This window comes from Marmota monax, unplaced genomic scaffold (genome assembly GCF_021218885.2).
Source record: "Marmota monax isolate L192 unplaced genomic scaffold, Marmota_monax_Labrador192_F-V1.1 WCK01_AAM20220418_F8-fsc00253, whole genome shotgun sequence".
NCBI lineage: Eukaryota > Metazoa > Chordata > Mammalia > Rodentia > Sciuridae > Marmota > Marmota monax.
In genome coordinates this window covers 2,131,702-2,195,750 of record NW_026695237.1, presented here as the reverse complement: position 1 = coordinate 2,195,750, position 64,049 = coordinate 2,131,702, and the positions used below count along the sequence as shown (strand labels likewise).

The 64,049-nt window shown below is 45.8% G+C and overlaps 3 protein-coding genes across 5 annotated transcripts; 2 read left to right on the top strand and 1 right to left on the bottom strand.

The window, feature by feature from the left end:
- Window positions 1-11,251: 11,251 nt before the first annotated feature.
- On the top strand, window positions 11,252-32,021 carry Sec14l2 (SEC14 like lipid binding 2). Of its 3 annotated transcripts, none has more exons than XM_046439446.2 (12): window positions 11,252-11,392; window positions 13,380-13,455; window positions 17,919-17,962; window positions 18,333-18,392; window positions 18,661-18,849; window positions 19,818-19,913; window positions 20,063-20,123; window positions 20,783-20,866; window positions 24,141-24,247; window positions 24,330-24,469; window positions 24,599-24,768; window positions 30,575-32,021. In XM_046439446.2, the coding sequence occupies exons 1-12, from the start codon at window positions 11,339-11,341 to the stop codon at window positions 30,703-30,705; spliced, it is 1,212 nt and encodes a 403-aa protein (XP_046295402.1). In that variant the 5' UTR covers window positions 11,252-11,338; the 3' UTR covers window positions 30,706-32,021. The 3 variants fall into 3 exon arrangements, with proteins under 3 accessions (XP_046295402.1, XP_046295404.1, XP_046295403.1); XM_046439447.2 differs by lacking the exon at window positions 11,252-11,392 and adding an exon at window positions 13,096-13,250; XM_046439448.2 differs by lacking the exon at window positions 13,380-13,455 and having other exon boundaries at window positions 11,288-11,392.
- Window positions 32,022-33,906: 1,885 nt separating this feature from the next.
- Mtfp1 (mitochondrial fission process 1) lies at window positions 33,907-37,203 on the top strand. Its single transcript, XM_046439445.2, has 4 exons — window positions 33,907-34,107; window positions 34,820-34,947; window positions 35,302-35,534; window positions 36,640-37,203. The coding sequence occupies exons 1-4, from the start codon at window positions 34,041-34,043 to the stop codon at window positions 36,710-36,712; spliced, it is 501 nt and encodes a 166-aa protein (XP_046295401.1). The 5' UTR covers window positions 33,907-34,040; the 3' UTR covers window positions 36,713-37,203.
- Window positions 37,204-48,589: 11,386 nt separating this feature from the next.
- On the bottom strand, window positions 48,590-60,197 carry Sec14l3 (SEC14 like lipid binding 3). The gene is made up of 12 exons (XM_046439444.2): window positions 60,039-60,197; window positions 58,947-59,022; window positions 58,659-58,702; window positions 58,467-58,526; window positions 57,017-57,205; window positions 55,584-55,679; window positions 54,860-54,920; window positions 53,612-53,695; window positions 51,099-51,205; window positions 50,576-50,715; window positions 50,321-50,490; window positions 48,590-49,472 (listed from the first exon to the last, which is right to left on the bottom strand). Exons 1-12 carry the CDS (start codon window positions 60,090-60,092, stop codon window positions 49,351-49,353), a joined length of 1,203 nt encoding a protein of 400 aa, XP_046295400.1. The 5' UTR covers window positions 60,093-60,197; the 3' UTR covers window positions 48,590-49,350.
- Between the last annotated feature and the right edge of the window lie 3,852 nt (window positions 60,198-64,049).

The following is a 64,049-nucleotide window of genomic DNA, read 5'->3' as shown; positions in this document are numbered from 1 at the left end:
GGGGAGCTTCTTTGACCAAAATTAAATTGTGTGGAAGGGATGCTGGGAAGAGATGGGAATAGGCCTTGAACACAAGTCCTTGGGACTAGGCTGACTTCTGAAGGAAGTGGGGACCCACTGAAGATTCTTGATCGGGGGAAGCAGAGAGGGAGAACTCTAGGGTAGGGGTTGGGGAATCGAGAAAAGGTGAGGGTAAAAGAGTCTCTTCTTCTCACTTGGAGCCAGGTTATTTATCGAGGATTGATATTATCAGCTTAACTAACCTTTTTCACAGTAGGCCAGACATAGGTAAGTCTTAGTGGAAGAAGGAGAAATGGGCAGCCACAGAACCTGAGAGGGGCAGATTGGAGGGAGAATTCTTTACTTAGGTTTTTATCTTGTTTAAGTGAGAAGCTAGATTTATTTGTAAGTGCATTGTGACCTGTAAAGCAATGGCCTAATATAAGGGGCTGTTCTGATGTTTTTCTTTGAGTGTGCCCTACCCTGTAAAGAACATCCTGCCCCTGGAAGGGTCTTAAATAAAGATCTTAACCATATATCCAGTAAGGAAAGCAGCTCTGCCCTGCCCCAAGCCAGAGGCCTACAACCTCTAATGAGGGCAGGGCTGCTGGAACTGCCTGAAGACTCTTGGCAGAGGTGGGACCAGGGATCTTCCAGCTCCTCCATCCTCACTCTGTGCCCCACAGCAGATCTCTATGGTAGAGGCCACACCAGGGGCAAAGTCCTTCCAAGTGTCTTTTTTTTTTTTTTTTTAAAGAGAGAGAGAGAGAGAAAGATTTTTTTTTAATATTTATTTTTTAGTTTTCAGGGGACACAACATCTTTGTTTGTATGTGGTGCTGAGGATCGAACCCGGGCCGCACGCATACCAGGCGAGCGCGCTACTGCTTGAGCCACATCCCCAGCCCATTCCAAGTGTCTTTTAAAGGGTCTGCTGCAGCCTGCCTCTGCCTTCTACTGCTTCTATGTGATGAGATATAAGGGGAGCATTCTACTTTCCATCTTCCTAAGCCTTGAGGTTTTTTTTTTATTTAAATTTTAATTTATTGTTTTTATATGTTATATTTTTATTTTTATTTATTTATTGTTGAAGGACCTTTTAATTTTATTTATTTATTTATATGTAGTGCTGAGAATTGAACCCAGTTCCTCACACATGCTAGGCAAGTGCTCTACCACTGAGCTACAACTCCTACCCCAAAAGCCTTGAATTTTGATGTAGCCAGGGCATGACTCTGGGAGATGAGATGGGATGATCATACACTCCTGGGTCTAGCTCTGTGGTAGTCCCAGGGAGGAAGGGAAACGTAGGACTGTGCTTCTTCTATATGCCAGGCACTGGGCACCCACATCTGTCATGCCAAACAACTTCAGGCACTCTTTGGACCTCAGTTTCCCTTGCTATTAAATGAATGGTCTTTGCTTATCTCTCCTTTACCAGTCCTATCCCCTGGCACTATATTGGCACTCATGTATTCAGCTTACATTTATTAACAATCACAGTACAAGGTACTGTGCACAGGCTGCAGGGCTTGTGGGGACTTATGTCAGTGAAACAGGGCTCTGTGCACAAGGACCTCATGGTACAGTATGGCAGATGCTATTAAACAAGGCCACATCAAGGATCTGAGGGTCCCCTGCCTACTCTTCTTTCTGCCTCCCTGGTTGTAGCCGTACTTCCAACCAACCACCACGAAAACAGTTCTTGCCACTATGCTGGCATGGAACGAATGAATCTCCCTTCCATGTCCCGTCCCAGCCCACATTTTAAGGCCCAAGTAAAATACCACTCCCTCCGCAAAGCCTTCTTGAATTCTTCAATCCAAAGCAAATTCTCAAGCCACATGGGTGCCATGTACCTGTAATCAGGGAGGCAGAAAGGTTGCAAGTTCAAGGCCAGCCTCTAGTAAGAGGCTATATCAAAAAAAAAAAAAAAATGGGGAGGAGAGCCGCAGTCTGGCTGGGCACAATCAGGAGCCACTTGTCAAAAGAAACTAACTTTATTTTTAGAACCACACACGCCAAACAAAACAGCCTCTCAGGAAAAACCCTCAGAGCCTCAACTGCCACCACCGGCTTTCCACAAGCCTCTCTCTCCCACCCACGCTTCTCTCCACCTCCCACAATCCTCCTGCTCTTGAGGCCAATTGGCTGGGTCACGTGGGCGGAGCCAAAAAAGTCCCCCAATGAGCAGCTCCGTGGTCTGAAAGGGCAGGGAAACAGCCCAATGAGCATCACGGCAGAGGAGCCAATCAGCTAGATGTTGCTGGGGCTGAGGAGCCAATCAGCTAGATGTTGCTGGGGACGCTGTGAGCCAATCATCAGCCGGCAGCTGGAAGTTTGCTGGCAGCTGGAAGTTTGCTGGGGCCCCTTCGGCTGTGGCTCTCAATATCTCCCCCTCTCTGTTTAAACAACGAGCATGTGGCTTAGGGACCGTGCCTGCCTTAGGTTGTCCAATAGTACATATGGTCCTTAGGTTGGTACCATTGCAATTGGATCTTACCCGTCACTGACTACCGGTCCAGTATACAGCCACACCTGTGGAGAGGTCTTTGTACCAGCGGGGGGGTGAGGTTCTTTGCCTCACCTCTGTTGGCCCCCAAATTTTAGCTGGACGATCATGACAAGCAGAAGGGAGGAAGATACACCAAGCCAATTGACGGCTCCTTTTGGAAAAATTGTACCACCAATGACATCATCAGCAAAAATACCCCAACACTACCACAAGTCGCTGCACCAACAGATAGTTCACAATGCATACAGGTGAGCTCACAATGTGTCCAGGCAAGTTCTGCAAGCAGTTCAGTGATGGCTATTGTAGAAGCTGTAGATTGGTTTTATCTTTGACTTCGCCAGCACTGGGATGAAGATAGGAATTCTGGCAATAATGGCTAAAGAAAAAATTATGTAACATTACAGAAGGCACTAAAAGAAAACAATTTTCTTAACAATTTACATTGTCTTCACCGGCACTGGGATGAAGATAGGAATTCTGGCAATAATGGCTAAAGAAAAAATTATGTAACATTACAGAAGGCACTAAAAGAAAACAATTTTCTTAACAATTTACATTATCTTTAAGAGAATTATTACATATAATGAAAAGGAAAGGTGAAAGTAAACAAACAGATCTGTTAACCTTCTTTTTTGTTTACATATTAAAACAATCCTCAACAGTTGTTTACCCAATTTAAATTAAACCATATAAATCACGTGAAAAAAAAATATTTGGATCCATTTTATCATGAGCGCTCATCATATATGATATATGGACATACGTACATTCAAACATATAACACAAAACACAAGTGTACACACATAATATAATACATACAACACATAACATTATAGTAAAGGCCTTATAACTTTTTACAGGTGAAATCTCCATTGCAATGTTTAAAAACTCTATAGTCAAAAAATAGAACTGATCAGCAAAACATTAACCTAGGTCTGTATGAGCTCAAAAAACAAAATAGAACTTCATGATATGGCAAAGGGCAATAATAAAATCGATATTGAAAAAAGCATCCTGGTTCTGTTGCAGATGTAAGAATAGCCAAACTGGAGTTTTGGATATCAGTTGTTATGGATTTGAGCCAAATCATCTTCTTTTTGGTCTGTAGAAATCGCTTTAGTTAATCTTTCTGGAATCCAAATCGGCTGCTGTTCTCCCTGTGGAAACACATAAACAGACCCCCGACTCCAGACAATCACTGGGTCAGGACCTTGGTTAATCTCTCTGGAATCCAAATCGGCTGCTGTTCTCCCTGTGGAAACACACAAACAGACCCCCGACTCCAGACAATTACTGGGTCAGGACCTTTCCATTGTCCTGTTAGAATATCCTTCCAAAGTACCTTGGGCTTATGCACATTTTTTGGACACATATGCCTTTCCGCAGCACTAAGTCCTGATGAATCCAAATTTAAAAAGTTTAGAGTAAAAAGGGTTATTTTAAGTTTATCTTTGGGGAATATATACCCCTTCCCAATTCCTTCTTTTTGCTTTAATAAGTACATTTTAATAGTTTGATGAGCTCTTTCAACTATGCCTTGTCCCTGTGGATTGTATGGGATTCCTGTTATATGAGTAATGCCAAATGTTGAGCAAAATTGTTTAAAAGAGGTAGAAGTATAACCAGGGGCATTATCTGTTTTTAACTGTTTTGGAACACCCACAGTGGCAAAATTTTGTAAGCAATGAGCTATAACATCTTTAGTTTTTTCTCCGGCATGAAGGGAGCCCATCAAAAATCCAGAAGAAGTATCAACTGTAACATGCAAATATTTTAATTTTCCAAATTCTGGCAAGTGTGTGACGTCCATCTGCCAAATATGGTTAGGTATCAATCCTCTAGGATTGACTCCAAGATTAACTTGTGGTAAAAAGGTCACACAATTTTGACATTGTTTTATTATTTGTCTAGCTTGTTCCTTAGTTATTTTAAAACGCTTTTGTAAAGTATTAGCATTGACATGGAACCTTTTATGAAAATTTATAGCTTCTTCTAGTGTAGAGAAAATATGTATGTCATGTGTAGTTTTATCTGCTAAATCATTGCCCAAACTAAGGGCTCCAGGCAATCCTGTATGTGCCCTGATATGTCCTATAAAGAATGGATCTTTTCTGTCCCAGATTAGACTTTGTATAGTGGAAAACAAAGAGAAAACAGTAGAAGAAGGGGAAATCCTACCAGCATCTTCAAGAGATACTATAGCATTAACTACATACTGACTATCGGAAAATAAATTAAATACAGAATCTTTAAACATCACAAAAGCTTGTAAAACTGCATTAAGCTCTACCTTTTGAGCTGATTGTTTGGGTACTAAAAATGTAAAAGTTTGATCAGGGGTAACTACTGCTGCTGTACCATTATTTGACCCATCAGTGAATATATTTGGAGCATTCATGATAGGTGTTTTTCTTGTCATTTTTGGAAAAATTACAGGATGCAATGACCAAAAAGACAATAAAGGATTAGATGGTAAGTGGTTATCAAATGAAACATTAGATTTGCACATGATTATTGCCCAAGTATTTAACTCATTAGCTAACTCATCAATTTGATTCATAGTATATGGAGTAATAATTTTATTGGGAGAAATTCCAAACACTCCCTTTGCTGCTTTTATTCCTTTGAGTATTAATTGTCCTATAGCCTCAGGATACCTAGTAAGAATAGTGTTAGGAGAATAAGATAAATGTATCCATAATAATGGACCTTCTTGCCAAAATACTCCTGTAGGAATATTTTTGTTGGTAGTACAATAAATAATAAAGGCAAGCTTATATCAATTCTATCCAAATGCATATTTTCCATATATGCTTCAATGATTTTTAATGCCTTTCTTGCTTCAGGTGTTAACATTCGGGGTGAATTTGGATCTGATGGACCTTTTAGGATATCAAATAAAGGTCCCAACTCTCCTGTTGGTATACCTAAATAAGGCCTTATCCAATTTATGTCTCCTAATAACTTTTGAAAGTCATTAAGTGATTTGAGTTGATCTACTCGTATTTGAATTTTTGGTGGACGGACCATGGTTGAGGATAATAGAACTCCTAAATAATTAATTGGAAAATTTAATTGTACTTTATCTATTGCTATCTCTAGATTATAATTTTTTAATAAGTTTGTAAGTGTGGCATAACATTCTAGCAATGTGTTTTTATCTTTGTGTGCTAATAATACATCATCCATATAGTGAAATATTTGTAGTTCAGGATTTTGATTTCTAAGTGGCTGGATTACTTTGTTAACATAAATTTGACACATAGTTGGGCTGTTAGCCATCCCTTGAGGGAGTACTTTCCATTCATATCTCTGATCAGGACCTTCATGATTCAGTGCAGGGATAGTAAATGCAAAACGTGGACTATCCTCAGGATGAATTGGAATTGAAAAAAAACAATCTTTAATATCTATAACTAAAACATACCAGGTTTTTGGCAAAGCAGACAACTCAGGAATCCCTGATTGAGCAGGTCCCATAATAACTATCTCATTATTAATGGCTCTTAAATCTTGCAATAATCTCCATTTACCAGATTTCTTTTTGATGACAAAAATGGGAGTATTATGGGGAGATACAGAAGGTTGTATATGTCCTTCCGCTAATTGTTGTTTGACCAGGTCATGGGCTGCTTGTATCTTTTCTTTAGTCAGGGGCCACTGAGGAACCCATACTGGTCTTTCTGATTTCCAAGTAATTTTTATTGTCTCAGTGGCCCTTTCTGAAAATCCAACCCATGTCTTTCTGTTCCTTGATCTATTTGTATTGGTGCTGCTATACCTTGTTCTTGTTTTTCTAATCTTTTTCCTTTCCTAAAACCTTGTCTAGTCATAATAGTGGGTGCATTTTGGTTGATGTTATTTGTTAATGTCAAACCTAATTGATCTAGGACATCTCGTCCCCATAAATTTACGGGAAGATGATCCAATACATATGGCTGTATAGTTCCTTCACATCCGTCAGGATCCTTCCAATCTAATACCATTGCACTTCTATGGGGATTAGTTGCCACTCCTAGGCCTCGAAGCATTTGAGTGGCTTGTTGTAATGGCCAATGTTTTGGCCATTCTTGACGAGAGATGATGCTAAGGTCTGCACCTGTATCCAGTAGCCCATTAAATTCATGTCCTTGAATATTTAGTTTTAGCATGGGGCGAGAATCTAAATTTAAAGAAAGCATAGCCCAATCTACACCTGTGGAGCCTAATCCCTTGGAACCTCTTTCTACAGTACGACTGGAAAATTTATCATGTAGGCTGGGTATTATTAGTAACTGTGCTATTCTATCTCCTGGTGAAATTACTGATATACCCTTTGGAGAACTGGCTATAATTTTTATTTCACCTTCATAATTGGGATCAATTACCCCAGGACTTATCATAAGTCCTTTTAGAGTAGAAGAGCTGCGTCCCAATAATAAGCCTACTGTTCCTTTGGGAAGAGGTCCTTTCACCCCTGTGGGAATGATTTGAACTCCCATCTCTGGAGTTAGTACTGCTCTGGCGGAGGCGCAGATGTCCAACCCTGCGCTCCCTCTGGTTTGTCTGATGAGGGATCTGATGGACAATGTGTCCTGGGCACTACCCTGATGGGGTTGCTGGGTTCCTCCAGTGCTCCGTATATTTGTGGTTTTGGGCCCCGGAGCATTGGGCCCCCCTGTCCATTTTTTGGCAATGGAGCCCGATGCCTTTCTCCACGATATCGTGGATAAACACCTGGTCCTTGTTCGTTTTTTGATAATGGAGTACCCTCTATGGTGGTTTGAGAACAGCATTCATTAGCCCAATGTCTCCCTCTATGGCATCGTGGGCAAATACCTGGTATTCTACTCCTTTGATACCTAGTTTTGTTAAACCCTCCTCCAATGGGGCAATTCCTTTTAAAATGTCCTGTTTGTTCACAATTGTAGCATGTTCTTGGCCTGGCATCTAAAGCCTGTTTTACTGCAGCTGCCACAATTTGCCCTTGTTCATTAATGTCTCTGGCATCTAAAGCCTGTTTTACTGCAGCTGCCACGACTTGCTCTTGTTCATTAATGTCTCTACATAATTTAATATATGTGTTTAAATCTTCATGTTTCCATGGTCTAATGATATCTCTGCACCAACGATTTGCTTGCGCATAAGCCAGGTGTTTTAGTAATGGCATTGCTTGTTCTGTATTCCCAAAAACTCTGGTAGCTGTTTGAATAAGCCTATCTACAAATTCAGCATAAGGTTCATTAGCTCCTTGTATTACCTTAGATAATTGACCTTGTAAACCTCCATGTCCTTGTAAAGTCTTCCATGCCTTAATTGCATCTGCAGCAATTTGTGCGTATACGCCAGGATCATATGCAATTTGTTGCTGCTGATCCTCATAAGGTCCCTTTCCTAACAACATATCTAGATTTCTCTGAGGATAACCAGCTGCTGCATTTCGCCTAGCCGTCTCCTTGCAAAATTCCTCATTGGCAACCTTCCATAACAGGTATTGTCCTCCATTTAGCACAGCTTTACACATATTAGCCCAATCTGCTGGCGTCATGTTCAAGTTGTTATTGGATTCGACCATGCTTACAGTGAAGGGTGCTTGAGGACCATAGGTTGTTACAGCCTCTTTTAGCTGCTTCACTGTTTTGAAATTTAAAACTTGGTAAAATCGCTGCCCTCCTGCCTCAAATACAGGGCATGTTAATATTTGAGATCTTGTCTCAGGATCCCAACTATCAACTGCGGGGGTTGGGGACCTCCCAGCATATGGAGGTGGCCTTGTTAGTTAGACACTTACGCCCTCTGGTGATAGAAAGGTGTTAGTAGCAGTCTCCTGTAGAGGTGGTGCTGTTGGTTGGACACTTACACCCTCTGGTGATAGAAAGGTGTTAGTAGCAGTCTCCTGTTGTAACTTTCCCCCTGATGGCTTTTTCTGTTTTACACTTTCTTTCTCTGTCTGACTAGCTTGAGAGGCCTTCTCTTTTACTTGAATCATTTCCTCTGTCTGACTAACTTGAGAGACCTTCTCTTTTACTTGAATCATTTCCTCTGTCTGACTAACTTGAGAGAACTTCTCTTTTACTTGAATCAATATGTCTTCTCCTTCCTCTACCATTGTCTGAACTGAAGGCTTTGGACTAAGCAAACAAGATACGAACGTCCACAATGGCAATGTGCCAACTGGCAGAGCCCCTGGGCTTTTCTTTTCTATTCTTTTTAAATCTTCACCATGATGGTTCCATTGTGATATATTTAACAACTCCTCCTTAAAAAGCCATGGGCTACATTTTTGTATTGTATCAACGTATGCCCTGACTGTTCTTGATTTTACTGAGATGCCTCCTTCCTCTAACAATTTACTTAACACTCTTTCAGTTTGTTTTTTACTAATTTCTGATCCCATATTTCTACTATAATACAACCCAACAAGATGACGACAAACAAAACCGAGACAGAATGAAATAAAAAGGGAACAACAAAAAGTCATTATAGCCTTTCTATCCTCCTGACATGTGCATCCGTCCTTTCTCCCTATCTGTTCCTCAGACGTAAATAGTTTTTCCTCAGATGTGAGTGGTTTTTCTTCCGTCTCACTCATCTCCAGGGACAGGCAACTTAAAACAAAAGTGAAGCAAAATAAAAGAGGAATCTTAAAATGGCTACCCATCCTCTCGCCCTGCCCTCAGGGGCGAGCAGTTTCACTTACCCTCGGTCGCTCCCCGTGCGAGCCACCAAAAGCCGCAGTCTGGCTGGGCACAATCAGGAGCCACTTGTCAAAAGAAACTAACTTTATTTTTAGAACCACACACGCCAAACAAAACAGCCTCTCAGGAAAAACCCTCAGAGCCTCAACTGCCACCACCGGCTTTCCACAAGCCTCTCTCTCCCACCCAAGCTTCTCTCCACCTCCCACAATCCTCCTGCTCTTGAGGCCAATTGGCTGGGTCACATGGGCGGAGCCAAAAAAGTCCCCCAATGAGCAGCTCCGTGGTCTGAAAGGGCAGGGAAACAGCCCAATGAGCATCACAGCAGAGGAGCCAATCAGCTAGATGTTGCTGGGGCCTAGGAGCCAATCAGCTAGATGTTGCTGGGGACGCTGTGAGCCAATCATCAGCTGGCAGCTGGAAGTTTGCTGGCAGCTGGAAGTTTGCTGGGGCCCCTTCGGCTGTGGCTCTCAACAGAGGAGGGCTAAGGACATAGCTTGGTAGTAGAGCACTTGCCTAGCATGTACAAGTTCCTGGGTTTGATCCCAGCACTGCTAAAACAGAAATAAAAACAAAAAGCAAATTCTGCCCTATCTAAACTTCTAGACACTTGCTGCTTCTCCTAGGGACATTAATCTTGTTTTTGTATTCTAATTGTCAAGTATCATTTCTTATTGTTGGAAGGGCAGGATGGGGTCTGATTCACTTCTGGGTCCCAAAACAGTGTCTCCGGCCTGGCACACAGTAGGAGGAAAGAGTGACTTGAGGCATGTGACCAGGTACTACCACAGAGGTAGGATTAAAGTGACAGGGAACCCAGGGAGAGAGAGAAGGCTACTGAGTTCTGAAAGGAGGAACTGACTTCATTGTGTGGGGAAGGGGAAATGACCAGAATGTAGCAGGACAGTCAGATGGCATAGGCTGGTCCACAGGCTGCTGGGCTGCAACTGCCAAGAGCATCCATCCCCAAAATCAGACTTGCCACTGTCCAGAAACCCACAGCTCTGGGAAGCAGATAAACTGATAACAGGTCTGCTTTCATTGGGCCACTGCTTTCACTGTGACTTCCTCTACAAAGCCTGGCCAGGTAGGCAGCAGAGGAAGGCTGTGTAGGGAGGACTAGGAAGTGGTTACAAGAAGCCAGCCCCGTGCTAGGCACTACACAAAGTGAATTATATAGCTCCCTTTTGCCTCCTGCTGATTTCAAGTCGGGATTATCAACGCCCCCTCCCCACGCCAAGCCAGTTAGTGAATAAAGGAGCTGGAATTCAGAGAGGCAAAGTCGCTTGCTGATGAAATCTCATAAAAAGTGGAGCATTTGGAATTCAAACCTAAGTCTTTTGATTTCCAGAAAGGAAGCACTCCTCCACACCAGCTGAGGTGTGAGCCCTCAGGCAGAAAGCAGGGAAGGTTAGAAGCAGAGGACAGGACCCAGGGTGAGGAGACGCTAAACCGTGCTTCCTTGATCCTCAATCTGGCCCCCATATTCTTCCTCCTACCTGCCCTACAGGTGGAGGGAAAAGGCTGTCGCCGCTGTAAGGCCCCAATCTGGGCCGGCAGCAGTGGTTCTAAATGGATGGCAGGACAGGTGGAAGAAAGTGCCCCAGAAAAGACCCGCCAATACCACAGTTCCCGGAAGCTAGGTTCTAGGGACATCGCTCCTCAAAAATGCACCAGGCGGTTCTCTACCGTCATGTGCGGAGGAAAGGAGCGGCGAGGTCCTGCGCTGAGAGAGATCTGACCTTAGAAGAGGTCATTAGCAACTTTCAATCTCCTTGTTCCGATGGGGAGAGTGGCCCAGGGAGCCTCAGTGTCTATCTAGGGTCACACTGAAACCTAAGGGTAAAATTTGGGACTGAATCCCAGACATCCTAGTCGTCTGATGCCCACTGGCCACAATCCGGGTGGGCAATCGGGTTCGCTTCCCGCGCCTGGCTCGGATTCCTGAGGAGGCAGCGGGCACGCGTTAGAGCCTCTAGCGTCTCCGCGCGTCCCTCCCCACCCCGCCCCTCGGGATCCTTTAAGAGGCGGGGCTTGGTCGCCGGCCCCGCGGCCCCGGCAAAAGGCTGGGACTTTACTCTGGCGGCGGCGAACGAGTCCGTGCTCCATCAGCTGCCGCAACCGCCGCGCCCCGAGCCTGAGCCAGGATGAGCGGCAGAGTCGGTGATCTGAGCCCCAAACAGAAAGAGGCACTAGCCAAGGTGAGCCGTCTGCCTGGCCCGGGCCCCTGCTCGGGGCTGTGGCTCTCTTCCTCGGGTGAGAAGAGACTGGTTGAGTGGTGAGGGACTGTCCCGGCGGGAGGGCGGCGGAGGGAGCAGCAGCCGGCCGCCCCCGCTTGGCCGGTACCCAGCTGACGGCTCTTCCCTCTTTCAGTTTGCCTGGGGACCCTAGGAAGTTTGGTCACCCCGGCCCCAGCTCCGAGCAGCCCTGGCGGTGCCACCTGGGAAGAAGTGGTTGCTTGGAAGCCCTTGGAGGCTGCTGAGGGCACAAAGGCAACATTCATCCTCGGGGCTGGCAGGCACTGGCAGCCGGGCCCTGGGACAGGGGCAGGGCCCCAGGTTTTCTCCTATTTCCGGGAGATTTTCCTCTTGCCCAGGCAGTGGCAGATGAAAAGGGTCCTGGACAGCTCCTTAGGATACTCTGGTACCCCTTGCTCAGGACCAAATCTCTGTGCGACCTTGGGCAAAGCCCGGTCCTTCTCTGGTTGCTCCTGCTTGGACCAGCTGATGTTGAAGATAGTACATCTATATCTAAGATCCCTTCCTAGGACGCACTGTGTTGGGTTTAGTTTGAGCCAAGACCAACCCTCGCCTGTGTTGCAACCCAGATCCCTTCTTGATTGGAGACCTAGGTTGATATTCCTCAGAAGGCAAGGAGGTGAACCTGGCCAGAGGAGGGGGCTACAGTTCAAGGTCTGCCCCCGCCCCCCCCCCTTCCCCACCAGTTGAATCTCCTTATCTCTGTTACCTTTGGGGAGAGGGGTGGTCTTCTCAGGGCCTCATCTGGGTCCAGCCCCAAGGTTTGGAGGTTCCATGGGTGGGCAGTTTTCCATTGCTTGGGTGCAGGGAGAGGATGCCCCATGCTGTGGCAGTAATAGGAAGACATTGGCTCCATGAAGAATTTTTCCAGGCTGGGTCTCCCCCATCCCAGGAAGGTGGGATAGGGAGACTTCAGATTTTACTGCTGACTTGCAGGGAACAAATAAGGTATGATTATACTGGAAACCAGGGGCTGGGTAGGGTCATTGGTGGGGGATGGCTTTATGCCTGAAATTTGGATGAGTAGTGACCCTGGAACATTAGGAGTTGCTTTGGGGGTTGGGATAGTTTCAATCCTGGCTGACCTAGGCAAGGGGCAGAGGTGGCTGGTCCTCATTGGTCCCCTCTGTATGTCAGTGACCAGGGAAAGGTGAATGGCTGAACTGGAGGCTTGGGGAGGGTGCATGGGGGCCTGCTCACCTACAAGGTAATGAGAGATTGGAGGTGGGTGTGGCTATCCCTTAGGGTCACTGTCCACCTCTCTTGTTTGACTGCACTTTCCCCCTTCATGGCTTCCTGCTGAAACTGTTCTATCCACCTGGCTTGCCCACTCCCTTCCCTCTGCTTCTTTCCAATTCCTTCAAGCCCAGCTTAAATGCTATTTTTTTTTTACATGAAGTCATATGAGACCCCCCTTTTCCTTTCCTTTGCTGCCTAGCACAATGCTCACCTATTACCAATGGGACAAGAGACCTTGGTGAAAGGAGTATGTGCTCTGGACTCTGGACAGGCCCAGATGTGTATCCTAGCTCTGTTTATTACTAATTGTTTGAACCTGGACATGTTACTTAGCCTCTCTGAGCTCTTATTCCTTCATCTGTAAAATGGGGACAGTGATACCCCCAGAGGCTTAAAGTGAGGAGTAGATAAGATACAGTGCCAGTGCCTGCTACTGCACCTGGTCAGACTGGTGTGTAGAAGGACTCACAGAGAGGCAGGCACAGTGTCATATTCACTTCTTACCCCCTCCCCTGCTACCTGACCTGGCACCCCGGCAAGGCAGAGAGCCCCAGGGGCCCAGGTACTCAGACAGTTTCTATAACATTGAACAATGTAACAGAGGGGTCCAGCAAAGTCCCCTGTGGAGAGTCCCTGGCAGAGGGTGGTCAGAGTGGGACCTACCATTCACCCAAGCTGCCTCTCCCTACAGTTTCGGGAGAATGTCCAGGACGTGCTGCCTGCCCTGCCGAATCCAGATGACTATTTTCTTCTGCGCTGGCTCCGAGGTGAGGGAAGAGGGGCTGTGGGAGGCTGAGGCAAGAGTGCATTCTGGGAAACAGAATGACCACCTCTGGGAACCCTGCCCCTGGCAATCGAGAATTTGGGGGTGTTCAGGCTTTAGAATAAAATAGTACTTGGCAATTACAAAACCTCAACCTTTCTCTTGGTAGGTAAAGACACTAAGGCTCAGAGAGGCAAAGTGACTTGCTCCAAGTCACACTATGGGTGAGCTGCAGGCAGAGACAAGACTGGAGTCCCAGTCTGCTTACTGTCAGGCCAGTGTCCTTTCTGTCTACTACATAAATCTGTTCTGCTGATCTATTGGAGGAAGCAAAGTGAGGAAAAGTGAGGAGGGCCCCACCAAGTGAGAAGTCAGAGGCAGAGGTGAGGTTAGAACCAGAGTCCTGGTCCCTGGGAGAGGCTGGCCCTCTCTGGGCCCTGTCAGATGACAAAGCCTCTGCTGCCAGCGGTTCAGGAAACTTGAAGTGGAAGTGTGCATGGGGAATGTGAGGGGCTCAGCTCAACTTGAATAGACAAGATTTCTCAAATCCCTGCCAGGTGCCAGGGCCCCAAGTTATAGTTCCAGCTCTGCTCTGGCCTGGCTGTGGCATCTGAGTCAAAGTCTCACTTCTTTCCTAAGAGATCTTCCCCTGGGAGAACAGGACAAGACAGGGTGCCCTGCCTGGTGCAAGATACGACACAACAGAGCTCTGCATTTAATGATGACCTGTACAAGCTGCTACTAACATCAAGGTCAAACTTGATCCTGTTCTCTCTCACTCCTAAAACCTTTCTGTTCATTTCCCTCTTCTCCTCTCCTGTGAGTCGAGACATGTGCCACCCTCCCCAGTTCTTCTGACACACTTTTTTTTTCTTTATAGAGACTTTATTACTGGAAATAAAAATAACAAAGAAAATACCACTGTATTAAATTAACAAGCTTAAGATGTGATGTAGAATCATATCCCCAAATATTAAAGTATAAATCATATCTTATTATTTGCTTGAGGACACACACACACACACACACACACACACACACACACACACACACCTACATGCCCAGTAGTGTGGGACAGGTGAAAATATGTAGTTTCCTTTTATGTGTGTGTGTTACTAGGAATTGAACCCAGGGCACTTTACCATTAAGCTAAATTCCCATTCCTTTAAAACATTTTTTTTGTTGTTGTTTTGTTTTGTTTTTAATTTGGAGACAGCGTCTTGCTAAGTTCTGAGGGGCTGCCTTTGAATTTTCAATCCTCATGCTTCAGCTTCCCAAGTTGCTGTAGTTTCTTTTTTTGTCCCCAGAAATTTAGTGGAGCTAGTATGCTCTTGCAGGTCTGCTAGCAAACACTGACGGTAGGAGCATCCAGGAGAGCCACGTGGGGCCTTGGGTGCCACTGGAAGTGTCACTTGCCCATTTCCCCCAAAAGATGTGATCCTGTGTTCCCAGCCCACCCAGAGAGGGTGGAGGGGCAGTGTGGAGGTGGCAGTGGAGTTAGTCCAGGCTGGAGGAAATTTTGGCCTAGCATTTGCTGAAGGGCTGAAGCTAGAAGCAGGTGGGTGGAGAGAGTGGGAAGACAGTGGCCTCCTTAAAGGGCCAGCTGCAAGACGATCAAACCAAGCTGCTAGGAGGAGGGAAGTGTGGTTTCAGAGAGCCTCTAAAGAGTTCTGTAGATCTCTTTTGTCTAGGAAGAATGGTGGGGTCCTGGCAGCTGGTCTCTCAAACACCTAACCCCACTTCTCCTGAGTCCTGGGATAACCTTTTTTGCATAAGGCTTGATAGTTCACCAAGTACCCATATCAGGCACCACACCACCTTCACACTCACAGGGGTATCAAAGAGTGTGGTCATCCTCATTTGCCAGACGAGAAAACTTAGTTTCAAAGAGGGAAGGGGATTTACCTGAAGGTACACAGCTATTGCAAAGCAGAATCAGGGCAGAAACTCCAGATTCTCAGACAGCGCCCTTTCCAGTAAGCCTCAGCATCCTTTCCAGTAAGCCACGGCTGCTCCTGTAGCCAAGCTTTGCTTCTAAAACAGTTTGAAAGTGTCTCTTCTACATTTTACTTGTGGCTCACATTTCCTGGGCAAGAGTTCAGGCTTGGTCAGACCCTATTATGAATTCCAATTAGGGTTTTTGTTGACTTAAAAAAAAAAAAAAACAACCCTTTTCCCTTTCTCCCTTTGATTCTAAAGGAGACTTTTGTAAACTGCACACCAGCATCATGTCTTTCTCTAACCCAGGTGTGAGGTTGGGGTTCAGTTTTCTGTTGGCCCCCAGGCATGTGAACAGTTATACAAGTCCCCACTGAACCCCTACCTCTGGCTGCGGCTGAGCTCTGGGCACCCAGCAAGAAGAGTTAGATAGCAAGATGAAGAGGTGGTGGAAACTCTGAGAACACATTTGACAAACTGGAAATCATCCAAAGGGAAGTTACGAGGATGGTCTTGGAACTGATTGTGAGGAATAGTGAAAGGCTCCAAGGATGTACAGCATGATATTAGCACATTTTACAGGGTTGGGTTCTCTTGCAGTGCCATGGCTTTAAGCTGCCACTGACCAGGGGGGCAGCAAGAGCCCAGCGAGATTTGACTGAGCAGAAATGGGGAGGCACCAGGTAGAGTGCTGTCAGAAGCAAGTAGCAACTCAGACCCTGGATGTTGGACCTTGATAGATAAGGGTTAACTGGAGAGCTTACTCCCACCCAGATCTGGGGTTCACCATTTGCTGCCACCCTGCCTCTGTTCTTTAGGAAGATAAGGGCTTTCCTTTAGGAGTGTGCCCTTTCTGTGGAAGATTCCCAGCTTCTCTTTACTGCTTCCTAGTTCATCAGATGATTGGGTCAGAGATGTATGTTGTCCAAGGTCAAACAGAGAAGGTAGAAGAGCTGGGATGCAAATCTGCATTGTATTCCTGTGCAAGCTACTCTAGGTTGCTGAATTGCACTGAAAGGGTGGTAGTTGAGAGGAACTTCCCAAGACCAGTTCCTGAGAGTGGCTGTTCAGTTCTAGCAGTGTGTGTCCAGCACATGTGATGGGAGTGGCACTGGTCAAACCTCATGATGCAGCTTCTGGGCCCAGGAGAGAGGACTGGATTTCACGACAGCAAAGTCAGGGAATGTATTTGTCCTAGAGAGTGATATGAAGGGACTAGTGACAGCCCAGGGAGCAGTCTTTCTGGCCCAGGTTCCAGGGTTCTCAGCTGATCTGGATACCAAACAAATCCATGAAGGATGTACAGCTTGGGGCTGAGGGTGTACAGTTCATAGATCAGATGGTCAAATTGGCCAGAATCTGGATCTTAGAAAATTTTCAAAGGTTGGAATGAAGCTGGCTGTACCAAGATGAAACTTGATAGAGATGGATCTCTATGTATGGGATAAAAGCTTAACAGCACAGGTGCAAAGGATTTGCGGCTTTTGGTTGACTCAAAGTTCTGCCTGGGTTAAGGGCAGGACTGTTGTCAAGAAAATTCTTAGGCTTTATTGGGGAAGGCATATAACACCTGGGGCTATGCTTGGCTCTGAACAGCACACTTTAAGAGGTACGTTGACAAACTGGAAATCATCCAAAGGGAAGTTACGGGGATGGTCTTGGAACTGATTGTGAGGAATAGTGAAAGGCTCCAAGGATGTACAGCATGATATTAGCACAGATCCAGGTTGACAGCACAGAATTTTCTAGTATCAGAAGGGTTATCATGTGACTAAAGAAGCAACCCTGTCCTCTGAGTGTCTCAGGAGTGGATCTCCACTCAGTATGAGAAGTGCAGATGGAAGCTCTAATTAGTTGGGAGCAAGTAGCCTTGAGGGACAGTGAGGTCTTTGTGTTCAAACTTGAGCAGGACAACTTGTTGGGGTTCATACATAAATAAAGTGTTGGCTCAGGTGAATTTTAATTCAGAAACTTTTCAGGAACTCTTTGTGCTCCTTTAAGGTATGTGTGGGTCCTTTAAGCACATGAGAAGATCGACTGGAGGCGTATTGACTCCTCTACCTCACTGGGGTGTTCTGCCAGTTTCATCCCAGATTACAGGGCAACTATGTTCATCTTTGAACTGTGGGTCAACTTCTCAGGGTTGGATGTTAGACTAGAGGAGATAAAGTTTCTCCATGTAAGGGGGAAGGCCAAATGATAAGGGGGTCCAGGGTTCACTTTCCCTGAGAAGAGATAAGACCCTTCACCTGATTACATCCACTGGGGTAGAACTCTTTTGACCCTGAGGTTGCAATCCTATCCCCAGCTTCCCTAAACTTGACCTGCACTCCCCACAGAACCAGGGGCTGTGGTGTTCCAGAAGCCCTCAGGGAAGTCTTCATATTGGCTTCTGCATGTGGGATGATCTTCCAGGCAGCTGGGGAGAACACCCTAGAGGAGTTGGTCCCAGGATGGGAACAGGGAAGTTTCTCCATCCTTGGGCACCCAGACTGCTGGCCTAATTGTGACTGTGTTTCTCTATTATAGCAAGAAGCTTCGACCTGCAGAAGTCAGAGGCTATGCTCCGGAAGGTGAGATCCATTTGGCTCGAAATCCCACTGTTGCCTCCTCCCCATCAGAATCACACCTTGCCTGGATTTCCTTTTGCCCACCCCCACCTACTCTGATCACAGTCTTTTGCTTGTGTAACATATCTGAGTTTTAGCCGATCACTGTCGCATTATCCCTCTGGGACAAAGTGCATTCCTTTCTTTGGATCTGCAGAGCTTTCCTAGTTCCAGGCCAGGCAAGAATGCTAATCTGTTCAGCTGAGACCTCTGAAACAGGCAGGGCCTTCTTTTCCATTTCATGCTGTCACTTATTGTTAGATGCATATTAAGAACCCCTTCTTACCCCTCCTCCCCACTTCCTACTTTAAAATCTCTGATTGTATGTTTGTAGCATGTGGAGTTCCGAAAGCAAAAGGACATTGACAACATCATTAGCTGGCAGCCTCCAGAGGTGAGGATACATTAGCTTGCTCCATTTCAATGCTAGAACAATAGACCCACAGCCAGTGTCCTGGGTTTATGGACTGGGATCCTCAGAGGAAAGGTATGACAATGCCAAGGGAGCCATGATGGTTTCCAGAGTGGGTATCCATTGGCATCCAGGGAGGGATGAGGAGGGAGAGACTAAGGAACCCAAAGTAAAGCTCTGCCATCCAGGGAAGGTAGGGATGCCCTGGTCTTCCCAGATACTACCTCCTCACTTAGATGTCTTTGCTCAGGTGATCCAACAGTATCTGTCAGGGGGCAGGTGTGGCTATGACCTGGAGGGCTGCCCTGTCTGGTACGATATCATTGGGCCTCTGGATGCCAAGGGTCTGCTGTTGTCAGCCACCAAACAGGACTTGCTCAGGACCAAGATGCGGGACTGTGAGCTGCTTTTACAGGAGTGTGCCCACCAGAACACAAAGGTGAGTGATCTGCTGTTGTCCAGAATAAGTTGACCCTGTGGAAGCATTCAAACTGAAGCAAGGATGTCACACAGGGATGGAAGTACAGCCTCAGGGCTGAGGACCAGGCTTTTGGATTTCATAGATCAGTAAAGTCTCAGAATTTTAGAAACTGATATAATATTGCCAGTTTTTGTTGTGCTGGAGATTGAACCCAGGGCCTTACATATGCTAAATAAGTGCTCTTACCAGTGAACTACAACCCCAGCCTGACAAATTTTTGTTTTGCCAAATAAGGTAATCCATTATTGGACAAGTATTGGGGCACCATTGGTGTTGATGAGCTCAGATTCTGTGCTTGTCTAACTGAATTCAAAAGAGATCAGGACTCCTGAATCCGTACTGAGAAAAAGACGGAGAAACAATCTGGAGCTGCCATCCTGGTCTACCTCCTTCCAACAGTTGTAAAGATCTAGTGAAACAATATGATAACATTTAGGGACATTTCAGTACTGTCATCTTCAAATGTTCACAGAGAGGCTACTGGGTGCAGAGACCCCAAGGGGCTGGAGATGCAGGAGACATTCAACCTACATTTTCCCTTAAGGGCTTAGAGTGGACAGATCATCTGTACCTGCTCGAGAATTGACTGCACAGGTGCCTCGTGGGTGCTGCCCAGAGATCACACGGTGATTCAAAGGAAGAGAGGCTGCCAGGCAAACCTTCAGGACAAAGGGACCTCAGATGTAATCTAGATCCACCCAATCGTTTACCACTTGAGAACATGGAGACCTAGGCAGGGGGAACCACTTGCTTAGGCCACAATTCCAGCATGGGGTGGTTAATTCTATTTGGAAAACCCTGGGCCCAGCCCAGACGAGATGTAGTTGTTCGGTGGGTACATGGTGCAATCAGCATTTGCCCTGAACAGGGCTGGGCTTCTGCACTGGGGCAGCCTAATGTGACTTTCTGCTGTCTGTTCCCTGTAGTTGGGGAAGAAAATAGAGACCATCACCATGATTTATGACTGTGAGGGGCTGGGCCTCAAGCATCTCTGGAAACCTGCAGTGGAAGCTTATGGAGAGGTAAGGGAGTCGGAGTGGGATCCTCATCTAGGTTGCCCTGTGGGATGGGTGCAGCCATGGGGGCAGATTATGGTCTGGAGGAAGCAGGGCTTCTCTCCCTGGCACAAAAGCCTCAGCCTGCTGGAACCAGTGATTTTTTGTTTCCACAGTTTCTCTGCATGTTTGAGGAAAATTATCCTGAAACACTGAAGCGTCTATTTGTTGTTAAAGGTAAGTAGGGCTGGGTGCGGTGGCACACACACCTGTAATCCCAGTGGCTCAGGAGGCTGAGACAGAAGGATCATGAGGTCAGAGCCAGCCTCAGTAATTTGGCAAGGCTCTAAGCAACTCAGCAAAACACTGTCTCTAAATAAATACAAAAAAAAGGGGCTGGGATGTGGCTCAGTGGTTAAGCGCCCCTGGGTCCAATTCCTAGTACCAAAAAAATTAATAAATAAAAGTAAGTTGGGAATTTCCAGTGAGAAGTCAAATAGGAAAGGGGGCCAAAAACATTACTTGGAGGCAGATTGAAAAAAGCAAAACAAGGAGACAAAGGAGGGGCCCAAGATCATGTTCCAAAGGTTGGTGTTGACATATCAGATGCTTTCCAATGTGCAGAGCTTTTAGTTTTTATCACCTCCTTTGGAGTTGTCTATCCTAATGAGATAGGAAGGGATCATTTAACTAGATCCAAGGATGGGGAGGCTGAACTTCAAACAGGTGCCCACACTGAGCCTCATACCCTGGGCAGCTGATGTGCGCTCCATAGCACCAGGGATGTGTGGCCCAGCATGGGGTAGGGGTGCTGCAGAGAGGTGGGCTACAGATGACACCGTTAGGGATTGACTGAACATTGCCCCCAGCCTCACATGGTCTGGTCTCTGTTCTAGCCCCCAAGCTGTTTCCTGTGGCCTATAATCTCATCAAACCCTTCCTGAGTGAGGACACTCGGAAGAAAATCATGGTCCTTGGAGGTGAGTGGCTCAGACTCTTCTCAACTCCACAGATTGGTCTGTGACCCGAATTGGGTCAGGTTTCCCAGGTATAGCCATGGCTGCCAGGGTGAAGGCTTGGGAGCAGTGGGACCCAGGTGCAAGGAGGGACAGACCTGGGGTCTTCCTGTCAGTCTTCATAAGAACTCTTTTTCTCAGATACTCTAGAAGCAAACACTGGGCTCACAATCACAGATTCATAGATGAAAGAAACTCTAGTCCTTGCCCTTAAGACATTCATGTATTATGGGAAAAAGGCGACCTATAGAGAGAAAGCTAAGATACAAACTAGAAGATACTAGAAAACACATTGAGAAGGTGCCATGGAGATTAGAAGAGCAAGGTTTTGCTTTTAGTTGGGGGCAACTAGGAGTGGCTTCATGTGACAAGCATCTTCTCATGTGCCAGGCCCTGGGCTAGGTGCCAGGATCCAAAGATGAAAAAGACAGAGTCCCTTGAAGAACTCTGAGGGAAGGGAGACACAAACAGATGTTTATCAGCACAATATGGTAAATGGAAGAAAAGGGAAACCACAAAGTGTACTGGAGCTGAGCAGGGTTACCGGCTCCACTTAAGCTGGGGAGGAGGTGATGCCCATCTGAACTACACACTGTGGGATGAGTAAGAGTGGGCTGCGTGCAACAAGGAAGGAAGCTGCTTGGCAGAAAGTAGGCATTGAGCAAAGACCTTCTGGTGTGGCACAGGCAGTTGTTATTAAACACAAGACAGGGTATGGCAAGAGGTGAGGCTGGAGAGCCAGGAGCCAGGTTGCAGATGCAGGGTACTATGTTGAGAAGCTGGGACATAACTGTATAGGCCCCTATCATCAGATTTTAAACTGATGTATGGCAAGATTGTGAAGAACTGATGCCAGTTTGCAAACTGTTGCCACAGTCCATGCATGAGGTATTGCAAGCATGAACTGGGGCAGCAGTGGTCAGGATAAGAGAAGAAGGTGGATTTAGGCTTATTTAGGAAGTAAAAGAGCAGAAGTCAAGTTGACTGAATGTAGGAGATAAGAGAGAAAGAGAAATCCAGAATGGCTTCTTGGTATCTGGCATAAATGACAGAGTAGATGGTGATGCTAAATTAGTTCAACTGGTAGAAATTTGAATGAGCTTGGGGTTAAGCCTGAAGAGTCTGCGAGATCTACAGATGTTGGGAACACATGTGCCTGAAGCTTAGGTGAGAACTTCAGTCTAGAAATTTGGGAATTATCAAATAACGGTGGTAGCTAAAACCTTGAAGTAGGTAAGATGCCAAGGGAAGAGCAGAGGCTGAACCTTGGGGGAATATCCAAATTCAAGAGCAGGCAGAGGAAGAAGTGCCCACCAGGGAGACTGAGAAGAAGTGATTAATGTTGTTGGCAGAGAAGCAGGCCAACAGGGATTGAATATGCAGAGAAGCAGGGAGAACATAGGGTCACACGGAAAAGCAAGACCCAAAACCCACAAAGAGGATGCACAGGAATCAAGCCAGCCAGGGATGGGTACTTCTGCTTTCCGGAGCAGGAAGTGGAGTGGTGGGAAAAAGAACTAGAAAGGTAGATCACCACAGCTCAAGGAAGGTTTGATGCCACCTGTGCGAAACTGGGCCTAGGTCATAGGGATTATGAAGGTTTCTGAATGTTCCCCTTTATGTGATTTTACAAGTGATGATTTTCCAAACATGCTAGGGAGATGGGAGTATGTATGATATTGCCAGGGAAGTGCAGGATTTCTGGGTTCAGTGACAGATTCTGTTTCTTGTTGCCTCAGTTACTCCCTCTGTAAGATGGGATGAATGGTCCTGGACTTATCCCAACTCTCCAGCTGAACTGGGGGAAGAAATGAAAATTCAGAGCAAAAGGCTTTTATGATTTTTGGTTTATCTGCTGCTACCACCCACCATGTGCATGAGACGGTTTGGTTTCCTGGCAGCTGAACTATGTAGGAGGCTCAGTCTGTTCTCCCTCCCACACCTAAAATTCTTTTAACCAAACCCGCCTCAGGCTGGGAAGGTACAGGATCTTCATCGAAGGAGGGATGAAATTCACTCCAGGCTGGTCACTGGAGCTTAGCAGTGCAGATTAAATCACTTTAAAACCACAGACATTATGTTCCCAGAAGTTGCCTGGTCTTGGGTCCTAAAAATTGAAGGACTGGGAAGACCATGGACAGTCTGTGGGTTTCTTTTTCTTTATATTTTTTGCTACAGGGGATTGAACTAAGGGGTGCTCTACCATTGAGCTACATTCCCAGCCCTTCTTATTTATTTTTTAAATTTTGAGATAGGATCTCAGTAAGTTGCTAAGGCTGGCCTCGAACTTGGGATCCTCCTGCCCCAGCCTCCCAGATTGCTGGGATTACAGGCATGTGCTGCCATGTCCCTGTAGGGTTTCAGTCAGCACTACACAGAAGACACTAGGCTATCCCCCATGGCATGGAGTTGCTGCCTATATATGGTCTATATAGTTAGCACCAAAAGGTTTCAGTATCAAAACATTGTACTTGGCTATATTCCTTCACAAATTTGAATTGCTGAAGATGGGTTCTCAGTACTGGCTGCACTAGAATCAAGCACAGGGGTTCAGAATGTCTTCTAGTCAGGAGATGGCTTGGTTATAAAAAGCAGCCAAAATAGCTCAAAACAACTGGTGCAGGAGTGAATTTGGGGCTTGGGTAAAGCCAAGGGAAACTATTTAAGGGAGCACTGTACAGTGGGTTCATTTAGTAAGTCACAATTGAGTACAATTACATATGGGGTAAGTGCAGTCTTCTATCTTATCAGGGTAGACCAGACCTTCCTGTCTGCTGCACATGCTGTTCCCTTTGCATGGAACACCCATCCCCACTTTGTCTGCCCTCCTCCTGCTTATACTTTAATGTTTGTACCACCTTCCTTGGGGGTGATAGTATATTCTGTTTAGTGTAGGGCACCTTAATGCCCTCTCAAATATACTTGGGTCATTTCTGCCACAACCTGTAGGGCAGGAAGAACTAGCTTGAATGAACTGACTTTCTTAAGTTGCTCGGCTGTCAGAGGATAGCAAACCAGATCTCCCAATTCCTGGTCCAGGACAGAATCCTTTCTCTGGGAGATGGCTGTTCCTAACTCCCCTGCAAGTACTGTGTACACATCATATCCTCCTAATACCCATCTTCATAGGGAAAGAGACAGGGACAGTTTTATTTTCTGTCACTTTAGTATAAACCTTCAGGGCTGTGGTGAAATCTTGCCTAATAGTGACATGTCTCATTCTTCCCTCTCTTGCAAGCAAACTGGAAGGAGATTCTACTGAAACATATCAGCCCTGACCAGTTGCCTGTGGAATATGGGGGCACCATGACTGACCCTGATGGAAATCCCAAATGCAAATCCAAGGTGAGAGCCATCAGGGGCTGGAGGTGAACAGGGAAGCCTGACTTAAATGTACATTCCAGTTCATTCTGTGCTCTGCTTTTAGATCAACTATGGGGGTGACATCCCCAAGAAGTATCATGTGCGAGACCAGGTGAAGCAGCAATATGAACACAGTGTGCAGATTTCTCGTGGCTCCTCCCATCAAGTGGAGTATGAGATCCTCTTTCCAGGCTGCGTCCTCAGGTAGGACCTGGCCCTTCCAGGAGACCTGTAGGTGCCAGTCGGTGGGCTGTAGTGGGAAAAAAATCCCTGGTGCCAGAGAGATGCACATACAGATAGAATTTTGTCTAAATGAGTGGGTTTCTCCTGCAGGTGGCAGTTTATGTCAGAGGGAGCAGATGTTGGTTTTGGAATTTTCCTAAAGACCAAGATGGGGGAGCGACAGCGGGCAGGAGAGATGACAGAGGTGCTGCCTAACCAGAGGTACAACTCCCACCTGGTCCCTGAGGATGGGACCCTCACCTGCAGTGATCCTGGCATTTGTAAGTATATCTATCTTAGCAATGCCTTGAAGCCTCTATCCAGCTCTCTGCCTGTGAGTCCCTTCTTATTCCATGGATTTGGGCTCTCAAAGAGTTTGAGTGGGAAGTAGAATCCCATGAGCAGCCCTCTCCTTGCATAGATGAGAAACTGTGACTTGGAGAGGTACAATGACTTGCTCAAGGTGACTCAGCTGGTTAGAAATAGGAAGGGACTCTTCCAGGTATAGGTGAGTCACAGTGTAGGTAAGCACAGGGGTTCAGAATGTCTGCTTTGGGGTCTGAGTCTGTGACCGTAGCCAGACATTTCTTGAGGATGCTCTTCCCCCACAGGCCAGAGAGGCAGAACTGCCTGGATAGGTATAGAGATCAGAGGTTCAGCAGTGTGCTGAAGAAAGCTCAGCCTTGACCCTTCTGAGTGCCACTCATGTCCAATTGATCAAAGAACAGACACAGAATGTGAACAGGCAGTTTACACATGAAGAAATAAGATGGCAAACAGACATTTGAAAAAGTGTTTAACCTCTCTTGACTTTGAAATATTGATTAAAACTTCCTTTGACTCAGCAGTTCTACTTCTGGAAATATATCCTACAGAAATATTTACACAAATACACAGAGAGGGAGTAGGATGTTCCACGCAGCCTAGAAAACTGGCAATAAACCAAATGGCCATAAAAAGGTCTTGTTAAATAAATTATAGTTCGTTTATACATTGGAATATCATATAGACATCAAAGAGAATAAATTGACATGTAAAATGTCTGATACTTATTAAATGAAACCCAGAATGTATGGTATACACTAACATTGTTTTTTAAAAAAAGTGAGTACACAGAAAAGAATTCTGGGGAGTCTATGCTAAATCTAATAGTGATTATCTCAGGAGAGGAAGGATGATTAAGCTCCCTTGAGATAACCCTTATTAAAGTTAGCATTAGAGTTAGGGCTTTCATTTTTTCCACTATTTCTACAAAATAATGTGCTTTCCAGTGACAATGCAGTACATTTATGAGCATGTGTGCACACACAAACACAACCAAATTCCCAGTTTCCTTTCTGACAGAGTCAGGGGGCTAAGAGTGGAAAATCAATGAGCAAGGGCTGGCTCTATGATCAGACCTGAATTGGACTGGACTACTGGCTGACTGCCTGGCCTTAGGCTAGTGACTTAACCTCCCTGAGTTTCAATTTCTTGATTGCTACAAGGGGTATCTTACAGGGATACCAGATGTGATAAGATTTGTGGGGCACTTACCGAAATGCCTGGCATAGAGCAAGCACTCAATACTCTGTGGCCACCATTATTATTTTTAGGGCAGTTGTGGGAGCAGGGCCATCCTGAAGATTATGCTGCAAAGATGGGAGAAGCCCAGTGGCACATCTCTTTTTTCTTTATTTCTCTCTCTCTCTCTCTGTCTTTTCTTTTCTTTTTTTTTTTTTTTTTTTGGTTTGGTAATACAGATTGAACCTAGGGGCACTTAACAACTGAGTCACATCCCTATCCCTTTATTTTTTATTTGGAGACAGTCTCGCTAAGTTGCTGAGGCTGGCTTTGAACTTGTGATTCTCCTGCCTCAGCCTCTCAAGTTGCTGGGGCAAGTGCCACTATGCCCTGCCCTGACCTCTTTCTTTCTTTCTTTCTTTTTCTTTTCTTTTTTTTCTTTTTCTTCTTTTTTCTTTTTTTTTTTTTGTGTGTGGTACACTGGGAATTGAATCTAGGGGCACTCTACCACTAAGCTATGTCCCTAGCTCTTTGAAAATTTTATTTTGAGACAGCATCTCACTAAATTGCCCAGATAGTCCTTGAATTTGCAATCCTCCTGCTTCAGCCTCCAGAGTAGCCGGGATTATAGTTTTATACCACCATATCTATCCCTGTAGCCCATTTCTAAGGAGCACCGCCAGGAGGTCTGAACTAGCTCCACAGATGTTTCAGCCTCTGTGCTTATCCAACCATCACCTAGTCTGTAGTTCTGTCTTATTTCTCACATCTCAGGCAACCTCAGTCTCTACTGCCCCCTCCTCACAGATGCTCTGTGGCACAATATGGCTCCCCATGGAGTGGGGAGTATTCTTGTTAATAAGCAGCTTGGTCCAGGGGGAGAGGGTGTATACTATTGCTTCAGCAAGAACAAGATTAGCACCAGCCCAGATACTGTCACCCACAAAGGATAAACTTCTTTGTACGTACAAGCTTGAATTTCTTTTTTTAAAGGATGGGAAAGATAAGGTATAGAGAAGGGGAGCTCTCTCTCCAACAAAGTAACTTATGTAGAGAGCAAGAAACTCTCTAGAATCCTACTCCATGATTTCTTGAATATAGACTGCCCTAGAGATGATCAGGACATCTCTTTGATGTGATGATGGAGAGAGTGGAGTCCCAGACCAGGAAAATAATTTCTTTGTCATAGATCCATTAGGGGAGCCCTAACCTATTTTCTAGCATTGACCATTAGCCCTCTGTCTCTTCCTTAGTAGCTGAAGGGCAACACAGCCTGAGAAGGGTCTGTGAACCTTTAACATAATCAGACTTTGGTTTACAAATCCCAAATTTATTATAGCTCCTCTTGGATACATTCCTGATAGGAACATATCTGGAACCCTGTGCCTATAGGGCCTCGCTTGGGATCTGTGAATCACCCATTCCCAGGAAAGGCATCCATTCTGCCTTCCCAGGTAAAAAGACAATGAGGTGGGATTAGCGGCTCAGGTTAGTCCCAAGCCCAGAGAATCCAGTGTTGGGTCATAAACTCATCTGTGGTAAGTAAGTGCCCTCAGAGAATCAGAAGATCCCCTGCAATGTGTAACACAATCATCCAGTGGAGAAATTAAACCTCTGAGTGCCCAGCCTCCAATGGCTGGAACACATTAACCTTCTCTGGGCTTTTCTGGTCCTTGTCCAGGTGTACTAAATTATTGCCGAAGGGGACCAAAGTTTGAACTGATTTAACTTTTTTTTTGTTCTCACCTAATATTTACCGAGGACCTACTGTGTATGGAATACTCAACTAGGAATGGAAAGATTTAGAGAAAAGATCTATATTTTTGTCCAACAAGAGGGTACAATGTGGTCGTGAAGACCTGGAAAGAAGGTGACACAGCGCTGCTGACAGTGTTGGGTGAAAAGAAGCCAGCCAGACAACAGAAGTTCTGCTTTCTAAGAAGGTCCAGTTTGGCCACCAGTTCTCTGAGTTTGAGCAAGTGTCTCTAATGAATTAGATGTGGCTTCCCTTCTCTTTAAAATGAGGGGAGTAGACAAGAGCAGATCTTAATTTGGGGCCCATGGACTCCCTAGAGCAGTTGTCCTAAATCCTTAAAACCAAACACTCCCCTTTTATAATATGTCTAGGGTCCCCTTTACTATTCTCAAATGGAATTCATAAATACATAATATACCTATACACATAATTTAAAAATCAATATCGCTGGCCATGATGGTGCAAGACTGCAATCCCAGCAACTCAGGAAGCTGAGGCAGGAGGATCACAAATTCTAGGCCACCTTAACAACTTAGTGAGACCCTGTCTCAAAATAAAAAATAAAAAGGGCTGTGGATGCAACTCAGTGGTAGGACAACCCTGGGTTCAATATAATCTCCTATCTGTAATATTAGAGAAATAAAAAGAAACTAATTTCAAATATATATTTGCAATTGTACATATGTATGTGGTGTGTGTATTCATTTATATTATACATATAAATATGTATATATATATATATATATATATATATATATATATATATTTAATTTTTTCCCTGTAGTGGGGATTAAGCCCAGTGCTTCATGCATTTGAGGCAAGCACTCTACCACTCAGCTACACCCAGCCCTAGAATACATATATTTTTATTACATTAAATGAGGACAACTTATCTTCAGAACAGTACCTTTCCCATTGGGAACCACTGCCCCAGAGGATCTATGATGGACTCCAGGGAATCTGAAATTTGGTGCTTTAATCAGATTCTCAAGGGGGGGTTCTCAGATCCCAACAAAACTTGGGAAGCCCTAGTTTGAAAGATCTTCAATGGCTCCATGAGCTGTGAATAGATGACTAGTGTAAAAATGAACCATGCAGAATCTAGAGCTGCAGTGACTCCACTTCCCAAGGGCCTGTGCCTCTGATCAACCCCTTCCTTGTTTTTGAAGGCAGAATATCTTGCTAGGCAGAGCCATTTCAATGCTGCTTCTTGACCTAAGGAGATCAAAAGAACTTTCTTCCAGCGTGATAGATTCTAGTTGACAAGGCTGTGTCATACAGGGCAAAGAGAAAACTTCACTCATTTTTCCCCCTCGTTTGTTTGTTTTTGGACTAGTGATTGAACCCAGAGGCACTTCACCAATGAGCCACATCCCCAGCCCATTTTATTTTTTGAGTCAGGGTATCACTAAATTGCCTAGGACCTTGCTAATTAGCTAAAGCTAGACTGGAATGCTCAATTCTCCTGCCTTAGCCTCGAAAATCACCAGGATTACAGGCATGTGCCATCATGCCTGGCAAAACTTCCCTCTTTATAGGACTGTAAGTCCTGTAAGACCTCTGGTCCAGAGAAAAAATGACATACTCACTTCATGCCAGGAAGGAGTGGGTGGTATGCCTACTTTTGGTCTAAATTATCATTTTATCCAGGGTCAGGAAAAGGGAAAGTAAAAGTCTTAGGATAAATACACAGGTTTTTCTTCTTGCTGGGAAAAGTGAGAAAAGACCAGCATAAGGAAGAGGTGGAACTAGTGTTTTTGTTTTTGTGCTTAGTTCTCTTGAAGGGGATGTTTGAAATGGAACAATTTTGAAAGAAACAGGGTTAGATTAAAAGCAGGTCTGTTCTATTGCCAAGGCTTGGAAGCTCTCTCTGCCAACTACATGCCCATTTTCTCTTCCCATTGAAAACCACTGCTAATAGGTCTTGACTATTATTTTATGAAACATTTTCCATCCCTTTATACGTATCATGTTTCCATAATAAACAGGCCATTTACACACATGGATGCACTCATAGGAATTATGTCTGAAAGACCCTGTCTCTAAGTAAAATATATAAAGGGCTGGGGATGTGGCTCAATAGTTAAATGCCACTGGGTTCAATCCCGGTACCAAAAAAAAAAAAACAACTCCATGATCTTCTCTTGAAGAATATTTGAGTATTCCCAATTTCTTATTATAAGCAGATATGCAGTGAGCACCCTTGTTTATTTATCTTTCTGCAGGATAAATTCCTGATTTACAAAGCTTGCACATTTTACCTATTGTCAGAAACTGAAAAGGGCTTGGCTTTCCAAGGCCCAAGTCAGGCAGGACAAAGAGGAATGTGAACTAGAGGAGAATTTAGCTCCAACCATTTTTTCACTATGTGACATAAGAGACCTCTTTTTTTAATCAGGTATAAAACAGGACTAATGCTGAATTCATGCAGTTGTGAACAACCCAGTGCTGTGACACATAAATAGCCATTAATACTATTATTACAACTACTACTGCTGCTATTAATTCCACTTTCCTTTTCAGAGCCCAATTCAAGCTCTACCTTGTCTTAAAAGACATGGTTATGTTGTACAGGGCCCTCTTCTTCCCAGATGTTATAGATGTGATTGTCTTTGTTACTCATCCGGCACTTAGCATGCTTTACACTCCACAAAGTCTTGTCAACTCAGCTAGACTAACTTTAAGAAGGTCAAAGACTATTGCGCATACTCCCTTCATCCCCATTACCTATCACACTGCATTGCTCAGTCAATTAAATATATATCAATCATTGTTCCTGAGCTTTCTATTAAAATCACCTGAATGTCTGTTTTTCTGCCTCCCCTCAGATGTCCTGCGGTTTGACAACACCTACAGCTTCATTCATGCCAAGAAGGTCAGTTTCACTGTGGAGGTCCTGCTTCCAGACAAAGCCTCAGAAGAGAAGATGAATCAGCTGGGGACAGTCACCCCCAAATAATGCCTCCTCCTACAGCAGGCCTGGCCCCCTCAGTGTCTCCCTGTTGGTTTCCTTGTAGCAGTCATTTCCCTGAGACCCTGCAGCTCAAAGAAACTGGGCTGAAGGGAAGATTTCAGGCTGGATCTGGGAGCTTTCATTTTAGAATCAGGAAGAGGGCAAGTAGCTAGAGTGGGTCTCCTTGTCTCTCAAATCACTAAGGAGTCCACAGGGGATGACCATCACAATAGGATCTGTTCTGTAAGCCTTGCCAACTTCACCTGCTCAGTGACAGCTAAGACGGAGAGAGGTTACCATGGGGATGGCAGCAGGGAAGAAATTAGAAAAGCGGGGGGACCTAACATTTCAGGGAAGCAATTGTAGGGGAGGAACTTGCTCCCAAATGAACATGGACCTTCAGATCATAACGAGGGACAGCAAGGTGGCTGGTTGCTACAGACTCCCTTCCAATTTTTTTTTTTTTTTAAATCACTGAGGCTGGGGTATCTTTTGGCTTATCCCAATCTCAGGAGTGGCTCAAGTCAACATAGAAGGTTGATAGGCAGGTCTTTCACTTTAAAAACCCCAGCAACTCCTGGGCCCCACTGGATGTCACTTTAATTACTAATGATTGTCAGTGACTCAGAGCTTCCTGGGACTTGGTACCCAGCCACTGTTCTCCAAGGTAAACAAAGCACAAGGGCAATTACCTCTAGGGATCACAGCTGGTGGAAGGACCAAGGAGGCTTGGATTAGGATTGAGTCCTAAAAGGGGGGCCTTCCATTCACTTTTTTGAGTTCACCAAGTAACCCTCTGACAAATGATATGAATACAGTAGCACTCAGAGCATTTTTTGGTCTGAGTCACCCACAGTGCCTGCCAACTGGCTGACTGACCTGAACAAGGTCTTGATAGTCCCATCTCTGTGGGAGGCGTGTAACGGGTGCAAAGTGGGTTCCTCGTGCCTGTGGATGTAGGTAGCCAGGGAGAGTTTGTCCGGGCAGGTCGCCAAAGGCCTGGCCAGCATCTCGCAAAACCAGGGACTGGGGACTGCCACGAAACCACAGCAATTCAACTGACACGTCCTGCGAAAAAACGCCAGATCCCGGGTTACTCAGAACTGGGGAAGGCAGACCCAGGCCCTTACGGGACCTCTTCTCCCGTGAACCCGAGCCCTGGTCCAACCTGGGGAGCTCGGGGCAGGGGCAGGGTTAGCGCTGACCAGAGGGGGCTGAGGCTGCACAGGCGAAGGTCAGATCGCTCAGGAGAACATCCTGGTCTTGGTTTACAAAGCTATTTTAGGAAGATTCATAGGTGAATAAAAGCATCATTGAGTGCACAGAGAGTGGAATTCAATGCCTACCGCTCGATTCCTCGCTGCCCTTATTTTGAGACCCGAATGTCACTTAGGAACTACGTCCCACCCTTGAGCCGCAGGCGCAGAAACTCACTGCGACTGTACGCTCGCCAGAGCTTTTATGGGCGGTTCGACTAACAACTTGCCTCCTGATTGGTTCTTCCAATGGGCTGTCATCTGCCATCTTTACTCAGGGCCTTAGGGTGCTAGGGTCGATTTCACGGTTGAGGGCAGAGGCCCGGCCCCTTTGGGTGGCGTCAAAAGCGCCCGGTGTACGTGAGCTTAGACAAGTGCCAGTCCCAGCAGCGCTCGCTGCGCCTGCGAGGGACCCAAAGTGGTAGGGAGGTGGAGCAGGGGTGATCACGTGGTATTAGGGACCGTCTCCTAACTCCGCACCCGCACCCGCACTGTCGGTGATTCAGGGACTGGAGACATTTCTGTCCCCACCCATAGCCTCGAACCAAGTTCCCGAGATGTAACCGCTGACTGACTGCCTCACACTAACTTACAAGGATGCAGACGCCTAGGGCTGAAAACGGCGGCCTTCATAACGAGTTGATATTAATTTTCCCAGTATTTATTTGATGATAAAAGATGACTATTAATGAACATCTAGGCACCACGCCAAAATTCTCGTGCTTACTGACTTGAATTGTTGCAAAGATTTAAGGGCTAAGCAAATGCAAAGCTCTTAGAAAAGAGCCCGGTACAAGTGAGCGCTCCGTAAGTATTGGTTACTCTCATTTTTTATAGTTATGGGAACTGGGGCTCGGGGAGGCTAATGTGTGATAGACGGAACAATTGAGATTTTGACCCAGGACGGCTTGTTCCTAATGGCCTTGTGCTTGCCCCGAGGATTCACAGATTTTTAGTAAAGTGCACTCCTTGCTCACATGGTAAACAAATTCAGTAGGGGTTCCCCCTGTTGTAATCACTAGCCCCTAAGTTCTCTCCTGTTCTCATTTCCCTGAAGTTTTGTACCCCCATCCTTGTTTCCCTTGTCTCAATCGTGCATTCATTCAACGTCCTGCCCCCCAAAAGGTTCAGTCTGGGTGCATAATGATCCAGTTAGTGCTTGATAGATAAACCTGGCACCTCCTGAGAGGGACTGCAGAATCGGGCATCCACCCTCTAGGCCACTCGCCATTCACTTCCTTCCCAAACCTCCTTTACTGAGCTCTCCTTAAGAGCATGGGATCTGAAGCCACACTGTCTAGATTTAAATCCCAGCTTCACTACTTGGCAGCTGTGTGTCCCAGGAAAGTGACCCACCTTCTTTGTGACTCTATTTCCTCTTCTGTAAAAGAGGATCATAGTTGGTGGGAGGGCTTAAGGAACTAAGCTGTTTAGAATCCTTAGCGAACGTCCCAGCTGGTAGTAAGGGGGTGCTGGGGTTGTAGCTCAGTGGGGGTGCTGGGGTTGTAGCTCAGTGTTAGAGCACTTGCCTAGCATGTGTGAGGCCCTGGGTTAGATCCCCAGCATCACATAAAACTAAATAAAATAAAGCATTGTGTCTATCTACAACTAAAAATATTTTTTAAAAAATAAAAACAATGGTTATAATTAATCCCCGCAACCATCCTAGGGAGTGGATGCTAACGTTCCCCCTATTTTACAAATATTTTATAATATTTTACAAATATTTTATAAATAAGTAAGGCTCAGAGAAGTAGACTCTTGCCCAGGGTCACACAGCTATGTGTTCAATCTCCCTTTCAGAACCTCAGGTTCTTTGGCTCCAAAAGCTACAGTCAGTCCTGGGAGAGGTTTTTGCTAATTGCCCAGAGAAAAAGCAATCCATCTGCAAAATGGGAGTCTCTGAGAGGGGCTTGGGTATGCGGGGCAATTTGCAGACGCTCCCTGCCGGCGGAGACTGCCCAAACCGTCCTTCAGCCTAGGACCTTCGGCTGGTCCTGAAGTGGGAGACCCGAGTGTCTGTATAGGTGGAGGCGGAAGCATAGGCAGTGCCAATAGCAGTGGCCCGAGCCGCGGCGGATCGTCATGTCGGAGCCGCAGCGGCTGAGCGCAGAGCGTGACCTCTACCGGGACACGTGGGTTCGATACCTAGGTGAGCGCGGAGTGATTGACGTTGCGACCCTACCGCATGGCAGGGGAGCAGGGATTCCCAGGTGCCATTCTGGGGCCTGGAGGAGACGGGAGAGTATTTTAGTTCTCATTCTTCCTGGGCTAGGGACTTGCCCAAGGTCACACGACACTGATGGGTTCAGCTCTGCCCTGGGGGTCTCTGCTGGTCAGCCCTCCAGAAAGAAAACTCCAGCCGGATGAGTGGGTTGCCCTCTTTGGCATCCTGGAGCCCTAGCTGTGGAGTCAGGACATCTGTACTCCCATCTCGGCCCTGCCACTCAGTTGGTTCTATGTTAGCCTCAATTTCCTCCTTGACAAAAATGGCTCAACATGAGGGCCTCTCTCATTGGGTGGTGGATGTAAGGGTGGAATGAGATAAAGCCCAGAAAGGCCTGGCACAGGGTGAGTATCTGGTCATTGGGGTTGCTCTTGATCAGTCTTTGGCTGTCTGTCACCTCATTAGTGCCCGCTTTCAGAACCAAGGCTAGGAAATCTAATCAGTGAGCCACGATAATTGTGGCTCTGCCCAATCTTCCCATCAGTGGGCCCTGGAGTTGAACTGGGAAACAGAGGTTTATACAGGTAGTCATTGCCTAAGGTCACCCTGCTGCAGAATAGGATTAGAACCAGTTCTTTCCAGCGCCCCCTGGTGGAACAGTCCACGGGTTTGAGAATTAAATGTCCCCTCCCTCCAGGTTATGCGAATGAGGTGGGGGAAGCTTTCCGCTCCCTGGTGCCAAAGGCTGTGGTGTGGCTGAGCTATGGTGTATCCAGCTCCTATGTGCTGGCGGATGCCATTGACAAAGGCAAGAAGGCCGGAGAGGTGAGTGTTAGCTTTCCTTCTCAACCCCCACCCCAGTGCACTCCAGGTGTGGGTGTGGCTCAGTCTACTGCTTTACAAGTGATAAAGTCCGTACTCCAGTCCTGTTTGTAGGAAAGTGCACCTCACTCCCATACCTGGAGGTGGCAGTCTATACTCGACTCTTGGATGTGGACAAGGCCATCCTTAGTTCTGACTGTGGTATATAGGCCAGAATCTAAAACTAGAGCAGTTCCTTTGCCCTGATGCCTCCCCCCGACTGGTCACTTCCCCTCCTTGGTCCAGGCTCATGCTCCTTGTCTAACAGAATTTTTTTGCCTCTACCCCAGCTGGATTAAGTTTCTCTCTGCCCACCAGGTGCAGGGTCTTGAAGCAGGCTGCAGCACGAGGGTGACTGTGGCTGTGGTAGACACCTTTGTGTGGCAGGCTCTGGCTTCTGTGGCCATCCCAGGCTTCACTATCAACCGCGTGTGTGCTGCCTCTCTCTATGTCCTGGGCACTGCCACCCGCTGGCCCCTGACTGTCCGCAAGTGGACCACTACTGCAGTTGGGCTGCTGACCATCCCCTTCATCATCCACCCCATTGACAGGTGGGTGCTCTCTTGACCTCAGGGATCATCTCCTGTGTAGGTAGAATTAGGCTCTGAGAGGTATGGGACACAGAACAATGGCAGCAGAGGTAGGGTTGGCACTTAGGGCTCCTGAAATGGAAAGGACAATTTGTACCCTTTTCATATGATCTGGCAGGTACTCTTATGTTACCATGGACAGAAGCGTAGAGACAAAGGCCTCAAGGAGCAGTGACTGCAGTGACTCCCAAAGGGAATTGGGACCTAAACCCCATCTACTTCTATAGAATCTGTTGTACTGAGCAGGAGTGGACCCTGGGTGTCTTGAGGGTATGGGACACAGGACAAGTAATTCCCAGGAAGAAAATGTAGTGTTTGTTACAAAACAACCAGTGGCAGGCAGAGTGGGCGTACTTGGAATGGTGGGTTTGGGAAGTTATTGGTGACAGAAGCCAGACTCATACTATGTAAGTTAAGTGAGGAAAACAGCCCAGGCTTGTTTGGCTTTCAGGCATGGCTGGATCTAGGCATCCACATGATGTCATTAGGAATCTGGATCTCTGAAGCTTAGTCTGTTTTCCTTCTCTCTGCCCCATCCTGCACCTTAGTGGCTTTGCTCATGGGAATAGAGATGGCCCCAAGCAGCTCCCAGTTTCCATCAGGCAGTTTACCAAGCCCCATCAGAAGTTTTTGAATAGTAATAACAAAAATCCTAACAAAGGCTGTCATTGGTCCATCCAGACTGAATGTCAACCTCTAAGCCAGCCTTTTTCTGATTGGCTGGGCTTAGATCATGTGACTGCTCTTAGAACTATAGATGGGTATTAATCCGAATGTAGAATGGGATAAGGAGTCTTTTCCTGGGGGAACATAACAGACCTTAAGGCCTGAAGTAAGTTCTTTACCTTCTCGGTGCCTCATTTTCCCCAGATGAATATAGAAAAGGAAAATGGGTATTATGCTGGGGGTTCAAATAGCCCAAGGTGTGAGGGGCAAGATAAGGTAGGTTTCCACCTGGATATCATTTGTGTCCTGTGTCTAGCAGTCCCTTCCCCTCACCCTAGCCTCCTGCCTCCTGTTCCCTCACACCTTGGCCACCTGCTCACCAACCTCACCCTTCTTACAGGTCAGTGGACTTCCTCCTGGACTCCAGCCTGCGCAAGCTCTACCCATCAGTGGGGAAGCCCAGCTCCTCCTGACCCCACCCCAGTGCCTGGCCTGTGGGTCAGCCCACTCCTGCTAGGGATGTGGACACCTGGTTCCCCAGGGTCCATGGCCCTGACACTGAGTAGGTTTGAGCTGGACGGAAGCTTAGAGACAAAGGCCTCAAGGAGCAGTGACTGCAGTGCGTCCCAAAGAGAGGTGGGACCTAAACCCCATTTGCTTCCATGGAATCTGTTGTACTGAGCAGGAGGGGACCCTGGGTGGGCCCAGCTCTATCTTTTGACAGGAAAATGGAAGATAAGGAGACTGAAGCCCAAAGAGGGCAAGGCAAGCTGGGCATAGGATTCTCTGCCGCCTAGCTGCGTCACTCCATGGCATCATGGCTGGACAACAGACACTCATGAGAAACAGGAATGGAGCATCCGAGATACCTCAGGAAAGCCTTTCTCTGATACAGGGGCTGCTAGGATCTGGCTGGAAAGCTGGCCAGGCCCACATCCAAACCCAATAAATCCTCAAGAATTGAGTTTTTCTTCTGTTGGGGAGGAGCAGGGATGTGGAAGTAGAATCAGGGCTTCTCCTGGTAGACGTAAACTAAGGGAAGAGTGGGCTGTAATCTGAAGAGGGCTTCCTGGTCATGAAGGAAGGGGTGGGAGAAAGAAGAGAGGGAACATCCTAAGGAAGAATCAGTGTAATCAGTCAAGCGAAACTCCAAATCTAAGGAACCAAAAAGGACTGACTGGCTGAAATGAAGATTTGGGTGGGGATATAAGAAAGGTGTTATGGGATGGGCAATAGGGTATCATCCAGATCACACAAAGGCCCATGGCAAGGAGTCTGAACTCTGCTGGACAATTGAAGATGTTAGAAAAGCTTGGAGAGGGGTGTCCTGTTTACTGTTGCTATCACAAAATACCTGAGATCAGGTAATTTATTAAGAATAGAGGTTTATTTGGGCTCACAGTTCTGGAGACTGGGAAGTCCAAGAACATGGCACTGGCATCTTTTCAGCTTCTGCTTCAGTTCATGGCAGAAAGCAGAAGGCAGCTGGGTATGTGCATAAGCAGGAGAAAGGGTCTGAACTCCTGCAATAGTTAACCCATTCTACAGAAAGGCATGAATCCATCAGGAAGGCTCCACCTAAAACACCTCCCATTAGGCCACACCTAGTCCAACACTGCCATGTGGAGAAGTTAAGTTTCTAACAGATAAATTTTGGGGTGACATGCTCAAACCATAAGAAGGGGCAGGTAGTGGCTGCTGTTCTCACCCAAGTCTGGAGGGTAAATAAGATGTAGTGGCAGAATATTGGGGACAAAAGCTACAGGAATGAGTGGAAGCAGCCAGGCAAGAGAGAGGAGGGTCTGAATCTAAGAGTTGAGGGCAGGAGTAGCCGCCAGAGAGGTGGGAAGAAAATCAGGAGTGCTCCAGACAGGTGACTTTCCATCTCCCTACCTGGCTGCTTTGGGGGAGAGAAGAACAGATCAGGTCTGGGTCTTATCTGTGACCTTGTATGCTGTGAAGCCTCTGCCAGGTCACTTCCCTTCTCTGATCCTATGAATTTGGGTCTGGAAAGGGATGGTGTTGTATCTCCCTACCTCCTGGGCTGGCAGAAAGGCCAGTGGATGATTATGTTTAACCACTGACTTCTCCAGGGCAGAGGGATCCTAACTTATCAATTTCCACAGTGTAAATGCTCCCATTATCTTCTCTTTCAACTGCCCACATGAAAACACTGAACACAGAGTTGGGAAGCAGTACACAGTAGCACAATATAATTTTGTTATTTCTAGTAAACAGAATGTAGTAGTGCTCCCTTATCCAAGGGGATACATTTCAAGGATGCTTCAAATCATAGATGGTGCTACACCCTCTATGTAATGTGTTTTCCCCCTATATATACACATACCCATGATCAAGTTTAATTTATAAATTAGGCACAGTAAGAAATTAACAACATTGTCAGGCACAGTGGTGCACATCTGTAATCCAGCGACTGGGGAGGCTGAGGCAGAAGTATCATGAGCTCAAAACCAGCCTCAGTAACTTAGCAAGGCCCTAAGCAACTTAGAGAGACCCTGTCTCAAAATAAACAAAAAGGGCTGGGGATATGGCTCAGTGGTTAAGTACTCCTGGGTTCAATCCCTGACACTTAAAAAAAAAAAGAAAGAAATTTAAAACATTAACTATAATAACAACTAGAATAATTATTAACAATATAATAAAAGTTATGGGAAACATGAAACTATTTATTCCTGAAATTTCCTATTTAGTATTTTCAAGGCACAGCTGACTGAAGGTAACTGAAACACAGGGTAACAGCAGGTAAGGGGTGACAACTCTGGCTATAAATAACCTCGGAGCTTGGATGATAGTAAGTGTAGCAAAATAATTAGGAAGCAATACGTTTTGAGTACATATTTTGAGAAATAATGTACTTAAAATCTAGGTCAAGATTTTTTAGAAAAAATATTGGTTAATTTTTAATAAAGACTGGTTTGATAACCAGCTCAAAAAATTCCTGAAAAGTTAACAATTGGCTCTGGCCCCAATCAACCTGTCCCACACACCACTCACTAGCTAATAAGCAAGTAAATCTCAAATGGGCCTAATTCAGCCATTTTCCTTTTTTTAATGTATAGTTTTAGTTTTAGATGGACACAATACCTTTATTTTGTTTATTTACTTAAATGTGGTGCTGAGGATTGAACCCAGGGCCTCATGCATGCTAGCGCTATACCTCTGAGCCATAACCCCAACCCTAACTTAGCCATTTTCAAAAGGTAATTTCTGTACTAGGGGCTGCTGGGCTCTTCATCAAGCATTAATGGACAGAGGAAGTTCCTGATCCTAGCCTCCTGGAGACAGCCACAGATGTGGAAGACAGTTCACACCACCCCACTGCCCCTACCTAAGTCCAGAAGACAGGCACAGGCCCTGCTATGCTCAGGCTTGTTACCTCACAGGAGGCCCCTCTGCTGGGGGACACATTTCCCCCAGCCATGCCTCAGGAGAATAAAGCTAAAGTCTTGAGTGGGCATTTCTTTATTGGAAAACCCTGGTAGGCACAGAGGGCTCCTCAAACCCTGGGCCTGCAGCTGCGTGTGCTGCAAGTCTGTGCCCTGAGCCACCAGCAGAAAGTTAGAGCAAATACCCAATGCCCAGGGTGGATATCATTGTCACCACCATGAGCATAGTCCCTGATATTGGTATTGGTGACTTCCTGCCTGTTCCTGCCAGAGGAAACTTCCTGCTTTAACTAAAGCCTAAAAGGCAGAAAATTTGATAGTAGGGACAGGGAAGGGTCTGGGTGACATCCCCTGCCCCACAAAACTGGTTGTTCACGTGGGAGAATGTATCAGGTGCTGTCGGCCCTCTGTAACCACAGGTTCTGCATCTAGATTCAACCATCTAGACAGAAAACATTTGGGGGAAAAATTGCATCTGTACTAGACATATACAGACTTCTTTTTTCCTTAAACAATATAGTATAACAACTGTTTACATAGCATTTAGATTGTATTAGGTATTATAAGTAATCTAGAAATGACTTAAAGTCTACAGAAGGATTTGCAAATAGAATTTGTTCTTCTGGAGCCAGTCCTACTCAGATACCAAGAGGCAACTGTACTGGGTTTGACTGCACCTATGTGACTGCAAGCTTCAGTTTCTTCATCTATTACATAGGCTGTGTGTGTGTGTGTGTGTGTGTGTGTGTTGCTAGGCTTGAACCCAGGGCCTCATGCATGCTAGGAAAGCACTGTACCACTGAACCATATCCCTCCCCAGCCCTACACAGGATTTTTGTTAGAAAGATTAAATGGAATGATGAAAGCCCCGGCTCACCTCTTGGCAGGCAGGTCACAAATTGAAGCAGTTACTAACAATCTACAGTAGGTGGCAGTTAATCTGGGCTGTTAGGGGCCAGGTCAGGGTCTTGGTGAGATTACCTCATGGCTTGGGTCAAAGTGGAGGAGATGGGCCAAGATCTGCTTCAGCCCTGTGCTTCACCCCTTTGAGCTGTCAGTTGCCAAAGAAATGGGCCGGCCAAGAATCCCCCCAAAGCCCAACAGCTCAGGAGATGCCACAAAGATGCTACAAAGCCACAGGAAAATTCTGGGAGGGATTTCTCTCCTCTTCAGGACTCTGAAGACTGAGATACTCATATGGCAGCTGGGGGATGCCATTGAAACTGGACTCTCAGCTTTTGCTCCTGTAGTGGACCCTCTGCAGCAACTTCAGGGAGTGCCTCTGGCCTCAGCTGGCAGGACCAGATTCTTCAGCAGGTATTGATCAAGGTCTATGTTTATAGTGCTCTAGTGTTTCAAGAAGACCCCAGTCGCTTGCCAATGCCTTTTTTGTTGGTGGTAGCGATGTTTTGTTTTTTTTTCTTTTTCTTTTTTTCTTTTTTTTTTTTTTTGGTACTGGGGATTGAACCTAGGGGGCACCTTACCACTGAGTTAAGTCCCCAACTCTTATTTATTTTTTTTATTTTGACACAGGGTATCACTAAATTACTTAGGGCCTCACTAAGTTGCCAAGGCTGGATTTGAACTTGTGATTCTCCTGCCTCAGCCTCCTGAGTTGCTGGGTTTACAGGCATGCGCCACTGTGCCCAGATGCTGGTGACTTCTTTCCAGGTTTTTGTCTTCATGAAATCCAACAAATGAAACAATGGAGGGTGGGAATGAAAGAGTAGAATTTATTCAAGTGGGAAGAAAAGAAACATAACTCTCATGGGGCAAGGGGAACATGAGAGCAGGTTGCTGGACTAGTGGTTAATATAGCTACCAGGTAGGGTCATTGATCACTATCTCCTCCAAACAGGCATTAGAAAAGTGTTAAGGTTATTGGTCCATGACCTTCTGATTGGTTGGGCCCTTTTAGCCCTTGAGTCTGTAGTCATCACTCAGGTCTATTCCACTTTCCTTTTCCTGCTGTTCTGGGATAAAGGAGTTGAATAGAATGTTTGGAATTTTTCTACAGGTTAATTTCATGGAAGGGTCTTTACATTTAGAGAAGCCATTTGGGGGGGGCCATTGCCCCTAACTGCCTGCCGCTATTTTTACTATCTATCTATCTCATTTATTTACCATTACTGATAGGGGACAGACAGATGCCAGTGGTGAAACATGAAGTTAAGGGAATAATTCTATAAAATGGGCCTGCTGTGCTGACCCCCACATGCTTTCTTTTTCAAGAAGCACAAAAAAGCAATTTTCCATCAGCTCTGCCTGGCCTAGGTGGATGGGATATATCACATTCCTCAATAAACACCTGCTATCTGCAGGAGAAATCCAGGCCCCAAATAATGTCCATAAGAGGAACCCAAGTTACCCTGAAGTGGGAGACTTTTGTGAACTTTTCATAGACCACATCCTGAAGCTCAGGGGGATAAGGATAATTCCTTCTAACTATAAAATCTGTAAGGATTTATGGTTAAGAATATGATTAGACCTGGAAAGCATGGGTCAAGGTGACCTTTAGTTGTCAGGGCAGATGGGACTTAAAAGTCTGATGTAATTCTGCTGTCAGTCAAAAGTCAAGATGTGGAACTGGGCGGGACTTTCTGGAAAAATCTCTGGGATCTCCAATAAAACTAGAATCCAGGAGAGGGACACTGAGAGGCTCACCCTCTCCCTTGAGAGTGTCTCCTTTCTCTATTCCTATCCCTTCAATAAACTCATGTCTGTTACTCTAAGCAACCCGTCTTAAATCTTTCTGACTTGACCACAAGAATCAGGGTTTGAAGAGGGAGGGGGGTTTTTCACTGCCTCAGTTTCCCAAGGCCCCAGCTCTACAACCTCACCATGTCAGGTTCCTCCAGATTCAGGTAAGACCGGCCCACCAGGCTCCCCTGCACCTGCAGTGCATCAGAGGCTTGCAAAAAGAGGGTCAGGCTTACCCCAAAGTAAGTTGGCAGCCCCCAGACATCAGCATGGGAGAATGGACAGGGAAGCCACTGTGAGTGCTGTGTGGCTGGATAAGTCACCTGGCCTCTGAGAGCAGGAATCCCTATGGAGGATCCATCAGGCTCTCTCCAGTTCAGTTCCCCTCTGCCACTGTGCAGCCTGTAGTCTTGGCTCCCACTCTGAAAACCTGTGGTCAGGTCTTCTCCAGGACCCTCCACACAGAAGCTGTTAGGTAGATTGTGAATTGTAAATGGGTGAACAGGGAAAAGATAATGAAAACCCCAGAGAGCCTTATCTCACAGATAAACACGTCAGAGATGGGGGTTTACTATGTTAAAATATCTCCTAGTCATAATAATATCACATTAAGAAAAACTATTGTTTCAAGTTCATGTGATACACTACTGGTGGCTGGTCCCTCCCTTATCACTGAAACTATCACAACCCCCAATCACCCTGGCAACTTACATCAAGACTCCTCACAAAGAAAACTTGTGGAGGGCTATTTGAAGTGTAATAAATCAATTAAGGGGGAAAAAACAGGGGGACTCAATTTCCTCTGTGAGCACCACATCATTCTCTTTGAGATGGTCCATGCACTTCCTATGCTGCCAGATAAAAATGTCAGAATGTGGAATTGTCGGGACTCTGGAAACTTCCCTAGAACTCTCAATAAAATTGGAGGGCAGGAAGGGCATAGTATCCTTCTCTTGAGAGACCCACTCTCTCCCTTGAGTGTTCTTCTTTTCCATTTCCTATCCCTTTTTGATAAACTCATTCCTGTTACTCTGAGTGACATGTCTGAAATCTTTCTGGTATGATCACAAGAATCAGGGGTTTGAAATGAGGTCTCTGCACTGCCTCAGTTTCATGATAGGTCTCTGCCCTGTAACAGCAGTCCTGTGTATTTCCAGCCAGCCAGGGCTCCAGTGACCTCATAGTGAGGTGGAGGATAAAATGGAGATGATTCCCACCAGCTTGGACTGAAGTAAGACGCCTAAAGCACTAGGCATAAAATGGGGTAGTTGCCTCCTCTCAGGCAGCATAGCCCCTACCTCTGCACCAAATCTCCAGGGATAGGATTGCCCGCTTTTGAAAATAAAATAATAAGGGGCACAATTAAATTTGAATTTTAAATAAACAAGGAATCTTTTAGAAGTATGTTCCTGACTTTGCATGAGATATGTTAAACCACACATCCTATATTTTATCTGGCAACTCTAGGGGCATCCATGGAGCTAGAATCCCTCCTACAGACACTTCCTCCCTGTAGAGGTGGGAAGCCCTCTCTTCAGCCAGACTTTTTACAGAAAGGCAGCTCTTAGTGATGGGCAGTTCTGTGCTGATGGGTTATTCCCTTTGCTGGGTGGGGAAACGTGCAAAGAGGTCAACCAAATGGAAGGTGGAAGTCTTGTTGTGATCTTAAATTGTTACACCCTGGTATGAGTTGATGGGAAACACCCCTACTTGAAAGGAAAGTGACCACAACACTCAGAGCACCAAGAGATCTTTATTGTAGCAATGAATAAGAGGAGAAGAGAGAGAGAGAGAAGAAGAAGAAGAAGAAGAAGAAGAAGAAGAAGAAGAAGAAGAAGAAGAAGAAGAAGAAGAGAGAGCAAGAGTAAGAGAGAGAGAGCAAGAAAGAGAGAGAGGGGGCCCAGCACGAGGGAGTTTTTATAGCCCAAATCTAATGGGGTCTCTGGGTCTTCAAGCTACCTTGTTGGCACAAGGGGGGTTAAGTGTTCAGCCTTGAGCAGGGGGCGAAGCATTCAGCCTTGAGCAGGGGCTTGGGCGTTTGGGCTTGAAGCAAACAGGTGATAAAGAACCAGACAGAGGGTTTGAGAAGCCAGGTCATCCTGCAGCTAACTTTGTTTGGCATGCCCTACAGACAATTTATTCAGCCTGTTCTGCACCTAACACTACTTGTATAGAGGGAACAGAGTTATCTTTTTCCTCCCCCAGGTTTAGTGGCTTTTTTCCTGGAGCATGCTGGAAGTTGGATCTCTTGAGCAGCGGGTTTCATGCAATGCTCAGAATCACCACAAGAGGGAAGCACCTCACAAAATGCTCACCTTTAATTCAAACTAGTCATTTCTTCTGATAACATTTATTAGTTAACTGCTCTTAGTGATGCCAGTTATGGTCCTAAGGGCTTGCTGTGATATGGTTAATTTAATCTTCACAACCTAGTAGTTAGATGGGTATTTCTAGGTCCCTCTTTCCTGGAGTTGAAGTCACTGCCTTGGTTTCTTTGCTATACAATTCCCCTTACTAGATGAAGGGTTTACAGAAGAATTGATTGGGTGAACATATAGCCAGGCAGAGACTCAGAGTGAGGGTTTCACAAATATGGCTATTATTATTATGGCAAAAGACATCCATTTCAAGAGCGAGTGATTGGATTGTTCTTGACATATAAAGAATGTCAATTATATGGTTCAGGGATTCCACTTCAGAGAAAATAATTGGATGATGGTCCAGAAATGGGCATCTGAGGGTGACCACTGTTGAGGGGCCTGTCCTTCCAGCATCAACTGTGGGGAGCTTGGGGACATGGAGAAACCCCTCCGGAGACAGTTTCAGAGAATAGCATCTGCTTTATTGTGAAGCAAGAATAGATTTTATAGTGGGTATGTGCCGATTTACATATAACAATCATGATAGGCCAGAGGTGATACACAACATATCATCTTATGGGAGTCCAGACACCAAGAGTTCAGAAACTGCCACATAGGCTGACCTTGTACCAACAGGGGAATAACTCCTTGCCTAAGGAGCAAGGAAATGATGCTTGCCAGAGTTCTGACAGCACTCTGTCCCAAAACATAGCATTCTGTGTTAGGACTTCCCTGCTGCACAATGATCAAGATAAGCATTCCTCCACGTAGGCTCAGAGTCAGGCTCACCAACAGACCATCATGCTCTTATTTGTATGAATAAACAGCTTGGAAACTCCTCAAGTGATCAGCACCTAAAGAACCTTTCTTCTGATCTGATCATGCTGGTGGCTGAGTCTTTCCAAGTCCCTCTTTTGTCCTTCCAGGACTCCTGAGGGCTCCCAGGATCCAGTCAGAACAACTCAGCCAGGTGTTCAGAGCCACCAGCTTTGGCAGTCTCATCCCTCACCATGACACACCCTTTCTCCATATCATTGCATCCCTACAACTCCCTGCCATTCTCTGGATGTGCTCTCCACATTCTACTTCTGTGACTTTGCTTAGCCCATGCCACCTATCAAGAACGTCCTCTCCAACTCCATTTCCCTCTCTCTTCTGCATTCAAGGACCAGATCTGATGGTGCTTGCCATGACCCCTCCTTGATCCATAAATGTGCACCTAAGGGTGACCACCATGCTCTTATTTGTATGAATAAACAGTACTCTTCATCATTGTGTCCATCCCACTCTCCCACCCACAAGAGTTATAAGGGCCAATTTAAGGAGACTTATGGGTGGCAGGCAATTTTTCTTTTCACTATGGCTTCTTCAAGGGTCGAGGATTCTGATGGTTTCTGTAGCTTTGCTGTTTGGTAACATATGGGCAATGGAGCTCTTGGGAGGTGAGGTGAAGAGGTTTTTTCCTTGCTGCCCTCTCTGTCCCTTAGCTGAGCCTTTCCCTGCCAGCCATGTACCTGGTGCACCCACCCCAGGATAAGCACTATGCCAGGCAGTCCTGAGCCACAGCAGGACCTGGTCTTCATATCTGGGGATATAAACTGGAAGAGGCTTCCTTCCTGATGGGCTTTGAGTCATTCCACCAGGTGCCCTGAGACTCCCTTATCTCCCTGGAGTCCCTGCTGCTTCTCCCACTGAGAGGTGAGACTGCCAGCACCCTGGGCCTCCTGTTCCTCTCCTCTGATCCTCACAGTGCATCTGGGGAGCCATTAGGGCTGGAGTCCAGGGCAGACCTGCTTCCTGAGGCTAGGGTTTCCCAGCCAGATCCAACACTGGGGACAGAGGCCCACCCCGACCCTGAAACCCTGGCCTCTTAGGTAGAGCCTAGCACATAGAAGGTACTCAGCAAACACTAAACTAATGCCTTAAAATTTCCTTTTAAAAAATCCAAACTCCTTTCCCTTCCTGAATCTGCCCTAGGCCCTCTGAGTTCAGAAAACCCCTCTCAGGGGCAGCTTGGCAAAGTGGTCAGGAGCTCAAATAAGAAACAGAATTAACTGAGGGTCATGTAGGGGTTGAGTCCACTTACAGATCAGTTGCTCACACAAAAAGTAGGGAGAGGTTAAAGGTGAACTAGTTTCATGTTAATACCACTTGGTATTATCTGAATCTGGTGAGATGCCTCTAACCTTTAAATATTTCTGGAAGAACCCTCTTTTAGAATTGTGAACCTGAGTTCACAATACTAATACATGCTATTACTCATAATAGCATGTAATCGCAGGCAGATAACAGCAGGAATTCCTAGCCTTGTTCTCTATATCTGTAAAATGGGAATCATCTTGAGGTTTCCAAAAAGTGTATGGCAGGACTTTAATGGCAGCCATGATGATACTTGATGCTGCTCAAGTTTATTTGAGGGGCATTCTTTCTGCCCATCTACTCTTATAACCTCCCTTGGGAGAATTTGTCAAAGGCTTGTTCTTCAGTCTGGTGGTGGGAACTTGCTGGGCCTCCCTGTGGAGGCTGCTGCTTTGGTAGGAGGCAAACAGCTTTGACACAGCTGGCACTCCTAGGAACCACTCCAGCCAGGGAGACTTCACCTGTTACCTACAGCCCCTGCAGGTGGCCCTTCAGTACTGCCTGGTGGATTCTGACTAATGTGTGTAAAGAGGTAGATGGATCATTGTGGACCCTTAAAGTATTGCCTGAAGAAGAGGAGAGCAGAGTGGGGGCCACCTGCCAGCCTCTATTGCTTCTGACCTCAGTTTCCAACTTGTTGTGACAGCACCTATTTGGTAGGTAAGAGTTAAGTGAATTAAATCTCACCCACCACTCTGAGCCTCTATCACCCATTTAGGACCATTGAAGAATAAATGGAATTATGGCTGTGTACTTGCTGGAGAATGATGCTGATCTTTGTCAAGGACAACCCTCCTCCCCTAGATACCTCCCTGCTTTCCTATTGGAAGGTTCATGGCTGACCCTAGAAGCCAGCATACAACTCATGTTGAACTGCACCATTAACCTCTATGTGGATAAATATGTGGGTTCCCAGAGTCAACTTCTAAATCACTCCCAAAGGATGTGCATACTTGTCTTCAATAAGGGGCCTGTAGAGCTGCAAGTGTTGAGAGCCAGAGATCTAGATTTTGCAGTCTGGGTTGGCTGGGCCAATAGCATAGCTATGTGTAGAGGTCTGGCTAGTTGCCCTTGGTCATTATTGATGTAGTTATATATAGAAGACAGCTTTGCTGACTTTGTTATTGGTGACCAAGATTCTTTTGTGTGTGTCTGGTCTGAGCTTGCTTTGGTTTGGACCTACTCACTTGGGCTCTGAAAATGCTTAGCAGAGGATAAGCTGTTCTCCCCAGACAAGGCGCAGGCAGCGGAGGGATGACAAAGGAAGGAGGTGGGGGGCTGGAAATAAACAGGGAAACAGGTTTATCCTCTTCAAAGATGGTGGCAGCACCCACAATTTGGTCCAAGCATGTCACAAGTGTCCTCAAAAGAGGATAGATTATTACCACTGGTACAGGGTAGAAGAATAGGGTTGTCTGGCCTTTTCCCATTGGACCATCAGGGTTGGAGGATGTGGGTGTAGACATCTTGTGTTGTGGGAGCTAAGGTAGATGTGCGCAGTGCTGTTGGGTACCATCATTCATCAAGGCCGCTCTGTTGCAACTGAGCAGGGGGACTTGCTACTACCAGGAGGCAGAGGCAGTGCAGGGAGCCTAAGGCCCTGGTTGGAGCCAAGATTTGAAATGTGCCTCTTGGCATCTACTGATGTTCATCCATGGCCTTGGGGATGGTGTTAGAATGAAATGACTAAGCTCAGAAAGTATTTGAAACAATGTCTGTTGCAAAGAGAACACTCACCAAATGATAGGTGCGATTTGCTTTTATTATGCCAGGCAGCAGCTAGTCAGATGGGATTCTTTGCTTTGAGAAGTGTTCCTTTAATTACTTAAAATATAAGCTGAGTTCTCCAAAGGAAGGAGGTGAATGTGGAAGTGATGGATGGGAGAAGGTCTGAAGGAGGCATCTCCTATCATAGTTTTTGTGCCTGAGGCTCCCAAGAGGAAGCAACTACAAAAAAAAAAAAAAAAGTGGAGGCCAGAGGACATGGGTCCCAGCAGGAAGTCCATCCCTGGCACACCTCTACCCCTGTCCAAGGTGCTGAAACTCGCCCCATAGAGGTTCCTCCTTGTTACGCACACCCGTGAATTACCCGTTTCCTACCTTCTGGTCTTCTGTTTGATTCTGCAAGTATACAATAAGCATATATAGGGAGAGGAAGAAAAGGGGGCTTAGATAAAGAAAGGAATTCAAGCACACACAAACGCCTTAGGATAGGTGAAGATGAAGGCTAGGGGATTCATTTCCCTATTATTGGGTTTCAGAGATATCCATCTCTTGCATTTACTCTTTCTTCTTCCTCTTCTCTTGATACCCTCCTAGGCTGTGCCTTTCAAACTTTCCCTGATCTGACTCCAGCAGATGAATGACTCTTCCCTAGGGTAGCTCTTTCTCTACTCATTAATGTTATATAGTCAGGAAATCTAATGATCAGTTTCAGGGAATTGGGGGGCAAGGTCTATAGAGCAAAAACAGAGGGTTAAGGGTCTCTGAGAAATGGGGATCCATTTAGACAGGGGTGAGCTCCTCGTCGTATTTCTGCATGCCCTCATCTGGGAGCAGCACCTCCACTGTGAAGCTGACCTTCTTGGCATGGACAAAGCTATAGGTGTTGTCAAAACGCAGAACATCTGGGGGACAGATGGGAAATAGGTAGTTGAGCCTGGCTTCACACTCTGCAACCCTGCCCTGACTGTGAGGGAAGATGGGCTTGTGTTCCTTTGGACTTTATCAGGCGGGCCCAAGTTCTCACCATGATTTTTACCTCCTCTTTGGAACTGAAACCCCTGAGCAGAGCCTGTAAGCAGCACTAACCTAGGCTATGTGTCCTCCTGGCATGTGCCCAAGCCTGTCTCTAGTTGCATCAACTGGCAAAGAGAACAATGGTCATTATATTTCATTGTTTCCACACCTGGATGCTCACACAATGGTCATGCAAGGAGAGACAACTGGGAGCATCAGAGGCCTCCCAATCCCTTTGGACAGAGTGGATGCTGAGTCAGGTCTGCTGCATACCCTTTGCCTTCTCTCAACCACCCCGAGAGGCAAGAGTTATAAACTCAGGTTTACAGGTGAGCAAACCAAGGGTCCTTCCTGGATCAGTCAGACTTTGCATGGATTATGCAGCTACACTAAGCCTGAAGTGGAACCCTGGGATCCCATTCAGCTTTGTGGCTCTGCACAAATTGATTCCCTTCTCCAGAGTTCCAGTTTCCTCGCAGGAAAATTTACACCAGCTCTATTGTCCCTTGCCAATATTCTGTGGCCCTCAATCCCTTCAGGACCTCTGTGTCTCTGGCTTTTGGTACAAGGCAGGTGTTCATGGGTATGGCCCTAGTAAATGAAAGTGTGATTAAGTACCACTAACCTAGGTTGTGTGTCTTTATGTGAGGAGATGTCACTGCTCCTGTTTCCTCTCCTCAACTATAGGACAGGTAGCTCCTGCTTTCTGAAACATGCCCAGTTGGGACAGACTTACAGACACCAGCCTCCGAGCAGGTGAGGCTCCCATCTTCAGGCACCATGTGGGCATTGTAGCGCTGGCTAGTCAGCACCTCTGTCATCTCTCCAGCCTTCTGGCGCTCCCCCATCTTGGTCTTCAGGAAAACCCCAAAGCCAATATCAGCTCCATCAGATGAGAATTGCCACCTATGAGGGGAGAGGTTGCTGCTCAGTCTGATAGGTATTGAGGGGTTAGGGCCCAACTGGGGGTGGGACTGTGGCCTCTCCCTACCTGAGGACACAGCCTGGAAACAGGATCTCATATTCCACCTGGTGTGAGGAGCCACGGCTGATCTGCACTGAGTGTTCATACTGAGTCTTCACCTGGTCCCGCACGTACATGGACTTGGGGATCTCCCCACCATAGTTGATCTGCAGACATAGGATGGGAGGGGCTTGCTCCCCTCTCCTGGCCACTGTTCATGCTGTTTCTCTGGCCTGTGACAATGTCCCCTCTCCAGGAAGTATCCTGCTCATCCTGTCCCCACCTTGCCTTCTCCTTGACCCCCCAAGCTGGGCCAGGGCCTCCTTTGGGAGCTTCCATCTCTAGCTGATCCTTCTGGGTCAAAATTCCCTTATTTTCTATTTGCCTACACAGCTTCTCAGAACTCTCATAAAGGCAGGGCTGAAGCTGTCCAGCTCAACACCTGGTCTCTACACACCAGTGTCTATGCACACATATCTGTGGAATGAACAAGTGAGAAAGGAACCCAGCCCTACTCCCTAACCCTGCCCTGTCCTTGAGTTCATTGTACCTTGGTTAAGCATTTGGGGTTCCCATCTGGGTCAGTCATGGTTCCTCCAAAATGGGCAGGCAGTTCCTCAGGACTGATGAGTTTCAGCAAACCTTCCTTCCAGCTGTCTAGGGGCAGGGAGATTAAAGGGTGGTTACCAACCACAGAGAGAACCAATCAGCCTCCTATACCCTCCAGGATGCCACAAACTTGCTTCTCCAAACTCTATAGGAGCTAGGCTGCCAGGGCCAACTCCCCAGCCTCTTAGGCCTCAGCTGTAGGAAGTGTCTTTCCCAGCATCTTGTTGCTTTGGAAATGTCTTCTCATTGGCTTACAGGTTTGCACATTCTTCAAGGTCTCCCAGTTATAAGCAGTAAAGCTAAAAGTTGTTTAATTGTATCAAGGAGACTTTAATTTTTTAAATTATTGATTGATTGATTTTCATAGTGCTGGGGGTTGAAACCAAGGGTGCTCTATCACTGAATAACTTCCCCAAATCTTTTTTTTTTTGAGACAGTATCCTGTTAAACTGCAGAGGGTGGCCTCTAACTTGCAATTATCCTGTCTCAGTCTCCCAAGAAGCTGGGATAATAGGCATGTGTCATTATGCCCAGCTCTCAAGGAGACTTTAAAGACCTGTGAAGACCAGGACCTTGTTGAGGTCCTCATCAACTCATTCAATGATTAAGTCAAACCTCTTGGAGGGGGATGGGCAGCTCTGAGCCTTTGGAGGGACTCCTAGCCCCTTAATCACCACAACCATAGTGTATAATGCATAGTGCCAATTACTATCATTTATATTCTATGCAAAGCTCCAAGAGTTCTAAGTCCTGGGGTGATGCCATGCTCAGTCCTATGGCTAATTCAGGCTAACCCCCATGGTCAGAGGATATTCCTTCCATCCAGTGGGATAAGGGCAAATACCATAATGCCTGGAACACTAGGGCCAAAGGCACTGAGCCTCTGGGACACCAATAGGGGCAGAGGCCATAGACTTGGGGCCCAGAGTGTGGAAGTAACCCATACTGCTCAGGATGTGGCAGGTTTCGAAGGCAAGAGTCTGGGGCTATCAAAACAAGCTATCTTGTGATCCACTGCTCATCCTAATGGAACTGGGTAGAGGCAGAAACTTGGGTATTGAAAAGGGAGAGAAAGTAAGAATTTACAGGACCTCCACATCTACTCTTAGGTCCTCATTTTCCTGATTCTGTGATCTGACCATTTTGCTTGGGAGATGTTATCCTCCAAGTTCAAGGTCATTAGTTTGAGTTTATGAGCCATTTCTCTTCTTTCTCTCACTCTGTCACTTTAAAAAATTATTGTCTTTCCTACTTGTAAAATTAATGCATATTGTTATTAAAATTTAGAAAACAGAAAAATACAAATAATAACATTAAATACATGATGTCTTACCACCAACAAATCAATATTCAGTTGGGTACAGTGATACAAACCCATAATCCCTGCTACTCAGGAGGCTGAGGCAAGAGTGTTGCAAGTTTGAGGTCAGCCTGAGTAACTAAACTAGGTCCTGTCTAAAAATTAAAAAAAAGGGGGCTAGAGACATAACTCAGTTGTAGAGCATCCCTGGGTTCAATCCCCAGGACTGAAAAAAATCAATATTGTATTGTATTCCCTTCTAGAAAAAAAATATGTGTATTTAACACATATTTATTTGTTTGTCTGTTTGTTTTGGTACCTGGGATTGAACCAAGGGGCTCTTAAGCAGTGGGACACATCCCCAGCCTTTTTTTGTATTTATTTAGAGAAGATGTCTCACTGAGTTGTTTAGAGCCTTGCTAAGTTGTTGAGTCTGGCTTTGAACTTGCAATCCTCCTGCCTCAGCCTTCTAAGCCACTGGGATTACAGATGTGTGCCACCATGCCAAGCCAAAGTACACTTCTTTTTATAAAAATAAGATTTTACTGTCCACATCACTTTATAACTACTTTTGATTTTTCACTTATTGACATTTCCTATGACATTAAATATTCACTCACAGCATTATTTTTCATGGCTGCCCATAATTCATCAAATGACTGCATCACTACTTATTTATACAGTCCCTTTTATGGTATTGTGTGAGAGGCCTTGAACTTGTAATCCTTCTGCCTCAGCTTTCTGAGTAGCTGGGATTACAGGTGTGCATTACCATATACAGCCAATCCCTTCTTATTGGACCTTCCTTCCCTGAATCATAGCTGCTCTTCTTGTTCTTCTTTCTCATCTTCCTCAGTCTAGGGTGCCTTTAGAAGCAATGAGGTTGTGAGTGTTGAAAGAAAACTGAGGCCCATAGACCAGAGGTTGACTTGCAACCAGACTGAAACTGATAAGGTAATGTGTGTGGATGCTTTATTCACCAAAGGGGTAGGTCACCGAATAGACTCCATAGGGTAAGATCCACTTATCCACTCACTTTTGGGAACAGGAGACTGTGACTCTAGGTGATGTATCAAGTTCTGAATGGGGTTATGGACCAATCTCACTTCAAAGCTCATGTATAGGATTCAGGGAATGGTGGTAGAACAACTTACTTCCCAACACTATAATTTTTCTTCGAGTGTCCTCACTCAGGAAGGGCTTCATGAGGTTGTAGCCCACAGGGAAGAGTTTTGTGGCTGGAGAGATACAAATAAGGAGAAAAGAATATCTTTGGCCCACTCTTTCCATAATGCTTATAGTTGATGATATAGAAGAGTCATAATTATTAACTCTGGCCAGTTCTAAGGCCCTTCACTCAATAAACCACCCAACCCATCAGTCAGCCAGCCAACAAACAGCCAATTAACCAATCATTTAATCTATCAACCACCCATCCAACTAACAAAAGAGGCAAACATCCAACCTCCTAATCAGCCACACATTTGGTCAACTAATAAACCAGTCAACCAAGTATCCAACAACAAATAGTCTAACAATTCACCCTCTGATCATCCAACAACCAGCCAACCTACTGAATAGTCAAATTATCACCTAGCAAATCAGCCAAACAGCAAACCAACCAGCCAACTGAATAACAACTGAACCACACAACCATCTGCTCTCTCCAGTCAGCCAACCGTCCAAGATGAGCCAACTAACCAACCTGCCAACCAGCCACCCAAACAACCAATCAACCAAAATTATTGTCTTTCCTACTTGTTATTTAATATTGTTATTTTAATATTGTTATTTTAATATTGTTATTAAAATTTAGAAAAATAGAAAACAAACTCTCTCAATCAAGCTAACAACTGACTCTCCAACCAACCACAAATTGGGTAACCAACCGACCGGTCAACTGCATAACCAACTAAGCAGCCCAATTAACAAACAATCAAGCAACCATTCACTATATACCCATCCTTCCATCTACCCACATACCCAAATAACAACCATCCAAATACATAGTGAGAACCCCCCATAGTGCCAGGTCTGTACGGAATACAACAGAAATATAGATTCAGAGGTCCAGCCCTCAAGGAGCGGATAAGTTGGCCAGGGAAATAAGATAAGCACACATAAAAATAGAGGCTCCCAAAGGCAACAAACCTGAAAGGCAAAATTGCCAGAGATAGCTGGGAAAGGAGAGATCACTGTGGGTTAGAGCTGCTTCCTATGACAGGAAAGCCACCCGTAGAAATTACCACTTATTGCACACTTACTCTATGCCAGGGATTTATGAGCAGCCAAGCCACCACCAACCTGCCTCACAAGAACCTTGGGACAAGGACACTATTATCATCCTCATGGTCCTGATGAAGAAATGGAGGCACAGATGAGTGAAGTCAGTTGGCACACACCTTTCACGATGAGCATGAATTTCAATCTCTCTGGGTAATTTTCTTCAAGGAGGCCAAAAAACTGCAGAACCAAGAAAACCCCATCAGGGATCATGCTTCATCTTCTCTTATGCTCATCTCCTTTTCAATCTCCTTTATGGAAGTTTAAGAGGGCTCTAGAGGGTATTCCTTCTTGTCATCACCTTAACTGGCCTCTATGGGGGACCTTCCTTCTCAAGACTGTTATAACCACACTCTAATAACAAGTATATGATAATTTTAAGAGTAAATGTTACAGTAACATATAATAATATATATAATAATAGTAAGGATTGCTTTTATGAAATATTCACAATTTACCCAGCACTATGTATATACTTTATATAGCAACTTACTGTGGTAACCCTACATCACTATCCCCACTTGGGAGGTGAGGAAACAGAAGCATGGGGAGGTGAACTGACTTGTCTGAGTCTCAGTGCATAGCACAACAGGGCTGGGAAGAGCTTGCTGGAAGTTGGCCCCTGGGATCTAAATATAGCATTGTCCCTGAGTTTTGCTCTATGGAATCTTTTGAGAAGCATATTTAAGACCCTTTGGGTTCCAAGTGGCAGTGATGGCATCTAGGAAGGCAACCATTTTTTTTTTTGCTAATCTTTGGCTCTGAGTGAACATCAAGGTCTTAGCAGGCCAAATCGGCTGTCCAATCAAGTCAGAGGAGTGTGCCCATAGGCCTTCTCCTCACCTCCTGGTACACTTCCACCAGAGGTTTCCAGAAGTGTTTCAGTCCCAGGCCTTCACAGTCAAATATCATCACAATGGTTTCAATCTTCTTCCCCAGCTGTGAAAGATGAACAAAAAGTTCCAGGGCTCAGGGTGCAGGATCGGGAGATGGTAACCCAAGCACGTGACCCTTCAAGCTTCTTGCAGTCCCCCACTCTGTCAGCAGAGGAGCAAGGTAGACAAGAGTAAATGAATTTCCTCACTCATCCATCCATCCATTCACCCAACCATAGATCAATTCTCCCAGAAATCCGTTTATTTTACTCACCCAGTATATCAATTCTCCCATCAATCCATTTATCCTTCCACCTATCATCCATTCACCACCCAAACATCAGTTTTTCCACCAATCCATGTATCTATCCATCCTTCCACCCATGAACCAATTCTCCCATCAATCCACTTATCTATCCATCCATCCATCCATCCATCCATTCATTTGTCCAACTGTTACTCATTAGGCTTTTATATTGTGCCAGACATTGAGAGTATAATGGATAATTCTTAATAATTCTCGGTTCTGGTCCTCAAAGAGTTTGTAATCTGATCAAGGAGATGAAAACAATGAAAGCATCCTAGTCCTGTGATGAGTGCTGTAATGGAATAGCCCAGGGGTTTCTGGAACATAGAAGAGGTTTGTTTTTGTTTTTGTTTTTTAACCCTCCTGGGGCCTCAGAGAAGGCAATATCTAAGTTTGAGACTTAGGATAGATAAGAGAGAGCAAAGGAAAGTTTTAGGAGGTAGATGTGTTTGGTGGGGGAGGGAGTTATCCAGATAGAAGGAACAGCAAGAGCAAAGACTCAGAGGGAACAGCAATAATTACCATGGTTGAGAAATATATATTAGGCCTATATGCTAAGCCATATACAGACGGCTCCAATTTGATAGTTACACTTCATGATTTTTTGACTTTACAGAAGTGCAAGACAACATGCATTCAGCAGAAACTGTATTTTGAATTTGGTCTTTTCCCAAGCTGGTGATGCAGTATTCTCTCACAATGCCCAATTGCAGGCTGACGTACATGTTCTGAGCATGTTTAAGGTGGGCTAGGATAAACTTTGATGTAGGTTGGGTGTATTAAATGCTATTTGACTTATATTTTCTTATTACAAGGGGTCTAATCAGGAGGTAACCCCATTGTAAATTAACAAGCATTTGTACTTACAATATCTCATTTACTCTTTGTACCACTGTTTATTATTATCCCTGCTTTGTAGGTGAAGAAACTAAGGCTCAGAGAGGTGAGACGACTTCCCAGGGCCACACAGCTGGTAAGCTGCAGAACTGATGTTTGACCCAGGAGCTTTTGACTATGATAGTAGACAGCAAAGGTGTGTTCCTGAGGCCACACCCCCTGGCAGCCTCACCTGCCCCACCTGATCTGGGCCTCACCCGCTCTGTCTGCAGATCACACTCATGTAGGATGCGCTCACAATCCCTCATCTTGGTCTTGAGCAGGTCTTGCTTGGTGACTGAGAAGAGTAGTCCCTTGGGGTCGAGTGGCCCAATGATGTCATACCACACTGGACAGCCATCACGATCATAGCCACACAGGCCCCCAGGCATGAACTTCTGGATCACCTATGCATGGAAAGGTGCACAGAACTTGACATTTTATACTTCTCTGGAGACCCCCTAGACCTGGCTGGCCAGTGGGGTCCAAGCTTATATCCACCACAGTGCAAAGCACTGGTCCTCCTTTGGAAGATGGCACTATTGTCCCAAATAAGAAAACTAGCATTCTGAAGAGGAGGAACTTGTTTGCACAAGATAAATAACTAATCCAGGGCTCAGCTGGGCCTAGCTCAAGGCCTCTGGAATCGTTGGTTCTTTTTTGTTTGTTTGTTTGTTTGTTTGTTTTAATTATGCATGACATGACAGTACAATGATCTTGACATATCATGCATTTGAATCTGATGGGGTATAATTTCTCATTTTTCTGAGTGTACAGGTTGCAGAATCACATTGGTCATGCAGTCACGTATATACATACATCAAAAATAAAGTCTATTTTATTCTGCTGTCCTTCCTTTCCCCTGGAATCGTTGGTTCTGTCCCCTAAATCTTCCACATCCCTTTCCATGGAGAGTAGTTGGGTTTAGTGATGGAGAATGTGGATTCTGGAGGTCAACAGATCTGGTTCATATATAGACCCAGCTTCTTCCCTGCCGTGTGTCCTTGTGCAATTAAAACAACCTTTCTGAGTACAAGTGACATCACCTCTCTGAGTCTATTCTACCTCCTTTTGAAAAAGTCTCCAAAAATTATTGGAAAAAGTCTGGCCTGGAGCACATGCCCCACAAGTGGAGCTATGATCATTAGTCAGTAGATTAATGACCATAACCCCAGTGGTGTCCTTGATCTCAACAGGACATTTGTGGGCTGTTTCTTTTCCCACCCAAACAGGATGCTTTGAGTAAAGCCCTAGTGTGGAGGGGTGCAGAGAAACAAGCTAACCATGGCATTCAGAGATCCCCCAAGTTTGGGGAGCCAGAAGGGCCTGAGCTCAAATCCCAGTCCCACTCTGGGTCTCTGAGACTTTGGGAAAGTTGCTGAACATTTGCTGGGCCTCAGTGTCCTTATCTGTAAAATGGAAATTACAGCACACATCTGATGGAGTTGTGATGTAAATGAGCTCATGCTTATAAATTCTTACTTCAGGCCTCAATCTTGTAAGGCCCCAGGAAATATTTGCTATTATTACAAAAGAGGCACCTTTAGGCCCAAGGAGTTCTAGAGGTTTCTCAGCCTTGCTCTCCACTTATGGTCCCCAGTGACTACAAGCTTCTTGGATGGTATGTCCATGAAAAATGGAGGTGTTTGGGGTGTGTATTTGACTCACCTCTGGGGGCTGCCAATCAAGGATGTGTTCAATGTCCATGGTCTTCCGGAACTCCATATGCTGAAAAGGAAAGGAGTGGTAAGGTCCCACCAGACTTCCAGCACACAGAGAAGGAATTGAAAGTAGGGGAATGAGGTATGGGTTGCCCCACATAAAACCTGTCCCCTGATCTCCAGAGGGGGTTGGTCGCACCTTGCGGAGCATCGCCTCTGATTTCTGCAGGTCGAAATTCCGAGCTGTGGGAAGATGGATTGAAAAAAAAAAAAGATGTAAGGTAGGACATAGACTGCCTTGCTTCTAGCCAGTGGAGGCCATGGGGGACGCTGGGGGCCTGGGTAGGACCTTATTTCCCTGACCTAGATCTGAACATAAGAAGCAAGATAGTATGGTCAGATCCTGAGAGCCATTTGTCATTCTGAAGCTATTGACCAGGCCTCTCTTGCTGCCCCTCATTCTGAATTCCCCCACCTCTGCCCTCACCTCGGAGCCAACGAAGAAGGAAATAATCATCAGGGTTAGGCAGGACTGGAAACACATCCTGGACATTTTCTCGAAACTGGGAAGAGAGATGCTGGTCAGAATTGTTCTCTCACATTGGCCTTGGCTTTCAGACTTAAAGCTCTTGTGATTACCCCTCCTTCCCTTCCACATGCAGTCTGACTCACACTGATGAAGGGAAAGGTTGATGGATGGATAGAAGGAGAGATGATCATTGTATAGGTAGGCGAATGGAAGGAGGATTAATGGGTGAGTACGTGGGTAGAAAAAGAATAAAGTGATGAATAAGTGGCTATATGGATGGAAAAAAAGGAATGAAATATCGGTGGATGGCTAGATGGCTGGATGAATTGGTAGGTGAATAAACAGAAGGAAAAATGTGAAGGTGAAAAGACAGAGAGATAGTGAGCAAATGAAAAACAGGAGTGAACGTATGGATAGGTGAGTGGCAAGATGGATGGGTGGTGGAAGAAAGGATAAATGATTGGGCTGGTAAGTGGATTGGAGTATGGATATATTCTTACTTCCCGCCATGTGTGAGCCCACCAAGACTTTTTCTTCCCATCTTCTACAAAAACATGGTTAATGATTATAGTGATTATATGTTCCCTTCTCCATTCTGTGGGCATGGCATCACATTCTGATTTGTCTCTTAGAGAATGGGCATCTTTTCAGGGACTCAGGGAGATAGGGGGAACAGAGTTACAGGGCAGACTGACAGCATCCTTTTGTCTCCACCTAAGAGGCCTGGGAGGGAGAAGATGGTGGTAGGAGGCTGCTAGCTAAAGCTATTGGGTCTGGCTCTTGGATGAGGATCTGGCTCAAGCCTGATCTTGGGTAGACATCACCCAGACTATTGCCAGAAGTGTTTTTTTTTTTTTTTTCTCTAAGTACCTGTCCTGGACAGGGCTGATGTTACTGGGCTCCTTTGGAACTTGACCCCTTGGAAAGTGACAGCAAAGAGACAATGCCAAAGATATGCTTAATCAACAGAGTAGGCAGGGTTCTGGCCACCCCTTCCCACCCCAACCCTCAGCCATTTTCCCCTGGGGCTCCAGGAAGAGGGACTCTCACCTTGGCCAGGGTCTCTGCCTGCTTGGGGCTCAGGTCTCCGACTCGGCCGCTCATGGTGCTGGCTGAGCTTAAGGAGTGGTGGCTACTGTAGGTAGAGGCCCAAGCCTGTCCGCCCCAGTGCAGCTGGGGCCTTTTGCCCCCACTTCTGGGCGTGGCTCCAGGCACCTCCTCCAGGACAACTGTTTAGATTGCACATTATGTAACTGGGATTAAGTGAGGTCCCATGCTTGGCTCTGGGACAGGTCTGGGGAATAGGCAGGGACCAAAGGTGAGCCTGAGGTCCCCTGCCAGGTAGAGATAGCTGGGAGGGAAGAAGACTGGCCTCTGTGGCCCGGGAGTCCAGAGTGAATGCCTGAAGAGGCCCCATTCAACGCCTCTGACCTGGAGAATGGGGAGTTTCAGAGAAATTGAGTGCCCTTTCTCCCCGAGCCTCATCTCTCAGCTTACTCAGGAAGAGACTCAACACCTAGGACTCTTCAAGGATTACTCCTCTACCCAGTTTCAACAGGGTAGGAGTCAAAAGCTTGGTTAGTCTACACAACGGTCATTTCACTTTGCTGGATGTTGGGGGGAGGCTAATGTCCTCCTTTTGCACCAAAAGTCTGTAGTCAAGAAGAGGACAGGATGAGGCAGAAAATGGAACTCAAAAGGTGTTCTTTGTGAAAATTTGTTTATTCCATGGGGATACTGCTCCTTTTCCTGATGCCTTTCAAATCCCATCCCAAGGAGCTGGCCCTGGAGACCTCAGGATGAGAAAAAGCCAAGCACCCCTACCCTGCTGTTTCTTCCCATCGCCAAGGTAATGAGAACAATAAAGACTTGTCCAGGACCCTTTGCCTCCAGTTAGTAACAGCTCCCTTAGTGAAGTGGTAGGCAGGCTAATGGCCTTGTGCAAAGAGGGTGTTTTTAAACACCTGGGATTTCCAATACCTGATCACTGAAGGACATCCACCTGAAAGGGAAGGTCACCTATGAGAAGACCCAGAAGGTTTCTCCAGCCTTTGATTTCTATCATGCTGCCTGACAGTCCACCAGTAGATGAACCTGCAAAGTCCCAGACCTTCTCCCCACTTCTGTATAAAATCTCCATTTCAGGATGGCATCTCTGAGGGTCACTTGCCTACAGAATGGAGCTGTCAACACCTGCCCTGCCCTCCTTAAATAGTTGGAAGGAAGACCTAATGAGACACATAGACTGTTAAGGATTGTACACATCTAAGGAATTATTCTCTTTTAGTTCTCAGAAGCTTCAGGAAGGGAGAGACTGTTTTATCAATGATGGTCTATAAAGCAACCATCTCTTGAGGATAACAATATTAACTTTTCTAGGCATCAAGGGGATCTACATAGGCTGAAACCACCCCTGGTTTAGCTTTAGTCCCCATGGCTGGCCCATGACTCCTGGGCTATCTTGTGCCCTCTATTCTGGGCTATCTCAGGGCACAAGAGGATGATTCAGAGGTACCAGACTCTGTATCCTTCTTGGTCTGGACCCCTGATACAGTTGTGTCCAAAAGAAGGTGGAGGCATTTCTGTCTGTATCCCTTTGTGTGAGGCACAGCTATGTCACTTAGAAGCAGTTAGGTAACTCTCCACACCCTAGCCCCACCCCACTTCACATTCCAGCTTCAGTTTACACAAAGCCTGGGCTACACCCCTCTCATCAGGCTGGCAGCATGCACAGATTGGGTTTCTCCACTGCCCTATCATTAGATCCTAATCCTGCCTGTTTCTCATCAGTCTCCTTTCTCACCTTAATCCCTCTAATGTGAAGCATCCCAGTTGCTTCTGGGGGCATCAGAGGTTTGGCTGCAGGGAAGTAAGGAAGGGTTGCTGATCCTCCCAGAAGCTGTGGACCTTCAGAGACATCTTTAAGCACCTTTTCTGGCCCAGATCACAAGTGCTAAGCAACCTATTGTGTACACTATGTGGTACTGGGGTCAAATCCAGGGCCTCATGCATGCTGAGCAGGTATTCTATCATGAGTTATCTCTAGCCTCAGAAACTGAAATTTTAATTTAATTGAATTCTGATTAATTTTGCTCTAAATTTCCCCAATGTGATTGTAGCTACTGTATTAGACAGTGCAAAGGGATCATATTTCTTGAAAGCTTATTACATGGAAGGGCTCATTCTGAATGTATCACCTCTTTTAAACATTAGAAAATCCCTTGGGGGTAGGTTCAGCCTCATCAGTAAGATGAGGAAACTGAGGTAAAGGGAAGTTAAGCAACTTATCCAAGGTTAAGCTCACGTTATTACCCACTCTGCTTTTGCACTGCTAGGTTATCCCATAGTTTTGGCTCCAGGAGCTTCCACCCTAATTAGGGAGAGAACTCAGGCACAGGGGTCACCCCGATGTGATGCAGGTGGCATTAGAGCCAGGCCTGGGAAGAAAAGGGAAGATGCTGATTGGTGGAGAGCCAAGTAGAAGACTGAGCATCCCAAGTGGAAGGAATAGTTCCTTCCAAGCAAAGATGAAGAGGTGAGAACAGGGGGGAAGTGATGGGGATATTACATTAAACGAGATGGATTAGAACTTTATGTCATTATCAAACCATCTGGAAGCAGATATGAGTATCTCCATTTTACAGCCAAAGAAAAAGGAAATTCAGAGAGATCAAGAAAATTTTCTGAGGTCATGTAGTCAGAATTCGAACCCTAGTCAGGCACAGTTGTGCATTCTGAAGTCCCAGAGATTTAGGAAGCTGAAGCAAGAGGATTGCAACTTCAGGTCAGCCTCAGCAACTTAGTGAGACCCTGTCTCAAAATAAAGAATAAAAAGGACTGAGAATGTGGGCTGGGGTTGTAGCTCAGGGGTGGAGTGCTCGCCTAGCATGTGCGAGGCCCTGGGTTTAATCCTCAGCACCACATAAAAATAAATAAATAAAATAAAGGTATTGCATTCAACTACAACTAGAAAATAAATATATTTTTTAAAACAAGTCGGGGGGAAGGACTCAGAATGTACTCAGTGGTAAAGTATCTCTGGGTTCAATACTCAGTACCAAAAAAAGAGTTAGAATTTAAACCCAAACCTGTCTGAACCTTCACTGGAACTACAGCAAGTCCTTCCATCTCTCAGAAGTTTCAACATTGTGGCTGTAATATAGTGAGAGATCAATAAGTGATCTAAATCATCATCATAGCTCAGAAAGCTGGGATCCACCCTCTTTTGGGGGGAGGGCAGGCATCTATCTCTTTGAGTTTCAGGCTGTCTTGGGGCCAATAGGATTAAAGTTCCCTTCTTTAAATCAAAGGCCTGGGACAGGAGAACCCCCCTCCCCCACCTTCTGTACACACCCTCTCAAAGCAAGGCTCCCATGGTGTGTTTAGCAACTTATTTGCCAAGCTCCCAGGGGACCATGACAACAACCACACATAAACAAATTACCACAGGCGGGTAGACAGAGTTGCGAGCTAGGATCCCTCCTTCCAGGCTGTTACTAGGAAACATGAAAGGGCTGCCCCTCTGGCCCCAGTGTCCAGCACATTCCTGTCCACTTGCTCTATGGGAATCATGCCAGAACTAGTTGAGCGAGTATGGGGTGGGTAGAGAGGGTACAGGAGTCTCAACCTGGGGCAAGCATTTCTGGGAAGAAGCAAGCGGGGGGAGAGGAGGGTGTTCAGACCACAGAAATGGGAATTAGGGCCTAAAAAGGAGATTTGGAAAGGGAATTGGGGTGCACCAGAGTCCCAGTGATGCTTTGAGTCACCCCCTGGGACAGTTCCCGTACCAGCTTTTACCCTTCAACATATTCATCTTATTTATTTGAGAAAAAAATTTTTTAATGGCACTGGGGATCAATCCCAGGGTTTTGTGCATCTAGACAAGTGCTCTACCACTGAACTACATCCTCAGCCCTTTACTTTCTTTTTTAAATTAAAAAAATTTAAGTGTAATATAATTCACAGACAATAACTATATTTCCCCACACAATTGTCAACACTGTGTAATCAATACACCTTGCTTTTTCAGTCCAAAAATTGATTTATAACTTCTTATTATGT

Excerpts from the sequence above, each read along its gene's own strand:
- Sec14l2 (XM_046439446.2), top strand. The coding sequence starts at position 11,339 with ATGAGCGGCAGAGTCGGTGATCTGAGCCCCAAACAGAAAGAGGCACTA. Across the intron at positions 17,963-18,332 it reads CAGAGGCTATGCTCCGGAAG|CATGTGGAGTTCCGAAAGCA; the intron begins GTGAGATCCATT and ends GTATGTTTGTAG. Across the intron at positions 19,914-20,062 it reads CAGTGGAAGCTTATGGAGAG|TTTCTCTGCATGTTTGAGGA; the intron begins GTAAGGGAGTCG and ends TTGTTTCCACAG.
- Mtfp1 (XM_046439445.2), top strand. The coding sequence starts at position 34,041 with ATGTCGGAGCCGCAGCGGCTGAGCGCAGAGCGTGACCTCTACCGGGAC. Across the intron at positions 34,108-34,819 it reads CACGTGGGTTCGATACCTAG|GTTATGCGAATGAGGTGGGG; the intron begins GTGAGCGCGGAG and ends CCCTCCCTCCAG. Across the intron at positions 35,535-36,639 it reads ATCATCCACCCCATTGACAG|GTCAGTGGACTTCCTCCTGG; the intron begins GTGGGTGCTCTC and ends CCCTTCTTACAG.
- Sec14l3 (XM_046439444.2), bottom strand. The coding sequence starts at position 60,092 with ATGAGCGGCCGAGTCGGAGACCTGAGCCCCAAGCAGGCAGAGACCCTG. Across the intron at positions 58,703-58,946 it reads CCTTCTTCGTTGGCTCCGAG|CTCGGAATTTCGACCTGCAG; the intron begins GTGAGGGCAGAG and ends ATCTTCCCACAG. Across the intron at positions 57,206-58,466 it reads TTGATTGGCAGCCCCCAGAG|GTGATCCAGAAGTTCATGCC; the intron begins GTGAGTCAAATA and ends TTCCATGCATAG.